This window comes from Balearica regulorum, chromosome 1 (assembly GCF_011004875.1).
Source record: "Balearica regulorum gibbericeps isolate bBalReg1 chromosome 1, bBalReg1.pri, whole genome shotgun sequence".
Taxonomy (NCBI): Eukaryota; Metazoa; Chordata; class Aves; order Gruiformes; family Gruidae; genus Balearica; species Balearica regulorum.
In genome coordinates this window covers 166,922,059-166,994,147 of record NC_046184.1, presented here as the reverse complement: position 1 = coordinate 166,994,147, position 72,089 = coordinate 166,922,059, and positions in this window count along the sequence as shown.

Genomic DNA, 72,089 nt, shown 5'->3' with positions numbered 1-72,089 from the left:
GTCAAGATAGTTTGGATGCTACCAGAGCTTAAAAGATGTTCCTGAGTCCCTTGTTAAAATATAACATGGGCATATGTTTTTGATATAAATAGTGAAGGAGGTTTGTCTTTAGAGTTTTACATGTTCAGGAAATGTGATGACTCAGTTGCTGAGCTGCTTTGGACCTGCACAGCTGAAGTAAGCAGTAAGTTCATCTTACTCCAAAGCCATTGGCTCCAAACCATACTGGAGATTGCCCCATTCAGAGTCTTTGTGCTAGTCAACAAACACAAACTGAATAAAGAAAAGCTGCAAATATCTTGTTAGATAGAAGACCTCCCCACAGACATAGAACAGGCAAAGCACAATCCTGTGTTACCATCCTCAGAAGAGGAAACCACAGGTTGGTGGAAAAAAAAGACCAGTGAAAAAGGAAGTTTATTCTTTTTTACCCAGTCCTATCAGCCCCAACTTGCTGATGTGTGTTTTGTATGTGACACTGCATTAAGGGAAAATTTATAGGAACTACTACATGTACTTTTACACACTCTTACCATACCATTGGTATTTCTTTTTTGCTTCAGGATTTTTATTTTTGCTGTAGTCTCCAAATGATTTTATTCAGATTTAATTGGATTTCAGTTTTACTTCTGTTCTATTTTAACTCAAATATTTAAATACACAAAACCTATCTCTGGTGAACAGTTACAGTTTAAAACAAAATAATTCAAACCAGTGTAATATAGTGTACTAATTTTATTCATTCCTGCTAAGCTTACCAGCATTTTTGCACTAGAGGGGGGGGGGGGGGGGGGGGGGGGGGGGGGGGTCTAATGGTTATTTAAATTGAAAGGTTAAAACTGAAAAGCACTTGCATTTATAAATTGTATATGTTAATATTTGCTGAGATACAAACATCTTTATTTTTTAATTTCATTTGTGTTGCTCAAAATTGGTTTTGGTCACAGTTGCAAATACCCAAAGATAAGCCCAGTCTGACTTTGTACTGGAATGACCCTGGTTACAAGGTAAACTATAAACTGATTTATTGATTTTTTAATAACTTGACTTTGTCAGGTAAATAACAGATTTACCAACATACATACATTAATCCACCTGCATAAATATAGTCATACATTTATATACATAGATGTTTGTGTGCACTTCTATATATCCTCTTGAAATATGATGGGCTTCCTTGTATAACTGAAAGCTCCTAAGTTCAAGTTGAATGCTCCTAATGGGAAAAGGAACATCGACATTTGTCTGAAAGTGAGAGAGGAAGATTTGATTCCCCTACATCACCACTGAAAATCCAGCATACAGTATTTAAACTGTAGTCCATCAGCCCTCCTTATGCAGGTAGTTCTGCTGAAATCAGTGTACTTATTCTGAGGAGGAATGAGTATGCATGACAGAAATGAGAGCTGCAGAATGAACTCAGTATCTAAGCAATGAAAACATGTTTGGGATTTTTTTACATCTCATGGATGTATCATCTCATTTACAGTCCATGGTAGATTAATTACACAATACCAAAGTGAAATAACTGTAGCAGAATAGTAGTATGAGAACCTCTGCTACCAAAAAGTCACTGGGTTCTTCTGACTATGCCAGATTGGACAAAAAAATATTTTTCCTACATGTTGCCAAGCTATTTCTTTATGCAATATCTTCTTCTGGGGATATTACCTCTTACTGTAACAAAGAAAAAGTACAGCAGAAATAAAAAGTAATTATTAATGCTAAAGGAATAATTTAATGAACCAACTTTTAAATCTCTCTGTTCTCAGAAAGGCAACTGAAAAGAGAGTCCTCGTGTTATTACACTTGTGGTAAAGTGGTTTGCAATGTATTGCATTTAGCTCAGAAAAATTCCTCCCTGAAAAACAATATAAAAAAAATTACATTTTTAGTAAATTTATTCAGACAGGGCTAGTACCATCCTCTTCTCTCCAGAGAACTCTGAAACAAAGAAATCTGTCAGACTGAGATAAGCATCAACCTTTATATGGAATGTAATCTCCTCTTAATAAATATAAAAGATACATCCAAAATAATATTTGTCCAGGATTTGCCCAGTATGACATGATCATGAAGTCCATTAAGAGACTCTCTAAGCCCTTTCAAAACACCATAGATATAAAAAGCCTGGATATAAAGTAATTTAAGTTGCACACTGAGCAAATATCTCTAGGAATACTAAGCATGAATGATTATTATGGTAATTCTAGGGAATTGTAAAGAAGCGGTGCCAGCAATGACAGCAATGACAGCATGAGGGCATCACAAGATCATAGATATATAGTCAGCTGTCATTACAGCCACTTGCAAGTTTATGTTCATATACTCCTATAAAAATAGCATCCCTTTATTGCATAATAGCTATCATAGAGACCGTAAGGAACACCGTTTTTGTAAAAAAATGTTACTGATCCGTTCTTTCACAGAGTAATTTACAGACAATCTGATCTATCAACACATAAGCAGTAGAGAGCATATAAATTTATTTATTGGTACCTTATAACTGTTTGTTACATCTGTACTGTAAATTTGCTCGAATTGTTTCAGAAAATGCATTTCCATTCATAAGACCTTTAAATCCTTAAGTAATGTAAAATTACTTTTTCCTGTAAAATCACAAAGTATAATCCTTATTAGAGATCAGTATCTAAGGCAGGAACATCTTGACTGTAGCACAGATTATTAAATATAAAAATAATAATAAAAGGGTATGAATATTTTTTTTCTTTTGATTTGAAATAAGGGGTTTTTTTCAGTTTCTTTCTGGAATAAGAAAGTAAAAATATTATCTGAGTATTGTAAGAATAAACCTATCTGTCACAGAATGCCATTCCTAATAGTAGCTAGTAATGAATACTTGGAAAAGAAAACAGGACTTTAAAGACAGGAACAGCGTATGCACATATTTCTCCAAACAATCCCCTTAACTTCCTACTATTGAATAACTTTCTAAACTAGAAGCAACATGTTTGTCTGTGACCACTTGGATAGATTATCTTTCCACTGCTTGCTGATTCCATGAGACTAGTTATTATCCAGGTGACAAGTCCCACAGCTTTAATAACATGTTGTATGAAGCTTTTATGAGCTCCACCAATTTCCCACCATGGCTAATTTATAAACTGGGAAAATTACAGGACAATTGCCAGATCTACCACTTCTATTACTAGTGTCACCAAAGCATATTCTGTGACCAAATGACTAAATCAAGTTTCTCTTTTTCTTAATTTATAGTAGGAGAATGAGCTCCAACTGCAAAGACAGTGCTAGTGTTATCTTTTTTCTTTTTTTTTTTCTTTTTAGTAATGATTTAAAGACAGCTACCAGCCTTATGTTTTTTATGTAAAAACTTTATGTTAAAAATATGGTATTTTATTTTAAAACAACATGAAAACCAACCAACCCAAAAATGACTCAGGACTTCTTATTTGTAGTTTTGAGATAAAGATGATGATGGTGGTTACTGAGACACATTATTCTGTGCTCCTGTATATCCTGTTGTTCTTGGATAGGGAAGGCAGCTTTTCCATCCATCTTCCTCATTTACCTCCTATTCCTATTCCCATATTTCTTTCCTTCTTTCCATGTTTTTCCAAATTCTTTCTTTCTGCAGTGGTATTTCTTAGATAATTTACAGATATTTCCTCTGCAGGATATACTACTTATATATAAATGTTTATTACATGCATTTCTGAGACCCACTTCCCTCCCATCAGTCTTGGTCTACTGCTGTAGACCTCATCCTCTCTAGTAGTGCCTGCACGCTTCAAAGGGTTTCTGACTTTTTCTTGCCATGAAAGACAAGAAAAAAGACAGAAACCTTGTTGTCCCTTTCATGTAATTCTTGACTTCTCCATATATTTCTATTCCTTGCCTAGCTGACAAAATGGCAAAGGAACTATGTCATCCATTAGGACATGCTTGCTTCTACTCTGTTAAAAAGGATATGAGATTAGTATCTGGACAGCCTCACTTTCACTTGCAAAATGTAAATCGACACCGCAGCCACCTTATAGAAAGAGTCTGCTGCTTTCAGTACTATGACTGTAATGAGTGATGACAACCATTTGGATAAATTAAAAAAAAAAAATCTAATTGAAGATTAAAGGGACAAAACAGAAATTTCCATGGTTTCTTTAAATCAAGTGAAGAATTTGAGAATAAAATCCCCACTGGTGGCTATGCTGCTATCATCCCTTGTCATTCTTTCCCTACTCCTCTCACGTATCATTAGTCTCTTGTTCCTCTTATTCACACCACATATCTTCAAACAGATTTCTTTCACTTTTTTCCACTACTTTGACAAAACCAACCACTGCCTACACTTTTCTCCATAATTCAACATCTCCATTCTATTCTGCAGCACATAATACTTAATAATATTCTCCCACTCACCCCTTTGCTGTATGCATCAGAAATAAAGCAGGCAAAATATATCTTTCCACTAATAAGGGGATTCTCTTAGGAGTATAGGAAAAAATGCTACGTTTATTCCTGTTGCTGTCACTGGGTGTGAGGATGAAGAGCATTGACTCCTAAGTTCTCAGGAATTTCCGGCTTGATGACTGTCTATGTAAAAGTTAGCTGGTCAATCATTGCAGATCCATGTATCTCTGAGGACAAATGAAACAAGGTGCTCTCTGCCCTGGTGCTCTCAAATTTTCCTTTTCATGCTTTCATGGTTTGAGGATGTTACATTCCTTTTTTTCAGACTTAATATTCAGACTTCCACTTTATAGCTAACATCCTTTGCATGAAACATCATATGTATTTAGGGGCCTGTACTATATTAGAAATTTGTGTAAAAGAAGCCTAGTAATATTTGGTGTATTTGTCTCTCTACAGCACTCCATGAAGTAGGAAAATGAAACCTCACAAACATGGAAGTGAGGCAACTAAATATCTCTGAAAGTTCAAGCTAAGTCCCAAAACCTTGCATGAAACCTTGGAGCAGGGAACTGAAATAATCATACAATACCAGTTTGGAAGGGACCTCAAGGATCATCTGGTCCAACCTTCCTTGGCAAAAACACAGTCTAGACAAGATAGCCCAGCACCCTGTCCATCTGAATCTTAAAAGTGTAATGTTATTTAAATCCCAGGAATGTTCTTTAATCACTCCTAAATTAAAGAATTAATGTTTGAAAAAATTCTATTAGTAGAATCTCCTGACAATAAGGAAGAAATCCTCCCAAAAATCAAAACTAGGCGTTTTTATTCTAGCAATCAGTTTAACCAAATAAATGTAATATTATGGTTCTAGCATCAGTCACTACAAGAGATACAGTAATTTAACATTGCAGTTCCACAGAAACAGAAGTAAGCCAACATGCCACTTAGAAGGAACCTTTGTTTCTATCACTCATGGGCATAATCTAGAAATGCAGATTTTATCATGCTCCAGGAGACCTCCTCCCTGGACCCTGCAAAGGAATTAACATACATAGATGCATTTAGTATTTTCTAAAAGACTCTTGCATACCTGTATATTTCAGAGAGTGGATCCAAGATGTTTTATTTCTTGCTGGTATTTCATAGTTTATAAATACACAGCTATCTAGGTTCAGATTTTTTAAAACTTAAAACTGAATGTCGTGGTTTAGGCCCAGCCGGCAGCTGAGCGCCACGCGGCCGCTCACTCACTCCTTCCCCAGCGTGATGGGGAGGAGAAGTTAACAAAAGGCTCGGGTCGAGATAAGGACAGGGAGAGCTAATTATCATCACGAGCAAAACAAAACTGAACTTAGAAAGAGGGATTCATCTAATTTATTACTAAACAGAATAGAGCAATGAAAAAAAAAACCAAGTAACATCAAGCCTTAAAACACCTCCCCCACCCCTCCCCCCCTTCCCGGGCTCAACTTCACTCCCGGCTTCAAACCTCCTCCCCCCCTCAGTGGCGGGGGGGGAGGGGGGGGGAATGGGGGGAGGGGGATGGGGGTTGCGGTCAGTGCAGCGCACGTTGTTTCTGCCGCTTCGTTGTCCTCGGGGGGAGGACTCCTCTCATCCTTCCCCTGCTCCAAAATGGAGTCTCTCCCACGGGCTACAGTCCTTCCCGAACTGCTCCAGCGTGGTCTCTTCCATGGGGTGCAGACCTTTAGGAGAAAACTGTTCCAGCATGGGTCTCCCACGGGGTCACAAGTCCTGCCACCAAAACCTGCCCTGGCATGGGCTCCCCTCTCCACGGGTCTACCGGTCCGGCCAGGGACTTGCTTCAGCCCGGGCTTCCCACAGGCCACAGCCTCCCTCGGGTACCTCCACCTGCTCCAGCGTAGGGTCCTCCACGGGCTGCAGGTGGAATCTCTACACCCCCTCATCGGTCCTCCATGGGCTGCAGGGGAACAGCCTGCTTCACCAGGGTCTTCACCACGGGCTGCAGGGGGATCTCTGCTCCGGTGTCTGGAGCACCTCCACCTCCCCCCTCCTCCTGCACTGACCTTGATGTTACATCTCCGCACTTCCCCCTCCGGATGTAAAAAAACTTCCCACCTTCTTAAATATGTTATCACAGAGGCGCTGATTGGCTTGGCCTTGGCCAGGGGCGGGCCCATCTTGGGGCTGGCTAGCATTGGCTCTACCAGACACTGTGGAAGCTTCTAGAAGCTCCTCACAGGAGCCACCCCTATAACCCATGCCCCCACCCGCTACCAAAACCTTGCCACACAAACCCAACACATTCCACCCCTCGCCTCTGTGAATCACATATTTAAGAATCATTAAAATATACATTCAACACAAGAATCATTAAAATATACATTCAACACAAAAACTTCACAAACAGTAATCACATCTATAAAGAAAAAAAAGAATTTTCCCACACCAAAGTGAAAATACCCCCATCACAACACCAATACAGAGTCCACCCCTCGTCCCTTCACCACTACTTCAATCTCAAACTATGTTCAGTTCATGTTTTGCCCGTTACCTCTTCCAATTAGTATCCTTATCTCGATTTTCTCGAGCCCCACGTTGGGCGCCAAAAAGGACTGTCGTGGTTTAGGCCCAGCCGGCAGCTGAGCGCCACGCGGCCGCTCACTCACTCCTTCCCCAGCGTGATGGGGAGGAGAAGTTAACAAAAGGCTCGGGTCGAGATAAGGACAGGGAGAGCTAATTATCATCACGAGCAAAACAAAACTGAACTTAGAAAGAGGGATTCATCTAATTTATTACTAAACAGAATAGAGCAATGAAAAAAAAACCAAGTAACATCAAGCCTTAAAACACCTCCCCCACCCCTCCCCCCCTTCCCGGGCTCAACTTCACTCCCGGCTTCAAACCTCCTCCCCCCCTCAGTGGCGGGGGGGGAGGGGGGGGAATGGGGGGAGGGGGATGGGGGTTGCGGTCAGTGCAGCGCACGTTGTTTCTGCCGCTTCGTTGTCCTCGGGGGGAGGACTCCTCTCATCCTTCCCCTGCTCCAAAATGGAGTCTCTCCCACGGGCTACAGTCCTTCCCGAACTGCTCCGGCGTGGTCTCTTCCATGGGGTGCAGACCTTTAGGAGAAAACTGTTCCAGCATGGGTCTCCCACGGGGTCACAAGTCCTGCCACCAAAACCTGCCCTGGCATGGGCTCCCCTCTCCACGGGTCTACCGGTCCGGCCAGGGACTTGCTTCAGCCCGGGCTTCCCACAGGCCACAGCCTCCCTCGGGTACCTCCACCTGCTCCAGCGTAGGGTCCTCCACGGGCTGCAGGTGGAATCTCTACACCCCCTCATCGGTCCTCCATGGGCTGCAGGGGAACAGCCTGCTTCACCAGGGTCTTCACCACGGGCTGCAGGGGGATCTCTGCTCCGGTGTCTGGAGCACCTCCACCTCCCCCCTCCTCCTGCACTGACCTTGATGTTACATCTCCGCACTTCCCCCTCCGGATGTAAAAAAACTTCCCACCTTCTTAAATATGTTATCACAGAGGCGCTGATTGGCTTGGCCTTGGCCAGGGGCGGGCCCATCTTGGGGCTGGCTAGCATTGGCTCTACCAGACACTGTGGAAGCTTCTAGAAGCTCCTCACAGGAGCCACCCCTATAACCCATGCCCCCACCCGCTACCAAAACCTTGCCACACAAACCCAACACACTGAACAAAGACATTAATCATTAATTCAAAACCTACTAAGTGTACCTTCCTTAAAAGAAACAGATAAGTCCTGAGGAATGTCTAGTAGCTACTGTAGGAACATAGTAAAGGGACAACGGGAATGAAGTATCTTTCCTACATGAAGGCACTTTTTTACACAGTGTCTTTCACTGTTTTATTGATTTTTCCAATTCAAATCTGCTTTGAAAACATGTTTTCTTTATCATCTTTAGCTGTTGATTAGAGTGTACTTCTGGTATTATGGTTTTATATTTTAACTTTTAACTGTGAGTCAAAGCACAGGCTTGGCTCTTACTATGGTACAGGTAAATGCACAGCCATAAAATTTGTGAAATAAACAGACATGAAACTGGGAATGCAAAAATGGACATTTGAAGATAAAATTTAAAATAAGGTAAAGTAGAATGTTAATGAATTAATTGTTAGCATAATATCTGTGGTGAGCTTTAAGCATTGCCCTTCTTTAACAAACATAAGCACACATTCATGCATAGACATACACACATGCAGACACGCTTATATAAAGTTGATTTATTAAGACTTGTATGGTTCATTCTGCTGCACAAAATTTTTTACAAAATGAAGAAAAAAGAAAATTTATAGACATGTTTATTTGAAAATAAACCCCTTCTATATGACTTAGGTTTAACATGTTAAGGTGACAGGAACTGTGCAAACAGACAATAAAAGTTTATGGAGAGCCTTAACTGAAAGCTACTCCAGTCCAAGGAATCTCTCAGACTGATTAGACTAGGACTGAAAAATCATGGTCCTGAGTTCTGCCAACAACATACATAGAAGAGGTATGTCAGCATAAATCTCCCTTCATTTGTACATAGGATAAAATATAATTAATATCTATATTAATTCTGTACAGCCTGAGGTGAAGAACATTTTCTTAGTATGTTCTTAGAAAAGGAGTTTTGAGTAAGCTTAAAAATACCAAAGAAAAAGTACAGTAGTAGTAAAAAAATAGGTTTTTTTTAAAAATCAATATAGTATAAGTAAATAGGTTTCAAACCTGAGGAAGTACAAGACCATATATGGCATTTCCTGAAATACAGAAAAATTGTGAAAATTATTAATATATGAAATTATGAAGATTATACTATGACATGAAGGTTGTGAATACAGAAGGATAATACTGATATTTGACACAGTCTTATATCCAAACTCTGCAGTTACTTGCTCCAAAAAAATTTCAGAGGAAGGTGTGGGGAATTCTGTAATGGACAACTACTGTGGGAATAAAGATTTCAGTATTATTAGTTTTTCCTTGCCCTCAGCAGTACACCATTATTTCATAAGGTAAACTGTGAAACTCTATTTTGACTCTTATTTAACATCAGGTAAGGGCTCCATAACAATTTTGGAATGCATCTATCAAATCTGAGGGCTGATTTTGATCATAACTTCACTGGTTATGTGCCTGTTATTCTTCAGAAACCAGTTGAGTCATTGATTTATACATGTGTGAGTAAAGCCAGATTTGTTCCTTTTATTGTGATATGGGGAAGGGATAGTTCCCCTCTAACTGCCATGGTGAGACAAAACTTCTTATAGGCAGTTCAGTACTCACTGTCTTATCAGAGTGAAGAAAATGGTATGAATGAAGAAAAGGAAACCTTAAAAAAAGTAGAAAAACTTTTACAGCATTTGGTGGAATTACAATGAGAAAAATGTCAAAAAAAAATATATGTGGCTTGAATAAATGATAATAAAGAACATGTGCAGCTGTTCTGCTGATGAAATACAGATGAAATTATTAGGGACACTAGTAAATAGTGATGTGAACCCAGAAACTTGTTAAATTTAGTTTAAGCTGTTGTGGTGCTTAGTTAATGTTTTCCATTTGCAAAAGATGATCCAAAAAGCAGTGTCCTTAAACATCCTTAAAGCGCTACCAGCTCTGTTCAGCTCCTTTGCCCCTGACAGCAGTTTCCCAGGGGGTTCCATCCACCAATTCCTTAAACAACTCCAAGTTTGCTTTCCTAAAATTTAGCATCCTGACTCTATTCTTGATCTGGCCCATATCCCTCAAGACTGTGAATTTCACTAGGGAATGATCACTACAGCCCAGGCTGCCACCAATCTTGACATCCTTAATTAGTTCTTCCATGCTGGTGAGCAATAGATCCAGTAATGTTTCTCCTCTGGTGGGGCTGTCTGTCACCTGGATTAAAAAATTCAAATTATCCTCGATGGTTTCCAGGAGTCTCCTGGACTGCTCACAGTTTTCTGTGCTGTTTTTTCCACAGATGTCAGGGTGATTGCTGTCCCTCAGAAGGATCAGAGCCTGCAAGTGTGATGTTTCCTGTAGCTGAAGTAAGAATGCTTCATCTACAGGTTCCCCTTGGTCAGGCAGCCTGTAGTAAACACCATCCACGAGGTTCCCTTTGTTGGCTTGGCCTCTAATTTTTACCCATAAACTCTCATCCTCTTCATCGCTGTTTTTCAAAGACAGTTCTGTGTAGTCAATCCATTTTTTTTACATAGAGGGAACACCCCCTGTCCCCCCCCTTCCTTGCCTGTCCCTTCTGAACAGTTTATAGCCATCGATTGCAGTGCTCCAGTCATGCAATTTGTCCGACCACACTTCCACCACAGCAATTAGGTCGTAGCTTTCTGTGTTGGTTTTGCGTGGCAAGGTTTTGGTAGCCGGGGGGGCTACAGGGGTGGCTTCTGTGAGAAGCTGCTAGAAGCTTCCCCTGTGTCTGACAGAGCCAATGCCAGCCGGCTCCAAGACGGACCCGCCGATGGCCAAGGCCAAGCCAATCAGTGCCTCTGTGATAACATATTTAAGAAAGAGAAAAACAGCTAGAGAGAGCTTTTGCAGCCAGAGAGAGGAGTGAGAAGATGTAAGAACATCTGCAGACACCCAGGTCAGTGCAGAAGGAGGGGCAGGAGGTGCTCCAGGCGCCGGAGCAAGATTCCCCTGCAGCCCGTGGTGAAGACCATGGTGAAGCAGGCTGTCCCCCTGCAGCCCATGGAGGGAGGATGAGGGGGTGTAGAGATTCCACCTGCAGCCCGTGGAGGACCCCACGCCGGAGCAGGTGGAGGCACCTGAAGGAGGCTGTGGCCCCGTGGGAAGCCCGCGCTGGAGCAAGCTCCTGGCAGGACCTGTGGACCTGTGGAGAGAGGAGCCCACGCCAGAGCAGGTTTGCTGGCAGGACTTGTGACCCCGTGGGGGACCCACGCTGGAGCAGTTTGCTCCTGAAGGTCTGCACCCCGTGGAGGAGACTCACGTTGGAGAAGGCCGTGAAGGACTGTCTCCCGTGAGAGGGACCCCACGCTGGAGCGGGGGAACAATGAGTCCTCCCCCTGAGGATGAAGAAGCGGCAGAAACACCGCGTGAGGAACTGACCGTAACCCCCACTCCCCGTCCCCCTGTGCCGCTGAGGGGGGCGGAGGTTGAAGCCGGGAGTGAAGTTGAGCCCGGGAAGATGGGAGGGGTGGGGGGAGGTGTTTTTTTTTTAAGATTTGGCTTTATTTCTCATTCCTCTACTCTGTTTTGCTTAGTAATAAATAAGATGAATTCCTTCTCTAAGTTCGGTCTGTTTTGCTCGTGATGATAATTAGAGAATGATCTCTCCCTGTCCTTATCTCGACCCATAAGTTTTTTTTTTTAATTGTACCTTTTCTCCCCTGTCTAGAGAAGGAGGGGAGTGATAGAGTGGCTCTGGTGGGCACCTGGCCCTCAGCCAGGGTCAACCCACCACACTTTCTAGCTGCACAGTGGCTTCCAATTCCTCCTGTTTGTTACCCGTAGTGGGTAACATGCATTGGTGTAGAGGTAACATGCATTGGTGTAGAGGCACTTCAGCTGGACTATGGACCATGTCACCTTCTTAGAGGAACATGCCCTAATTCATTTGAGTCATTTCACAAGTATTTCCCTCTTGGTTCCTAATACATCAGCAGCCCCTAGATTTTTTTCTATTCCATCATCTTCCTCTGCTAAATCTAGTTTAAGCTTCCAAAGTTTAATCTAGTTTAAGCTCTCTGTATAATTCTGGCCAGCTTTTTGGCAAAAACCCTCTTGCTAGACTTGGTCAGGTGAATCGCATCAGCTCCCCACAGACCTGGCTTCTCAAAGGTAGATCCATGGTCATAGAAGACAAAACCTTAAGTATGGCACCAGCCGTGTGGCCAGGCATTGACCTGTTCAATTCCTCTCCTTCTTCCTGAACCCCTTCCACTGATTGGGAGGATAGAGGAGAACACCACCTGTGATCCAGATCCTTTTAACATTCCTTCAAGGGACATACCGTCTCTTTTGATGGTTCTAAGTTGCCTCAGTGCAGTATCATTGGACCCTGTGTGGAATAGAAGGAGTGGATGATAATCCGCAGAGTTCAGCAGACTCAGCAGCCTCTCAGTGCTGTCACCAATGCGAGCTCCTGGTAGGTTATAGCCTTTACCAGTCTATGACTTTCCAGTCTATAACTTTAGTCTGTGACTAACTCCTTCCCTGTCTATGACTTTTGCTTCTCTAGACTCAAAACTATTGCTTTAAACATAATTTGCTTGAACAGACTTCCATTATGAATCATAAAGTGTATAATCACTGCAGTGCTGTGAGATGCTTTTTCCTAGGATTTACTAAACGTGCCAGGTGATAGAAAGGAGGAGGAAATAGAATATATAAGATGGATCCAGACCACTGCTGAATCTTAATTTCAATGGAACTGTTATGAATATTTTCACTTTTTCCAAGATCAAAATTTATTAAAAAGTTAGGTTTTGTCTTCTGAAAATTTTGAAGTAGACTTTTTCAGTGAAATCTTCTGAAGGACCATAAGACTTAGTAGATGTTGTTCCCAAAATAGAATTACAGTAAATGCTATTTCATTTTTAATATATGTATCTCAATTCACATCCATGTACCATTTCTTAGTTTGGTAAATTGAAAAGGAATATGTCATAAATAGAAATATTATGAATTCTGAAAATACTGAAATGTCATTTGATATGAGAAAGTTAAATAATAAAAAGTATAATCTGTACTGTAACTACCTTACTTAAAAAGAGAAATGTGCAAAATCCCAAGTTGCTTTTTATATAGATATGCTATAATATTTTTCTTTGTTTTCTAAATTGTTTCAATTTTTAAAATTTCATTTTACCATTACATTGCTACAATACATCTGTCAAATATATTTTTAGTGTTAGAGCAAAATGTTGTCTCAAAGTCTTGAAATATGCAAATATCTCTTCAAGTCTTTATTGTTACACTTGTAGAACTTGCTTCGGGTATCCAGTGGTCTGGACACAAATAAAATGACAATAACATCAGTTCCAAGTTACTAAGTAGTTTCTTCTTAGTAACTGACATAAAAGATATACTCTCTGCAGGTCTATTTTCAGATATACTGTTCATAATAGACAGTGATTTCAACATTTGGAGAAAATGACTGACAGATGGCATTGTTTCTTTCTTTTATAAACACAGTTGGAATGGAGTTGAAGTCTAAAAGACTTTTTGTCAGTAATAGAATAAGGAGTGTGAAAGGGAGCCTGCACTGCTTCTAACAACTCTGAAGACAGTTAACTCATGTTCCACAAGTTTTGTTCATCACTTAACAATGCGACTTTCCAGAGAAAAAGGTTACCAACAAAAATGAACTACACTATAAAGAAGAAATCAATGTATTGTGAATGATAAGAAAGGTCAGTTTGGGTTGCCAGCAAAGCAGCCTGTTATTAACAGATCAAGAAGTTTAGACCACTAAATTAAGACAAGATTTTTTAGGAAGGAGTAACAATAAAGTCTAGTAATTTTTTCAGTTAGAAATAAGAAAGAAGTTTTCACACTGAGCAAAGCCAGTGAAGCCGTGAACTGTCTCTCAGTGCTTGAGCAGTAAACATTGAGCCCCCTGTACTACCTTTGAAATGCGTATAGAAGACAGTGTCCTTGGAGTTTAATGTTAATTTCCAGATTACTCTAAGACGACTGCTCTTCAGCAGACTGTTCTGATGGTGCTGTTGAACTTTAAAATCTTTAGTATGTGGCCATTAAGTATTCTGCAAATGCTTTCTACACATGATGTGCTCTTATAAGCTGCCAGGATTTAACAATTGACCTGTGATAGATGAAGTGAGAAGAGCAAAAGCAGTCTGTAGAGTACTAGTGTCCAAACTCTTACTTAAGTCTGAGTGACTTCAACGAGCAATACTGAAGTTTTATGTCTGACTAAAGAGAAAGAGAAAGGGTATTCCTCTGCCTCTATCACAGATTCAGCAAAGTCCTTCACATTTAAAGTGTGAAACCTGACTTTTAAAGCCAAGTTACTTCAAGCAACTTCTACTCCAAAGTAGTTTTTTCGCTTACCCCCTCGCACTTTCTCACTCTCTTCTTCCCCTTCACTCTCCACGCCCCCTCCTCCCTCCCCCCTGCCCCTTGGTAAAAACATTTTCAGGAAATTTTAGTGTTATAATTTAGGTTGTGATGTCTGCTTTTTGAAGTAATATCAAGGGTATAGAATCATCTCCACTTTTCTTTTGCTTCTTCACAGATAATAAAATAATCCTGCTTTTTCGGGTACTGCAGAAAGTCCAGTCTGGTTTTACCTGTTCACTTGAATTGGTCTAATCTTACTGGACAAGATCACAAAAAAATTAATTTTCAATTCAGATCCTTCTTATTTGCCACTTATGTTGGGTATGTATATATTTGGTCATATTTTTAAAAGCTGCAGTCTTAATATTTGTTTTATTCCTTCAATGTGGAAAGGAAATTATTGATCATAAATGTTAATACTAAGCATCCTGAATCATTATTTCTCATAAATATGAGTTTGATTTCTGGCTTAGATACCAAGAGAAGTTTGTTAGTTATCCTATTCATTTCAGTAAATACAGACAAAAGCTCAGTTCATGGAAGATGTTTAGATATAAATCTCTCACTGATTTCCAGGAAATCATAGGATCATAGAATGGTTAGGGTTGGAAGGGACCTCAAAGAGCATCTAGTTCCAACTCCCCTGCCATGGGCAGGGACACCCTCCACCAGACCACATTGCCCAAAGTCCCATCCACCCTGGTCTTGAACACTTCCAGGGACGGGGCATCCACAACCTCTCTGGGCAACCTGTTCCAGTGCCTCACCACCCTCACAGCAAAGAATTTCTTTCTAACATCTCATCTAAATCGACCCTCCTTCAGCTTAAACCCATTACCCCTTGTCCTGTCACTACACTCCCTGATAAACAGTCCCTCACCATCTTTCCTGTAGGCCCCTTCAGGTAATGGAAGGCCACAGTTAGATCTCCCCGGAGCCGCCTTTTCTCCAGGCTGAACAACCCCAACTCTCTCAGCCTGTCCTCATAGGAGAGGTGCTCCAGCCCTCTGATCAGCTTTGTGGCCCTCTTCTGGACTCTCTCCAACAGCTCCATGTCTCTCCTGTACTGGGGCCCCCAGAGCTGGATGCAGTACTCCAGGTAGGGTCTCACAAGAGCGGAGTAGAGGGGCAGGATCACCTCCCTCAACCTGCTGGTCACACCTCTTTTGATGCAGCCCAGGACACGGTTGGCTTTCTGGGCCTCAAGCACACACTGACGGCTCATGCTGAGCTTCTCAGCCACTGACACCCCCAAGTCCTTCTCCTTGGGGCTGTTCTCATTCCATTCCCCGCCCAGTCTGTAGTTGTGCTTGGGATTCCGCCGACCCACGTGCAGGACCTTGCACTTGGCCTTGTTGAACTTCATGCGGTTCACACGGGCCCACCTCTCCAGCCTGTCAAGGTCTGGATGGCATCCCTTCCCTCCAGCGTGTTGACTGCACCACACAGCTTGGTGTCATCAGTAAACTTGCTGAGGGTGCACTTGATCCCGCTGTCCATGTAACTGACAAAGATCTTAAAATGTGCTTGTATTTCTAAAAAGAACTGTACCAAAACATCATTTTCAGACATCTAAAATGCATCTACTACATGTTTTGATACATTACCTGTTGAGCACATTTATTTTCATACTTTTATAGATATAATGAATTCCTGGGGGAAATCTGCCCCATGAATTTGGATGTAGTTTTATTATTTAAAATAATTCATCTGTCCTGAGAGTTAACTGAGGACAGTCTTCAGGTATGACAGATAACTTCATACATATTCTCCATGGCCTAGTTTACTTGTCAAAAGAGGATAAGGAATTAAGTTTTTCTTAGAGGAACTCAGGAATAATTACACAGTTTCAAAGTAGTGCTGTTTCCTACTCTTAATTTATGGCATGGTGCCAGTTAGTCTTTAGGAAAACTATGCTGTGTTTCTGCTGACTGAAGAATATCAAGTCAGGAGAAATTCTCTGTGAGAGCTATTCATGCCCATACTGTTGGCTGCAAGTTGTCATAGCTTTGATTCAAATTTCCACGCTATTTGATACACAGTACAAACCTATAGTGCACACAGACTCTGTACAAATCCCATTTGCTTCCATGACTTCAGTCTCTCCGAGAGATCCACCAGCACATAACACATTGTGGTAAAGATAGACTGTGTGTGCAACGGAGTCAGATCCTGTTCATCACGCCTGTATTCTTCAAATAGCACTTTTAGTCCACAGTGGTGGGTTTGAGGCTTATTCTGTTGGTTCTGAATTTTGTGAACACTATCTCATTTTGCTATTACAGATGTCAGGCAATTTTTTACTAGAGCGTAGGGCTGAGCTTCAGCTTGGGCTAAGGGCAGCTGTAGCTTACCATAGCTTTCTGTCATATTGCACGTTTCAACACCACTTGTGAAATGTCTACAGAATTTTACGTGTTCAATAAATCACATACATAAAAGAAGGATGGAGGTCTTATCAGCTGACCTAGTCTGTTCCTGTGCTCCAGCATAGGATCAGCTATAATTAATAGCTATGGGTTTTACTAATACAATACTGGCCTGGTGCTAGAGGGACGATCCTGCTGGGGATATCAAAGAAAGTGTTTTCTTCATATTTATCAAAGAGGCCAAGTCAATACAGAAAATCTAACCTGAACGCAGCATTATTAATAAAATCATGGCTGCTACATTCACATAATATATAAACATTTCTCCTTTTATTTCTATGTTATTTTTTCTTTCCATTCTCTCTAATATATTGAAAACCACATTTTGTTCCATTTTTAATGTAATAAACAAACAAACTGATTTCTTCCTTTTTTTCCTTCTCTTTTTTTCCACCCAATATTAGCAGTTTTATATAAATGGGCATCTTGAAAAATGAATATACAAAGAAGAATTGATTGTTTATTCATTTATATTTACATTCACTATCTTATTTCCATTGATTTCAGTACACTTGGTCCTGCCTGAAACTGAAGTTATCCCAATTTAGATTCAGAGCATGCTTATTTTCCACATAAGACCATATCTTTTGCGATAGGAAATCAAAGAGATTATGATTGAATATGTTAAATCCTCTTATTTCATGAGAAAGATGGCTCTTTAAAATTAAATTAAAGCAACAGCAACAGGAAAGTTTTATGAATTTTGATCTTTGAGTTTAACCTTTTTTCACACTATGAATTCCCCTACACACTTATAAGGGATCAGGCTTGTATATTCAGGAGGAAAAAAAATAAAAAAGAAAAAAGATTTGTTAAGAAGAGTAGACAGTCTTTAAACCAAAAACAATTAGTTTCTAACTGCCTCAAGTGTCACTTTATCAGCAGGATCTGCTATTGCCTCTGTACTAAAAGAATGAAATAAAATAATCTTGTAATGGCAAACATGTAAAATCTCCTTTAATCACATATTTAAATAATTAATCTGACTACATCTCCAGCAATAAAAATAAACCTTTTGCTTGTTGTAAGCATACCATTAATGTTATACTCTGATTTGTTCCCCAAATATGCCTCTCAATGGTAATATCAGAATTAAAATAAAATTGCAAAAAAAAGTTTACAGCTGAGATGTTCACAACCCATGTCTAATAGTCTGTCATGGGAATAATTACCCGTAATGGGTATCCAAGGGATATAATTGTCTGCTGCTGTGAATTAGGAGTGCCACAGGTGGTGTTAATCACTTGGAATGTATTGGAGTAGAACAGCAGCCAGAGACAGAGCCTGCTTAAGCTTGATTTGTGGAACCATTGTTTCTGGACGCTTCAGACATAAATTGAGCACATGGTAGTGATAGTGCACACTCAAGTAGTTATACTGAAACAGAGGGATATAAATATAAATGAAAAGCAGAGGAAAGTTTAGTTCCTTAGCACAGGTTACAGAAATGGTCGTTGAGCAAAGTTGTTCCACACTGTAGCACTTGCATTTTTTAATAGGGAACAGAAACCAAACAGAAGGTCAATAGCTGCTTTTATTGCTTGAACCTGCCTGGTACATATTAACAAAAGAGCTTTCATCAATTAAGTACTCCAGAACCTTCAGTCTTCGAATATTCCATGGTATGTGACTTACATAGATATATCCAAGGGTAGCGGTCTCTTTGATAAGGAACTGAAGACTTTCTTCAAATATTATATAGATATATTAGAACATTATCATCTGAATTTAGGAGCATATAATCAATAGTTTCTCAGAAATGTGATGGACACCAAAGAAATCAAACTGACTACAATTTCTGTGAAATATGTAAACATATAGTAACTAATTAAATGTGGTGATACCTGGATCTCATCAGAGCAAAGTCAAAGTCAGGGTCTTGACTACATATAAATTAGAGACAGAGGAAATGAGACTATCGATGATACCATATGTTTTTGAAGATGGTGATTAATTCAAAATGGAATTCCTCAAGTCTTTTAAAAAAAATTGTCTGTAAATTCTGTACAAACTCAAATGCCAAAATCAGTCAACCTTCTAAAGCATGAGGGAGGGGAAGGCTGGTCAAATATCACTGTGGAACATTGTTTCTAAAAGCCAAAGCAACCTAAAATAATGTTTATTTCTGAGGTCTTTAGACACCCTTCTGCATTTTAGAGCATCTGTTGCTATAGATGTGACTTTTGCAAGTGTCCTGGTTTTGGCAGCAATAGAATTTTTTTTTTTTTTTTCCTAGAAGCTGGTATAGTGCTGTGTTGTGGATTTAGGATGAGAATAATGTTGATAACACACTGATGTTTTTAGTTGCTGCCAAGTAGTCAAGGACTTTTCAGCTTCTCATACTGGCCTGCCAACAAGATGGTGGGGTGCGTCCAAGAACTGGGAGGTGACACAGCCAAGACAGCTGACTCAAACTGGCCAAAGAGATATTCCATATATGACGTCATACTCCGTATACAGCTGGGAAGTAGGCCGGGAGGTGGGACAGCTCAGACTCATGCAGAGCATCAACTTTGAGTGGTTAGAAGTTGTGCTGTTCATCACTTGTTGTTGTTGTTGTTGTTGTTATTATTATGTAAATGGTTATTATAAAACTGTATTTATCTCAACCCACAAGGTTTGGGGCTTTTTTTCCATTTTCGATTCTCCCCCCATACCACTGGGAAGGAAGGGGATGAGCGAATGTTTGTGTGGTATCAGCTGCTGGATGGGTTAAACCATGACAGCAAGTGAAAAGATTGTACCTAAAAAGAAACAAGTTCCAGTCACTCGAGTATTTTAAACAGTGAGATAAAGAATGAAGTGAGATCTCAAGTTCGATGTTTCAAGTTAATCAAGGGATTTTGGTGTGGTGGGGTTTGTTTGTTTTGTTGTGGGTTTTTTTTAAGTCATCTAGTTTACTGAATTGTATCATGGCTGATCTATAGCTCATAAGAATTAACACACATCATTAAACCAAGTTTTGTTTTCCAGCAGCTTCTTCTTTCTCAGAATTCTTAACTATATGGGCTAATTACAGCCTGATAGCAATCCATGAAAATGATAAATATTCTTATCCTCATTTTGTAGATAGGTTTATCAACACATAGATTGTGTCTTGCCTAGACTATGAGAAAGCATTTGAACATCATGAAGAAAAAAGAAACAGATACTTCAGCTTTTGCAGTTCCATGTCATAACTGTTAGATTATACTTGTCCTTTACTATATTTCTTACAAATTTTAAATTTGTCAGACACAAAAAGGAGAGAAGAAAATGTGAAAAACTGACAGGGAAAGAACACAGAAAAAGTAGGGAAAAATACAAAGAAATACTAAGTAAAGCAGAGGAAATCTGGTTGGGTAGATGAGTGGGTAGAATACAAGCATGAAAGAATAAAATTACATTTATCTTAATCTATGAGTGAACTTAATAATATTTTTAAAAGGCCTTGAAATGGAACATGTTAGAAAGAACTATACTGAATATACTTCTTACCTTCAGTGGACTAAATTTCAAAGGAAAATTATTAAAATAATAATAATAAAAAAGTTGTATTCTGAAGATGTGGAAACAAAAACTGAAAAGAAACTGATATTATTTACCACAGTTATGTAAATAGAATAACCAAAGTGCTACAGACTTTTTTCGTGATTGATTCCTAAAACTCCTCCTACTATAATGTATAAAACAAGTGCATAAATATCTAACTACACTTAAATAAAAGAGAAAAATAGTTTTGATTTTAATACACCTCCAACTTTAGTCATAAGAGACTTCTAAATAAGCAGAAAACAAAACCACAGTACAAAGACTTGCACTGCTGTATATGCCAGAATTTTTCTTCATATATTTATAAAAGAAGTGAAAAAGAATCATCATGGCAAATAACCAACTAGGAGTGTCACCATAAGCATTTTTGTCAAGAGCAAAACCGCTGCTGAGAACTACAGCTCTGCAAGACAATAACATACTGAGTCATATAAATATGTGTTATGGAAAGATGTTTTTCCCTTTCTGTGTGATTTTCTGTTATTATTCAGATCTTTAAAGTATTTTCAGGATCGATACTTTATTCTGTATTTTATTTCAAACACCTCTGTAAAATTACAGGAATTGATGCTCTAAGGCTCTCAAATCTTTACCTGCAGCACCAAATGTCTCTCCTAAGCTAATAAGAATTAACACACCATTACACGTATGTATAACCATTTTAATGTGTAAATCTGATAAAAGTCAGTAAAATACTGTCTGCCAAAATCCTGTGCGCGCTGTGAATAATGCAGGAGATTAACACACCACTCTCTGCTGGAGAGCTGCTCTGTTTACCTCTCAGTACTGCCAAAACTGTGTTTTGCAGGAGATGCCTAAATTATCATGATCAGAGAGAGAAAAAATAGGTTAGTTCTTTGTCTCCAAATCCCTAGAGGTGTCCACCTCTCTTTGTTCAGATAAATGATATCAGAGGACCAGGATTACTCCAGAGGGCCCAGAATCTGAAACATAAATGAAAACTATGAAATATGGGAATTGTGTTCCATGCACTGTTGGTGTTGGCAAATTGTTCAGGAATCCTACAGAATACAGTCAGCCCATGCTTTAATATTATTGTGTGTTTTCCAGGGATGTTGTTTTTTAGCCTATTTGAGCTCTTTGAGCAAAACCGCATACCATCTCATTTTCTCTGTAGAATATGAAAAAAACCCAAACTTATCATGTCTTAGTACATCTCACCTTATATATCTGTGGATCAGCCTTTATGACAGTACAACATTATATTTATAAAGTGATAACAGTTTACTTTGGTAAACTGTTGGTTTACTTTAAAGGCAAGTAATACGCCCTGGAACTTTACACCAGTTAAAATTTCTACTTTTACCTTAGATAAATAATTATGATAACATGCCAAGAATGGATTGCTTCCATTTTTAAAATTTATTTTGTGTCTAAAATTTCTTTTATATTTTGATTTAAGGGTGTGTTTTATTAGTCTATAAATAATATAATCTATAAAATAAAACCTACTAGAGTAAAAAAGCACAGTCTTTTAAATGTGGCCATGTCAGTTGATTAATTACATTTGCAACATTCAAAGTCGGCATATTATAATCTGTTTTGTGACAGCAAACACTGGCAGTGTTTAATGACAACCACATTGTTAGAGTGTACAATACTGTTAAATGTATTCGTACAGTTTGATATTAATCCTTAGTTCTGCATTTGGTACATTAGAACTGTATTGTTTGTGCCAAGTTTAAAATACAAAAAAATACAGAACCCTCAAGGTAATGGATATGTATTAATGTGGGCTGACATAGCACTAAGCACATGAAATGAGTATATAATAAAGAAATAAAACTTTAGAATACAATGCCTTTTATATCTAATAAACATACATTCAATACTGTTAAAGGTAAAATGACCAATATAACATTTAATTTATATGACAGAATGATTGATGCATCTTAAATTGGACTAATATACTGAATAGGCTAAAAACCCCAGAATTATTATGATACCACTTTATCATTATTTCTGTTTTCTTTTACATTTAATCTTCATAAATAAATTGATTCCTTATAGACAGCATAGGAAAAAAGAAGAGGAAAAGAACGTAAGGGTAGAAAAAATTCACAATCACTGCTTGCTGAATAGATAACACTAAGCAAAATGTGGAAACAAAAATGTCCTGTAGTTTTAGGTGAACAATAATTAAGATTTAACAATAAACAACATCATAGAACATTGTAAAAGTATTGCATCCCCAGGATAAATCTGAGTTTCTGAGTAAATATGGTATCATTTAAACACAAAGTCAGTTCTTAAATCTGGATTTTCTTTCCAAAAATCTCATATTAAAAATTCAAAAAGATATCGGGTCAATCTTAATGTCTGTTTAACAGCATAAAGAAAATAGCTTTTATAAATGGATCAATAGATACAGATAATTCTATTATAAATTTTGAACCACCAAGGCTCAATCGTGTGAAAGTACATATGAAGCTGTGTATGCATTTCTATTGGTATAATGGTTGTGCCTAGTTATAAAAATACTTAAATGTCTGATTATTTAAATTTCTCAGTTGAATATATAAATGCACAAAGGACAAAATATTGTCCAAGTTGGGAAGATATCAAGATGACAGTTATGAGAACTACTAACAGGTCAAGGGAGATATGGGTGAAATAAAGGCTTTGAGATCTGGTTGGGGAAAAGGTGGTGTGATTATGAGAATTACAGCTAAAGGGAAGGAAATTTCATTGAGGAAGACCTGGATAGAACTGAATGAAAATAATTCAAGTTAGTGATTATACACATAAAATATGAAACAAAAATGAGGGGAGGGGGGAAAAGCATAGGAAACGTTATACCTAAATAGAATCAAGAAATCAATTCTGAGACACAGGGAAGTCTAAAGAGTGAATGTAACTAGAAAGAAAAAAACCCAATTTTAAAAGACTATAAGAAATAATGGAGTCGCCAGGATAAGTAGTGGAATTACAGGGGAGAAAATTTAGTACTGCTGCTGTATTTGGTCTGCATGGCAACATTTTGGTAGCAGGGGGGCTACAGAGGTGGTTTCTGTGAGAAGCTGCCAGAAGCTTCCCCCATGTTCAATAGAGCCAATGCCAGCCAGCTCCAAGATGGATCTGCCACTGGCCAAGGCCAAGCCCATCAGCTATGATGGTAGCGCCTCTGGGGTAACAGAGTTAAGAAGGGGGAAAAACTGCTGCACAACAGCAGCCAGGAGAGAGAAGTGAGAAGATGTGAGAGGAACAACTCTGCAGACACCAAGGTCAGTGCAGAAGGAGGGGAAGTAGGTGCTCCAGTCACCGGAGCAGAGATTCCCATGCAGCTCATGAAGACCATGGTGAGGCAGGCTGTCCCCCTGCAGCCCATGGAGGTTAATGGTGGAGCAATATCCACCTGCAGCCCATAGAGGACCCCATGCCAGAGCAGGTGGATGCACCCAAAGGAGGCTGTGACCCCATGGAAAGCCTGCACTGGAACAAGCTCCTGGCAGGACCTGTGGCCCCGTGGAGAGAGGAGCCCGCGCTGGAGCAGGTTTGCTGACAGGACTTGTGACCCCGTGGGGGACCCACGCTGGAGCAGTCTGCTCCTGAAGATCTGCACCCTGTGAAACGGATCCTCACCGGAGCAGTTGGTGAAGAACTGAAGTCCATGGGAAGGACTCACGCTGGAGAAGTTGGTGGAGGACTGTCTCCCATGGGAGGGACCCCACGCTGGAGCAGGGGGAGAGTGTGAGGAGTCCTCCCCTGAGGAGGAACCAGTGGCAGAGACGTGTGATGAACTGACTGCAACCCCCGTTCATTGTCCCTCTGCACCTCTCAGGGGAGAAGGAGGTAGAGAAAACAGGGAGTAAAGTTAAGCCCGGGAAGAAGGGAGGGGTGGGGCAAAGGTATTTTTAAGATTTGGTTTTATTTCTCATTACCTGACTCTGATTTGATTGGAAGTAAATTAAATTAATTTTCCCGAGTCTGTTTTTTCTGTGATGGTAATTGGTGAGTGATCTCTCCCTGTCCTTATTTTGACCCGTGAGCCTTTTGTTATATTTTCTGTCCCCTGTCCAGCTGAGGAGGGCAATGATCAAGTGAGCGGCTTTGGTGGGCACCTGGCATCCAGCCAGGGTCAACCCACCACAACCACACAGCTGATTCAGAGCAGATATGAAGTAAAAAATGTTAAGGTAAAACCCTACGAAATACTACAAATTCCAGAATGAATAAATAAATAAATAGATGTGAAGTATGAAGAAAACATTGTGGGGATCCCTGTACAGCTGCCTCTTTGTAACATGCCCTGGATGACAACAGCTGATAAGAGGATGGAAGTGTAAACAGTGTGTGAGGAGGGGACACCCAAAACTATCTGAGAGGGCATTTGCCTGAAAATGATAATGCTGAAGAAGATGACCTTCAGTGGGATTAAACAATAACAAGGGAAATTCAAAAAAGTTTATAACACAAAGAGGCAGTCAGCTTGAAAAGAAGTATAAAGAGAGCATAGAAAATGGGAACAGGTGATTTATCACTACTGGCATCAGACCTTCAGGAGATTAAAATAGTGTCGCTCCAGTTGCCTTCAGTGAAATTTTACCCATTTCCATAGGCTGAAGGTTTGGCCCAGCTTCTTTAGGATTAATTTTCCATTTAGTAATTTTGAAATCAGAAAGCACTGATGCTTTATGAGTGTACGTCACTTAAGGCATAGAATAGCACCATGTCTGTTTTTAAGTGGTTAATAATTTTGTGATTTAAGAGGAATGAATATTGGTCTTGTGACTATGAATAGGCATTTATATTAAGGAAAAATGAAGCCAAGCATAATAATCTTCTTCTGGTTGTAAATTTAAGTAGAGAAACAGTTTGAGGAAAATTTCCATTTTGTACACAATGCCCTTCACCTCTAGAGAAATTTGCATTGCATTTGACATGATAACATATCAACACTTGAAAAAAAGAACTATCCTTTAAACTACACCAGCATATATTTCTGCTGTCATTAGAGCTTAGAAGGGCCAACAGAAACATAACACATTTACATAGATTAGAAAAATGAGAATGGATATAAGGCTAAGCAAGTTTTAAAGACTGGACTTGAACAAATAGAAAATCAAGATCTGAGGGTTTTTCTTTGTGCATCCTGTGCTCCTAGGAGCCACTCACACATCCATATCCAAGGTCCTTCGGTACTTACATTTAAGTGGATGCAAAAGAAGAGTTGGCCGTTCACAGTAAGACACATTTGACCATATTTAGGTAAAAGTCCATTGCTTAATCAATGTCGATTCTCTAGGTTTCCTCTTCAGTTAGTGGAAGAAAAAGGCTGAAACTTCAGAGAACAATATTTCTTATTATCTGACCAGTTAAAAGGCATTAATGGTTCCTTTTCTCACTGATTCCAGGAAAAGCTGTGAGCACAGTCTGGCTCCAGAATGTTGATAGTTATACAAATTCCACCTTTAAGTGTGGAAGTCAAGAGTGAAAACTGCTGACTAGGGCAGATTTTTTTTCTTACAGCTTTATTCTTGAAGTGAAAAAATGTCAGTTGGAGAGGAGGGAGGGGGGAGGAACCACACAAAAAAGAAGATGGAAAACTAAGGATCAGATGTGTGTTCCAAGATTAAATATTACTTTGGTTGTTCTGTGCAGTATCTTCTCAATAATAAGAGGTTATACATTTTTCTTTGCCTCTTTGATATCCACTGAGCAGCCATAAAATGCTATCCCATCTGAACAGGAGCATCTTTCGTTGTCAGTAACATTTTTCTAATTTTTGAGGTAGTAGATAATCAGGCCTAGTGTCCCTAAAGGATCTATGGTTACTTCAAATATTTTCCTTCTCTGGCCGATGGCATGACATGTGTGTGCTTATATTGTTCATTTTTCTAACAGATGCCTACTGCCCTTAGCACTTTTACCACATTTTTATTACATAGATAGAGGCAAGACATAATGTGGATTGTGTTTAAACTGCAATAGCTGATTGAACTCTCTGTCTTCTGAAAAAAAAAAAAAAAAAAAATCTGATTTTAATGGGGGTTACAGTGGGATGGTTCTCATTTGTTTCCTAAAATAATATTTCACTGTCTTATTCTTGAAGATATTGCAGCACACAGAATGTGAATCTACCCTGCTATTGCTCTTTTTGTGCTGAGGAGAGCTTTTTTTTATTTGCACTGCTCTCACTAGAATGGCATACTCCTTGCAGAAGCTAAACATTAAAAATAGTTCTAAATTAATTCTTAACATGGAACCTCAGTTTCTGCTGTTATTTTTAGTAGCTTTCTAATCATTCCTTTATTTTATTCCCTACCCCCCTCCCCAGTGATGGCTTGCAGGTAATCTGTAGCAAATGAAGACTTTTTGTATGACTCCCAGAATAATGGTTTAATTATGGCTATCCTAATGAACATAAAACTATTGCAATATAGGTGAATTTCAAAAAGTATAGGTAGATTTTGCAAAGTGAATTTCTGGAAAGTGTCAAGTGTGACTACCTAGGTATGGGAGTGAGAGTTGACAGCATGGGGGTTTGAGTGGTTGTCCCCTTGATCCTGCTAGTGAGGGAAGGGGCTTGAGGAGTTGTGGTTAGGTCCTAGGAGTCAACAATTGGTTCCAAGCTGATATCAGCAACAGGGATTTGATTTTTATGACATTCAGCCCGCTTTGAGAATGCAGTACTGCTAGGAAGAGGCAGAATCCACGTTATGAACCGGCACAAAAGCATTTTTACCAATAGACGGGCCTACCTGGTGAGGAGAACTTTACACTAGGAAAAATGGGAGTGGAAGATGTAAGGAAGATGATTTCTAAATAACAGTGGTAAATTTATTTCATGTTTTTGTGACTTTTGCTGGATCTACATATTTCATAGAATCATAGAATCATAGAATATCCTGAGTTGGAAGGGACCCATAAGGATCATCGAGTCCAACTCCTGGCTCCGCACAGGATCAGCCAAATCAGAGCACATGACTGACAGCGTTTTCCAGACGATTCTTGAACTCAGTCAAGCTCGGTGCTGTGACCACTTCCCTGGGGAGCCTGTTCCAGTGCCCGATCACCCTCTCCGTGAAGAACCTTTTCCTGATATCCAACCTAAACCTCCCCCGTCACAGCTTCATGCCGTCCCCTCGGATTGTATCACTGGTCACCAGAGGGAGGAGATCAGCACCTGCCCCTTCGCTCTGCCTTGTGAGGAAGCTGTAGGCCACGATGAGGTCTCCCCTCAGTCTCCTCTTCTCTAGGCTGAACAAATCAAGGGACTTCAACCTCTCATATGTCTTCCCCTCTAGACCCTTCACCATCTTTGTTGCCCTCCTTTGGACACTCTCCAATAGTTTTATGTCCTTTTTGTACTGTGGTGCCCAAAACTCCATGCAGTACTCGAGGTGAGGCTGCACCGGCGCAGTGTAGAGTGGGACAATCACTTCCCTAGACCGGCTAGCAATGCCGCGCTTGATGCACCCCAGGATGCGGTTGGCCTTCCTGGCAGCCTGGGCACACTGTTGACTCGTGTTCAACTTGCTGTCGACCAAGACCCCCAAGTCCCTTCCAGCGTGGCTGGTCTCCAGCGTCTCATCGCCCAGTCTGTATGGATAGCCAGGGTTGCCCCTTCCCAGGTGCAGAATCCAGCACCTGCCCTTGTTAAACCTCATGCGGTTGGTGATTGCCCAGTTCTCCAATCTGTCCAGATCTCTCTGCAAGGCCTCTCCACCCTCAACGGAATCAACAGCTCCTCCCAATTTGGTGTTATCTGCAACCTTGCTCACAACACCTTCTAGTCCTACATCCAAGTCGTTTATGAAAACATTAAAAAGCACTGATCCTACAATGGAGCCCTGGGGAACCCTACTAGTGACTGGCCACCAGCCTGATGTAACCCCGTTTACCATAACTCTTTGGGCCTGACCCATCAGCCAGTTGCTCGCCCATTGCACTATGTTTTTTTCAAACTGTATGCTGGACATTTTGTCCAGAAGGATACTGTGAGAGACAGTGTCGAAAGCTTTACTGAAATCTAAGAAAATGACATCAACTGGCTTCCCTTGGTCAACTAGATGGGTGACCTTGTCATAAAAGGAAACTAAGTTTGTTAAACAGGCCCTTCCTCTCACGAACTCATGCTGGCTGTGACCAATGACTGTGTTGTCCTTCAGGTGTTTTTCGATAACTCCTAGCATAATTTCCTCCATAATTTTACCAGGCACTGAAGTGAGACTGACAGGCCTGTAATTACCAGGGTCTTCTTTCTTGCCCTTCTTGAAGACTGGAATGTTTGCCAGCTTCCAGTCAACTGGGACCTCTCCAGATTCCCAAGACCGTTGAAAAATAATTGAGAGGTCTTGCAATGATATCAGCCAGCTCTCTGAGCACCCTGGGATGAATCCCATTGTGCCCCATGGACTTGTATGTATCCAGGTGGAGCAGCAATTCCCACACAATTTCGGGGTCAGCTGGGAGTTTATCATTACTGCAGTCACAGTCCTCCAACGCAGGGCATCTGGCGTCCCAGAGCCTGTCATCAGTGTTGAAGACAGAGGCAAAGAAGGCATTAAACATCTCTGCTTTGTCTATGTCCCTGTTTGTAAGGTGACCATTCTCGTTGAGTAACGAGTCTCTGGTCCTCCTTTTGTTATTAACGTATTTAAAAAAGCCCTTTTTATTGTCCCCCACAGTACTGGCCAGCTTCAACTCTAACTGAACTTTGGTCACATGAATTTTCCCCCTACAAAGGTGAGCAGCATCCCTGTAGTCCTCCCACGTTGCCTGACCCCACTTCCAGTGGGCATTCACTTTCTTTTTCCACCTAAGCTCTAGAAGAAGATCCCTGTTCAGCCAAGCCGGCCTTCTGCCCCACCTGCTTGACTTGCAGCATTTTGGAATTGCCTGTTCCTGAGCTCTTAGGAGGTGGCCCTTAAAAAGTGACCAGCACTGATGGACCCTGATGCCTTCAAGAGCAGTTTCCCAGGGGACCTGACTGACTAGTTCCCTGAGCAGCCTGAAGTCTGCTCTCCCCATATCCAGGGCTGAAGTTTTGGTGGCAGTTTTCCTTTTATCACCAAAGATTTTAAATTCTACCACTTCATGGTCACTATGGCCAAGATGGCCATCAATCGCCACTTCCCCCACAAGACTTTCTCTGTTCATGAGTAACAGATGTAGGAGGGCACTTTTCCTCATCGGCTCCTTTAATACTTGTACCAGTACCTGTACCATATTTAGATGACTTTCAAAACCATTGCAGTTATTTCTGATAACTCAAAGGAGGACAGTTGAGAAATTAAAAATTCAGGGGGAAAAAGGTAATATTTGTTTGAAATGGAAGAGGAAAGGAGAAAGGAGGGGAAAAAGATCAATTGTCATAGTTTCAATTTCCAGATGAATAATTTATTTTTTAAAATTATTCTTCTTCAAGGCAAAAGTAGCAGCCAGTATAGATTTTAGAAGAGCAAACTGTGTCAAACATTCAAATTAAGTTTTTACGATAGAGTAAGAATTATTCTTTTTTACAAATGTAAAATAAAGAATAACTGCTATGATAAAAATTCTTCAGAAATTGCTAAATAAGAATTTAATGTTATTTAAAAAAAATAATAAAGAAGGAAATACCACACTGCAATGTAAAGATCAAAGACAATAAATCATTCACTTACTCAACACTGGTAAGTCTGTGGGTGGTATATGATATTCTGTTTTCAGCTTTACATTTCATTATCATTGTGGATCAATTGCAGGGGCCCAGAGAACATTCAGACTTAGAAAAGACTAAAAAAAAAAAAAAATATTTTTTACCCTCAAGAAGAGAAGATTGATCCCAGTCTTCAAAATATAGAAGACTGTTGGAAAGATGAAGAGAACAACCTTTCTGTTTATCTAGAAAAAAATACTAATTTTCACCAAAATATTACATATTAGGGAAAAAATACTGGTAAAGGATTGCCTTACCAATTTTCCAAGGAGATTGTTTGCAAGGGGAGCAGGAGGATGTATATGACAATTTCTTCAGAAAGGCTCAGTTAGCACTACAGTTCCTGATATAAGGCTATAACAGGCTGTTCCAGCTCTATTTTTCCACAGTTTTATAAACTCTAGGCAACTCCAAACTGCATTAACCATCATTCAAAATCAAGTTGTATATGTTACTAAATTAATGCTACATGACATGATTCAAGAAAAACATTTCCTGTTCTGTAAGCAAATACTGTTATGCTCTATCTGCTCCCCGGTGCAGAGGGACAATAAAACAGCAACTGTTTTGCTGTCATATCTTCAGAATAATTTGTAATTAGTGCTTTAAAATTAAAAAGTGAGAAGAAACAGCAGTATTAATTCCTTTATTTAAAATCCATTCCATTTTCTGCTTGCCTGAAGCATGGTTAATTTGATAGGCATCTTTTAATTTGTAATTAGTCTTCAGGAAGGACTGTTTTCTGATGCTTTAAGCAGTGCACTATTTATTAATTTGTGTTCTCTCCTTTTACTCAGTGTTTATGCACTATGGACGAGATTCAGTACCCACTGAGACACAATTGTAAATGAGTTCAGCGTTTAGCTCATTTGGCCTTCTTATATTTTTGAACACATAAACCAAGATAAATTATAACTGGATATGTTTAGTTTACATCCTATCTTCTCAGCTTGGCTATCTGCTATGCTTGCAGATAGTTCTTACAGAAAGCAAAACATCTACGGGAAATATTTTTGCTCTGCTGCGGTACAGAGTAGTGCCAGCCATGTGAAGCTGTCAGCAGCAGAGGAAACATGGCTACAACCATGTTCACTGAAGCTCTTCTTTTGAGACTTACCTGTCTTTGCTCAAGAATATGTAAAACCAAATCAGGTGAAGTTTGTTTTCAGCTAACTCATAGTTGATACTGCCTCAGGCTAAAAACTTGCCATGAAAGTAGTAACCTTCTTGTAGTGTTTATGTACTACTTAGTCTACGTTAGCATTTTGATATTAATTCTATTGGTTTAAATATCATCTAAAGCCAAAGTGAGATTGGGAACCCCTTGTTCAGGCACTGTACATATAGTTAATAAATGATTCTTGTCCCAATGGATTGAGAACAAAAATTGCAGAACAAGCACAGAGGAAAAATTGCTGTAAAACATAGACAGAACATAATATTTTGCAGCCAGAAATGCTGGTTTAAGTAGTCATTCTCTTTTTGAATAATTCAAGAGAATGGCAAGTAGAGTGGCGACAAAGAGCACAGAGGTTCTCTCTTCACAAGGAGCAACATGGAGAAGACAAAGGGCAATGGGTGCAAGTTGCACTGGGAAATATTTAATCTCGATATAAGACAGAAATATTTTGCAGTGAGAACAGTCACTGGAACAACCTCCCCAGGGATGTGGTAATGTCCCCATCACTGGAGGTTTTCAAGACAGAGTGCTAGATAATCTTGTCTAGGCTCCCTTTCCCACAAAAAGTTGGACCAGATGGTCCTTCAAAGTCCCTTCCAACTTGGACTATGCTATGATTCTATTAATAATTTTTTTTTTTTTTGAAAGGTGGAGGGAGAGAAAGTAGAAAGTGCTCTCGCAGAGACATAGTTCATTTCACTAGCATTTCCCAATACTTTATTTCAAGGTTTCTTGTAATTTTATCCTGTTTCTCCTAATAAAAGTGATTTGAGAAGCTCTTATTTATGTTTTTACCTACATGTAAAATTAAATTCTAAAAACTTTTCTTATAGTACATGCTTTCTGTCTGTATCTTTAAGTCATTGTTTGGTATCCTTACTGTGAATTGTCTCTGAACATTTTTGATTCCTTACCCACTATTTTCAGCTACTTTTATGAGTGTTCAATCTGTGTGATCTTGTAGAATAATCTTGTACTTAGGATTCTAAGCTATATGTTTTGCCATCTATGGCTTTTTAAGGGACTGTGGTTGAGTTTTCAGCCAAACTATATTCATTATGTCAGATACTGGAAACTAAATGAGGTCAAGACTACTTGGATGACACTTGTAGGAATACAGCAGAAGGGGTGTAATGTTTTGTGTGGTTTATTTTTTTTTTATTTTTTTTTTAATTCATGGGTCAAAGGCAGAGGTACTTCTGAATGTATGCAGTTCCAGTGTTAGGCAGTATAAGGAGAACTCTCACATAAATATTGCCTATTTTCCCAAAAGACTTCTTTATTGTAGTGATTACATATATTACTGCTATTAATCATAATAACTTGAACTTTGCTTGTGTAACAATGACTTATAAAATGAGAACTTCAATGTATTGTTTCCCAGTAAAATGCACTGTTGGAAATACTGCTTGTTTACAATGAGGAGTTTAAAAAATTCAAGAGAATATATAGAATCTCAATTTTCCTATACAGCCTATGAAAAACTGAAATGCCCTGATTGTATTACAGATTATTTATTTTGTACTGAATGAATAGACCACACATTTACACAGATTATTGGCCTTTTAAATGATCCAGTACTGCAAATTAGTGTCAAAAGCATTTAGGAAAAAAAAAAAAAAGGCATCATATGCATATACATTAATAAAAATACAATTATATAGTGTAATAGAAGAGGTATGTTACTGTTTTAGTTAAGCATTTTGTTGTCCAGATATTAAATAACAGCCTGCAGATCTTTAAGAACTTCAAGAGAGAATTTAATAATCTCAAAGGTATTGTAACTGTAAGATATGGCATAAACTGTTAGATATATATCTTTGAGTAAATACAACAAAGCTGAACTATCTCGTGATAGATAAGGAAATTTAGATTTAAGGGTTTAAGCAATCAGGTTTTAGTTATTATCTTCCTGCAAGCTGCTCTAACAGACAGCCATTTACCACAGTAAAATATTTTTTGAAACTTCATAGATTTCATAGAGATTTCCTTGGGTTTAAAGCCTGAGGGGCTTTTAAATCATCTGATCTGACCTCCAGTATAACACAGGTCATAGCACTTCATCCACATATTTTTATACTGACTAAAACAACTGCATTTCAGTCTTCAGAAAAGTTATATGCCACAAGAAGAAAATAAGAGAGACTAGAATTGGAATTCAGAATGATTTTGAAAAATTAGAAAAATGGTTTAAAAAGATAAGTAATTCAGTTAAGTATGCATTTTCTGTTTTGGTAAGAATAGATAACTACAGTACATGTAGATCCACTGATTAGATGACAAATACCTATAAATTAACTGGAAGTTAAAGATGATCACAAAACTGATCAAAAATCTACAGTAGTACTGTTATTCATGGAAAAACCACATGGGATATGTAAACAAGAGTGTCCTTATTCAAGTCATCTAAAGTTGCCCTTGGAGAACTAATTCAATTTTGAGGACTTTGGAAGAATTCTGCATGAGTTACAGCTCTGTAGTTAAGAAATTTGGTATTGCCATTGCTGGTAACAGGCCACACACAGGCTTTCTATGGACTCTGCAAAGTCCCATGACTGGGATTGTTGGTCTTGCTTTGTATGGATTTGTCTAGGCCAGCCTGGAGCTTTCTGTTCACTTCCTTTACAACATGAGCCCTTCTCTAACAATAAGAAGACTCTTGCCTGAGTGGTTTTAGCTTCAGCATGGCTGTATACCATTGTGTGGTGGAATGCCCAGTAGTTTATGCGTTTTTTTGATCAGTACATAGTGATAACAAATAGTTGTCCTGTGTAGAATCAGCTGTCTACGGCCATATAAAAAAATGGAAGTATAGAAGAGTGCAGCCTTAGGATGATGTTTTGAGTTTCTGTGGCAAGGTTTTGGTCGTGGGAGGGCTGCAGAGGTGGCTTCAGTGAAAAGGTGTTAGAAGCTTCCCCTAGGTTCAACAAAGCCAATGCCAGCCAGCTGCAAGATGGACCCACTGCTGGCCAGGCCAAGCCCAAGCCCATCAGCAACAATGGTAGTGCCTCTGGGATAACATATTTAAGAAGGAAAAAAAAAAAAAAAAGGAGCAGCAGCTTTTGCAGCCAGAGGGAGGAGTGAGAAGATGCAAGAAAACTCTGCAGACACCAATGTCAGTGAAGAAGGAGGGGAAGTAGGTGCTCCAGTCACCAGAGCAGATTCCCATGCAGCTCGTGAAGACCATGGTGAGGCAGGCTGTCCCCCTGCAGCCCATGGAGGTTAATGGTGGAGCAATATCCACCTGCAGCCCATGGAGGACCCCATGCCAGAGCAGGTGGATGCACCCAAAGGAGGCTGTGACCCCATGGGAAGCCTGCACTGGAACAAGCTCCTGGCAGGACCTGTGGCCCCGTGGAGAGAAGAGCCCACGCCAGAGCAGGTTTGCTGGCAGGACTTGTGACCCCATGGGGGACCCACACTGGAGCAGTCTGCTCCTGAAGGTCTGGACCCTGTGGAAGGGACTCATACTGGAGCAGTTCATGAAAAACTAGCCCATGGGAAGGACTCACACTGGAGAAGCTGGTGAAGGACTGTCTCCTGTGGGAGGGACCCCACGCTGGAGCAGGGGAAGAGTGTGAGAAGTCCTTCCCCTGAGGAGGAAGGAGCGGCAGAGACAATGTGTGATGAACTGACCATAACCCCCATTCCCCGTCCTCCTGTGCCGCTGAGGGGGGGGAAGTAGAGAAATTGGGAGTGAAGTTGAGCCTGGGAAGAAGCGAGGGGGTAGGTGTTTTAAGATTTGGGGTTTTTTCTCATTACTCTGTTTTGCTAGTTAATAAATTAGATTAATTTTTCTAAGTTCAGTCTGTTTTGCCCGCGACAGTAATTAGTGAGTGATCTCTCCCTGTCCTTATCTCGACCCGCAAACTTTTTGTTATATTTTCTGTCCCCTGTCCAGTTGAGGAGGGGGAGTGATAGAGCAGCTTTGGTGGGCGCCTGACCTTCAGCCAGGGTCAACCCACCACAGATGACAGCAGAGCTTTTTATTTGCACTCAAATTCTTATGTTAGCAAAAAAATCCATAGCATGTGTATGGAGCTAAGACATTATTTTTAGTCCTGATATTTAAATACTCTAACACAGAAATGTCATGTTAATAGCAAAGTTATAACTGTTGCACAACAAATTCCTTCCTTCCAGTGTTCTTTTGGATCCTAAGGATGCCAGGTTTGGTGTTTCTCAAGAAGGTTTGCACATTCAGAAACCTTTTGCAGCTCATCATACTGTGCAAGCAGCGTGCATACCGTGTATTCACTTTCATATAAAAAAGCTCCAGCAACCAGCAGAGTTGTCTCTTTATATTAGATTCTGATCTGAAAAAAAACCTCAAAGAAATAATTGTTTTAGGTGTAAAAGAATACAACCTATGGCTCAGCAGAAGGCTGAAGTCAGCTTCTTCAAAGTCAGGTAATCCAAATACTGTGCGTGGCACTCAATGGAGCTGAGCTGCATGGCCAGAGAACAGTACCTGGCCTCACTTTACTTAGTGGTACTAGTATATGATTTTTTTAAATAGATGACTCTAGAGTTTTCTTTCATCTCTTTTCTATATGTTAGTGGTTTTCCAAGATAATGAATTCTCAAGGAATTCATTAAATAGATTCAGTAAGTTTTTTATATCAGATAATGTATGTTCCATGGTGCAAAAAAAGTCATCATAATAATCCAGCCTTGCTGGGTCTAAGAGAATGTCCCTGGAGGTTATGATCACTTTCGTCCCCAATCCTGTGATTGTGACAAATTGTGAAAAAGTTAAGGGTAATAAAAGCAGCCCTTCTAGGCAGGGATAAAAAGAGGATTTATAAAATTACTTGTTCCAAGGGTAGAAGAAGCCTGCCAGTATCAAGTCTACACAGGTCCTCCCCAGCTGGAAACAGGGGTTTCCAAATATATAGACTGATTTTTTTGCATGAATTTTTATTTCTGATTCTTTGTTGATAGCCAGAAATCAGTTATTTTATGAAAGATACATATCAGCCTAAGCAGTCTATGGCTCTCTGGGGCTTTTCTTCATTGCAGCAAAATACTACTACTGTTTTCAGTCCTCTAAATGTTTGAAATGTCCCCAATTTCCTTATGAGTTATTAAAAAATTAAAATCAGTGGTTTGGAGATAATTCTGCTATTCAGTCCTTCCTAACAAATTTACAGTTCAGAGGGTAAAAACAATTGTTACTATGACAGCAATTTGCTACATCCCTTAAGATGCTTGGGGATGAGTTGCCTGGGCCTGTCAATTTGTTTATCTATGCTTAGTTAATTTTAGCAGGTGCTGTTTCAGATGTTCTGTTGCTAAAGATGGTGAAGTTTTGATTTCATCCAAGGGGGAAAAACTTTATTTTAAATTTTTTTCCTTCCCATCAGAGAGTTAACACAGATGAAAGCAAGTTTTCATGTAAGTTTATATCCTCGTAGAGATTCTACACCAAACAAACAAACAAACAAACAAACAAAAAATTATACTGATTGTCACAATGTGATTTCTACAGAAGAAATTTTATTTCTAGGACAACTGGAGGAAGTGGGTTTTTTAATTTTTTTTTTACTTGGTCCTTGCAGAGGAAGAACATGAATATATTTTTTATTGCCATAACTAATCAATATACAACAAAAGCAGAGTTAAGATTCCATTAACTGCTTTAAAGCTTTACAGGCAGCTGATAGGTATGTTCAATGAAATCAGAAACAAACCCAAGGAAGAATTCAGCCACAGTCTGTGATTATTGGATATAAACTTCCTACTATCTCAAAAAATACAAAAATCTGACTAATGAAAAACTTGATTGTTTTCTTTACTTTTTTTCTTTTTACTGTTAACTAGAAGTAAAATAAAACCTCGCTGATGTGAATTTAGTTATGGCTCTTCTATATTTGTAACTGAAGAGAGGTAGACATGTTAAAAATCAACATGTGAAGACTTCGGCTCACCTCCTCCTGCAGTGGCTTAACTTAATGGCTCACCAGCCAATGCAAACCTCCTGCAGGCAAGGCCACCATCTCTTCATGCCCCAGGCTGAGGGAGAGGCACCATGTGCTCCACGCTCCACGGCTGTATGGCCGTGTCCTCCCTGCAGAGTCTGATCTGAGTTCGAGAGGTATCTGATGTGCTGGGGTAGCTGCTTCCGTTGCTGCTGGGAACCGTGCCCTGTGGCGCGTGACTGCCAGCGTTGAGCAGTTCCACACTCGGGAGAGTTTTTGGACACTTTCCACCACAACTGCTGCACAAATTGCCACCTCTGTTCACTCTGTTCCCAGCTGGTGATGCTTTCCCTAGTGCCAGCTGAAGAGATGCTTGACAATTCCTAACTCCAAATTAAGAGTCAGCTGAAGATACCAAGTGTAAACACCTTTTGGGTAGATTAGCTCTCAGAAGCTGTTAGAAACTGCTTGAGCTGCTAGGAGCAAACATCTCTCTTACCTACCTGTGTGACCAGCAGCAGCAGCCTTCTGTAAGGAGAGCCCAGAATCTGCTTCACGAAGTACAGCATCTCTTAGCTGCTTCTGTTTCCACTGTTCTTCCTTGGAGTGATCTACTCTACTTATTGAGTCCATTTCCATTTCAGATTCTCCCATCTTTATTTCTGGCTGATGGTGTTAAAGAATGGGATATAGCTATTATAGTATATAGCTATTATAGTAAATCAGTATCAGAATCATAGAATCATAGAATGGTTTGGGTTGGAAGGGACCTTAAAGATCATCTAGTTCCAACCCCCCTGCTGTGGGCAGGGACACCCTCCACTAGATCAGGTTTACCAAAGCCCCATCCAACCTGGCCTTGAACACTTCCAGGGATGGGGCCTCCACAACCTCTCTGGGCAACCTGTTCCAGTGCCTCACCACTCTCACAGTAAAGAATTTCTTTCTAACATCTCATCTAAATCTAACCTCCTTCAGCTCAAGGCCATTACCCCCTGTCCTGTCACTACACTCCCTGATAAACAGTCCCTCACCATCTTTCCTGTAGGCCCCTTCAGGTACTGGTAAGCCGTAATTAGATCTCCCTGGAGCCTTCTTTTCTCCAGGCTGAACAACCCCAACTCTCTCAGCCTGTCCTCAGAGGACAGGTGCTCCAGCCCTCTGATCAGCTTCGTGGCCCTCCTCTGGACTCGCTCCAACAGCTCTGGGGGCCCCAGAGATGCAGTACTGGGATGCAGTACTCCAGGTGGGGTCTCACAAGAGCGGAGTAGAGGGGCAGGATCACCTCCCTCGACCTGCTGGTCACACCTCTTTTGATGCAGCCGATGATACAGTTGGCTTTCTGGGCTGCAAGTGCACACTGCCAGCTCATGTTGAGCTGCTCATCAATCAATACCCCCAAGTCCTTCTCCTCAGGACTGCTCTCAATCCATTCTCTGCCCAGCCTGTAGTTGTGCTTGGAATTGCGCTGACCCACGCACAGGACCTTGCACTTGGCCTTGTTGAGCTTCATGTGGTTCACACGGGCCCAACTCTCCAGCCTGTCAAGGTCCCTCTGGATGGCATCCCTTCCCTCCAGCGTGTCGACCACTCCACACAGCTTGGTGTCGTCGGCAAACTTGCTGAGGGTGCACTCGATCCCACTGTCCGTGCTGTCAAAAAAGATGTTGAACAGTGCCGGTCCCAGTACCAACCCCTGAGGAACGCCACTTGTTACTGGTCTCCACTTAGACATTGAGCCACTGACCGCAACTCTTTGAGTGCGACCATCCAGCCAATTCCTTATCCACTGAGTGGTCCATCCATCGAATCCATGTCTCTCCAATTTAGAGACAAGGATGTCGTGCGGGACAGTGTCAAATGCCTTGCACAAATCCAAGTAGATGGCATCAGTCACTCTTCCCTCATCCACCAATGCTCTAACCCCATCATAGAAGGCCACCAAATTTTTCAGGCACGATTTGCCCTTTGTGAAGCCATGTTGACTGTCACCTATCACCTCCCTATTTTCCATTAGCATAGTTTCCAGGAGGATCTGCTACATGATCTTGCCAAACACAGAGGTGAGACTGACCTACCTGTAGTTCCCTGGGTCTTCCTTTTTTCCCTTTTTAAAAATGAGGGTTATGCTTCTCTTTTTCCAGTCAGTGGAAACTTCATTGGACTGCCACGCCTCTCAGATATGATGGAGAGTGGCTTGGCTACTTCATCCACCAGTTCCTATGTGCCTACTATGTGTCTGCTGTTTGTTTCCACTTGCCACTTACTTCAGCTCATGTACCTAATACTGAATTGCTGGAAATGCAAAGTCTGAGATTCCCCTATCCTATTTGTTCTCCGAAGAAGAATCACAGAATCACAAAAAACACAAAATCAAAAAATGTTTGAGGTTGGAAGTAAAGATCTGTACATCATCTGATCCAATCCCCCTGATCAAGCAGGGCCACCTATAGCAGGCTGCCTTGGCTGAGGAGATGTTCTTCCTTGTGTGTGAACCAGATTGCATGTTTTGGATCTTGGAGGCAGGGGACATTCTTAGGCTGTGACTGTTCAGCTGCTTCTAACATAGTAGGCACACAGCTTAAAACAAAACTGGTAAGGTTTGGATTAAATCTTTATTTGGTTGGGTTTTTTTTCTGTTTAGACTAATAATCTTGCTTAAAATATTGTGAACCTTGAGATTTGTTTATTTTCCCCTTTTTTCTAGTCTGCATTTTTAATCAAGAATAGTTCCTTATTTGTGAGTTATAGTTGCATTTTACTACATTTTCAAGAAAGTTTTATCATGGTGAGAACAAGTCAGAACTTTTCATGTATTAAGAGGTTTGTAGCAGAAAACATGAAGCAGTTCACAATGGTTTTGTGGTGACTTTTCACATATTTTTGAGCATTCATTCTTTCCTACAAATAGTGATTGTAAAGAAAGTTCTCACTTAAATCTCCTCATATATTGTATATATAATTGTATACATTTTTTTAAAAAAAGTATTCAATTATCAGTTCCATCACAAAATTTACAATTCCCACTGAGAAATACTGTAGTGTCAGTCATATAGAATCCTGTGTGGCATTTTGAGTTTATTATTCAACTTCCTAGAGGCATACAAGTTGGCACAATTTAAAACCAAGAACACCTATAGAATATTTAACAAAATTGCCAGAGACAGCATGGCTAAGACTGATGTTTTGGATTTTTTTTTTTCTTAGATGGTTATTTAGTATGTTGATTTGTTGTTGATTTGATTCTTTGCTATCTAGTGAAGACTGAGGATTGTTGATCTACCGTTCAATTATTATAATGCACTTTTACAAAACTGATTACAGTGAATCATTGAAGCAGGTTGTGTAAAATCAATAAAGCTATCCAAGTAAGATTTTCCACTTTCTCTGTCATATTCGAGGAACTGCATCCTGCAGCAGTTTGTGCAAATACTTGCCTTTCTACTACAAATAAAATTTAATCACTGTAGTCGAAAAAGCTCATTAATGCTAATGGAATCAAAGCATCCAAAATATTTCTGATAATTCTGATATATATGTAAAACATGCATGCAGGCTTTGAGACTACTAAGGAGCTGCTTAAACAAACTGTTTGTAGTATGGTGTCACCTTTGTTTTTGTTGTTAGAAATGCTTTATTCTCTCCTAAGACTGCAGTAGAAACCTCTAAAGCGAGGTATTTAAATAAATTCTGCAATCATAAAAATAAAGATTCATGTATTAAAGTTTAAGGTTTAGGTATTACCTGTGTGCTGTATAACTCTTTTTTTGTTGTTGTTTTGTTCTTTTTTTTTTCAAAACAGGACAAAGGAAATATTATTTCAAAAAATCTTTTTTTTTTTTCCAATGTTGTTATTTTGCATTACAAACTATTTTTCATTTTCTGCTATATAAACATAATGATAAAAAAAACCTCATACTTTTCTTAACACAGCAAAGTTGCTGAAGAAGCAAAAAATTAATAAAAAACTTACAGTTTGTTTAAAACTCTCTACATTTCAAATAAGCATCAATTCTTATAACTCCATGGCAGCACTGGACTGTATTTGAATTATATTTGTACCATCACCAAATTGGACATTCGCTATTATTTCAACTCAAGGTAGCATGATTTAGCTGGAACATTTCATGCCAGGTTAGAAGTATATTCCCAGGCATATATGTAGAAATATAAATTGATGTTGATAATACTTTTTCTTTTTGATTTTATTTTATTTTATTTTCAGGGGGAAAAAAAAACCAAACCCAAACCCAAACCAAAACCATATTGTGCTTCAGGAATTTCCTGTCAAATGAAAAGGAATCCATTCTAATACAGATACATTTTGTATTTCCTGGGAAGTATGAACTTGGCTTCTTGAAGGGTTGAGAAGTTATTAGTGGAGTATGGTAAACTGGAGAATTACGGGACATTGTTAGTGCAGAGGCACAAGCACCATGCTTTCAAGAAAATTTATTTATTCCATTTTAAAGGAAGAGAGCGGTTCATGAGAAGTACCTTGCTCAAAGGGCACAGATCATGTGGCTATATTCCAAGCTACTGATGATGAACATCATTGACAATTTCATTGAAATCAGCAGCTCAAAATTTACCTAAGAGCATTTTTTTTTAAATTTTTTTTTTTTTTCGGCTCAGTCCCCTACAGTCTGTTATTTCATATTGTTGAAATGACAGACTTCTGTTCAGAGGTACAGGGAAGGAGGCAATGACATAGCTCTGCCAAGACCAGCACAAATCCTGTGCTACTACTGCATTAGAAGAAGTCATAGTTACATCTTACCTTCCAACTAGCAAAATCAGAATTTGTATTACCAGAGCTAAGGGAAAAGGACATTGAAATTATTGAAGCTAAGTAAACAAAAGATCAATGAATAAACATATGTATCTAATAACAGCTATGTGGGTAATGTGTCTCTGTACAAATTCTTACCCCATAGTAACAATTAGGGACTGCTATTCAGCTTCTCAGAAAACCTTGCATCCTCAATCAGTTATGAATAGTCTGATGCCTTACTAATAACTCTTTCTGAGTTTTACTCTGCAGATTTTCAAGATAGTGTTTTGTTCTCCATAACTTCCTTAACCATCATACTTTTCTCTCATATTTGCATTGAAAAATATTCTCTTTACATGTCTTATACATTAAACTAGATAGGTCAGGGAAGAGTTTTCATAACTTGAAGAGGAGTGAAGATGCAGTGGGTGGTGAGGAAGCATTTGGGTGACAGTGTGATGGGGGAGGCTTTCATTATTACCCTGTGAAAGGAGCACAAGTAGTGGTCCTCTTCAAGCGCCTGCACACAAATGCCCACAGCATGCAAAACAATCAGGAGGCATATTTAGTATGTAAGTGTTGCCAGTGTCAGAAGCTTTGCCTGAAGATGGAGTACAGACTACTTAACTCTTTTGATTCCCTCATTTTATTGTTGATGCTATCATTGCATCTTGTTGTGTATGGGAAGGAAGACACCCTGACAGTGACACAGGCTGGGCACTGATGCTCTGGGTAGCAGCTCTGAGGAAAATGTGCTGGGCCCCTGGAGGATAGCAAGCTGAATGTGAGCCAGCATTGCACCCTGGCAGCAGAGATGGTGAGCAGCATCCATGGCTGTGTAAACGGGAGCATAAGAAGCAGATAAGAAAACTGATGATTTCCCTCTGCTTGGTCCTCTTTAGACCACATCTAGATACTGCATCCAGTTTTGGTGACCCCAGTAGAGTCTCTGTCCTTTGAATTTTTCAGGACCCAACTGGATAAAGCCTGGAGTGACATGGTCTGACCTCAGAGCTGACCTTGTTTTCAGCAGGAAGTTGTTCTAGAAGGACTTAAGTCCCTGTCCTGGTTTTGGGCTGAGATAGAGTTAATTTTCACAAGAAGCTAGATGGGATACAGACAGCATAGGAGATCCAAACTAGCCAAAGGGGTATTCTATAACATATGTCCTCATGCTCAGTATATAAAGGGGGCTGGCCAGGGAGGAGCCCCAGCTTTGTATATTCTAAGTACCGTTGTTATTTTTCCTTTTTCTTTGCTGTCCTAGTAAACTGTTCTTATCCCAACCCAATGAGTTTTACCTTTTTCTTCCCATTCTCTGCCCCATCCCAATGCGGGGGGGGGGAGGGCAGGGAAGGGTGAGCGAGCAGCCGTGTGGTGCTCCGCTGCTCGCTGGGGCTAAACCACAGCAGTTCTTCTTGGTGCCCAATGTGGAGGTCAAAGGGTTGAGACAACAGATCTAACCAGAGTGTGTTAAAACAAATTTGTTATACGCATTTATTATATTAGGTAAACAGTCGCTGGTCACAATGGTGTTTTTTTCATTCACATGTCTGTAGTATGTAAACCCTTGCTTGCTCTATGTATTCCCTGTGGCACTGTTTATCACCTCCAGGAGAGTGGTCAGGATTCTCATTTTGCTGTACTGTGCGATAACAACTTATGATATTATAACATCAATGGTCATGAAGTTAAGCTGGGATTTGTAAGTGGCATTGCTGTCATGCCCATACCTCAAACAACATCTCCTGCAATTGATTAATAATCACACCTAATCTATGGGGACGAAGGGGGGGAATACTTTCTCCTGCTCTTTCACCTCCACTTTTTCCTTCAGGGTGGTTACAACAGCTTCTGAGAATCTTGACTATCCTTAGGATGTTCAAGCCAGCATGCTCTTATTGCTGTGTCTCCTGAATGTGTTTCAAGTCCTCTAGGGTTACAAAAAATTCTTTTAAGAATACCACCCAGAGATCTGCCCCAAGGTTGGATAGTCGTGGGTGGCATGGCATGTGGAAGAATATGGGCAGGTATCTAGAGAACTTCTCACCTCCAATGGCTTGGAACTTCACCCCTGAACAACTACATGACACTGATAAAGTGACAGAATATTTGAAAGGAAAATGCTGTGGCTACTCCAAGGAGGCACAACTTACTGCACTGTGCTGGCCCTGGCTAGTATCTACCAAACACTGCTTGATAGTAGGCAGCGTCCTCAAGTGGAAGAGAGGGAAAACAGAGTGACAGGCACTGTGGCTACCCCAACCCTAGCAACAGGCACTGTGGCTACTGAAACGCTGGTGACAAGCACTGTGGCTACTCCAGCCCCAGTGACAGGCACTGCAGCTGAACCAAAAAACCAACCTGTACCGACATCAGTCCTCCCTAGCCACAAGAAGAAAAACACAAAAAATCAGTTCACTTAGAAAGGGATGATGATGAACCAGGACCATCATGAGAACAGGAGGAAGAGGTAGAACCAGAGGTAATCACCTAATCCCTGTCCCTGAGTGAGCTGCAAGATATGAAAAAAATATTTCAGCCACCATCCAGGGGAGCACATCATTACCTGGCTGCTCCAATGCTGGGATAGCAAGGCCAGTAGCCTGGATTTAGAGGGTAGGGAAGCCAAGCAGCTGTGATCTCTGTCTAGGGAATGGGTCATTGACAAGGCGATTGGAAAAGGGACACAAGCCTTCAGCCTCTGGAGGCGACTTCTGTCAGGCGTGAGGGAATGGTATCACTTCAGTGAAGATGTATGTCATCCAGGCAAGTGGACCACCATGGATGGAGGTATCCAGTACCTGAGGAAATTAGCCATATGGGAGATGGTTTATTATGGCCTGGACAACATGCAGTTACCCACAAATCCTGATGAAGTTCAATGTACCTGACCCATGTGGCGGAAGTTTGTATGGATCGCACCATTGCTATACGCCAACTCACTGGCAGTACAAGCCTGGAAAGACAAAGAAGCACCAACGGTGGATGAAGTGGCTGGCTGACTGGGGCAATATCAAGAAAGTCGCTCTTCCTCCTTGTATCAGCTATGGAGAATCTGTCCCAGAAGGTTCAGCAACTCAAGGAGAGTATGTCTTATTCCCCGCCTGTACGGACCAGTATCTCAACTATTAGGAGTAAGCGTTCCTCTGCTCAGAAGAGAAGATATAGAGGGTACATACCACAAGGTGCCCCGTGGTTTCACCTGCGTGACCACAGAGAGGACATGAGGAAGTGGGATGGAAAACCTAGAGGCATGACTACGTGAGCTGCAGGGAAAAACAGTCAAAAAAAGGGGACTCTGGCAGGAAAAATACCACTCCAGTCTCCAGTGAACAAAGTAGGAGGACTGATCTTACTTCTCATTTTCTTGAAGGGACTTCTAAGTCCTTTTTGCAAGAAGTAATGAATACGATGACCAGGATTAGAGAGGCTCTGGCTCCAGACAGTTGGAGGAAAGGGACAACTGGGTTTGTTGGACTGTATGGATTCGATGGCCTGGCATGTCAGACCCCCCAGGAGTACAAGGATGTAGTGGACACCAGTGCACAGTGTACCCTAATGTCATCAAACCATGAAGGGTCAGAACACATTTGTATTTTTGGAGTGACAGGGAGATCCCAGCAGTTAACTGTACTGGAGGCTGAAGTGAGTCCAACGGGGAAGGAGCGGCAAAAGCACCCCATTGTGACTGGCCCAGAGGCTTCATTCATTCTTGGCATAGACTACCTCAGGTATTTCAAGGATCCAAAAAGGTACAGTGGGCTTTTGGAGGTGGAAGAAATTAAACAGCTGTCTAACTTGCCTGATCTCTCAAGGGACCCTTCTGTGCTGGGGCTGCTTAGAGTCAAAGAACAGCAGGTGCCAATCACTACCACAACGGCGCACTGGCAGCAAGATTGCACCAAATGAGACTCCCTGGTTCCCATCCACAAGCTAATTAATCAACTGGAGGGTCAGGGAGTGATCAGCAGAACTCGCTCACCCTTTAACAGGCCCATATGGCCAGTGTGACAGTCTAATGGAGAGTGAAGAGTAATAGTAGACTATCATGGCCTGAATGAAGTCACGCTGCTGATGAGTGCTGACGTGCCAGACATGCTGAAACTGGAGTCAAAGGCAGCCAAATGGTATGCCACAATTGATATAGCTAATACATTTTTCTCGATCCCTTTGGCAGCAGAGTGCAGGCCACAGTTTGCTTTCACTTGGAGGGGCGTCCAGTACACCTGGAATTGACTGCCCCAGGGGTGGAAACACAGCCCCACCATTTGCCATGGACTGATCCAGACTGCACTGGAACAGGGTGAAGCTCTGGAGCACCTGCAATACATTGATGACATCATCGTATGGGGCAACACAGCAGAAGAAGTTTCTGAGAAAGGGAAGAAAATAATCCAAATCCTGCTGCAGGCTGGCTTTGCCATAAAATGATGTAAGGTCAAGGGACTTGCACAGGAGATCCAGTTTTTAGCAATAAAATGGCAAGATGGATGCTGCCAGATCCAAATGGTTGTGATCAGCAAAATAGCAGCTAAGTCTTCACCAACTAACAAAAAGGAAACACAAGCTTTGTTAGCTGCTGTGGGTTTTCTGGAGAATGCATATGCCAAATTACAGTCTGATTGTAAGCCTTCTCTATCAGGTGACCCAGAAGAAGAACAATTTCAAATTAGGCCCTGAGCAATGCCAAGCCTTTGAACAAATTAAACAGGAAACTGTTCATGCCATAGCCCTTGGGCCAGTCTGGACAGGACTAGATGTAAAAAATACGCTCTACATCACACCCGGGGAGAATGGCCCTACCTGGAGTCTCTGCTCAGAAAGCACCAGGGGAGACTTGAGGCCGACCCCTGGGGTTTTGTAGTCTGGGATACAGAGGATCTGAGGCCATTACACTCTGTCCCGTCCCACTCAGGGGGTGAGGGTGAGGTTAACTTTTTAATTCTCTGCACGGTAAGGAGAAGTAATGACAATTACTTCAGAGGTTCAAACCAACTATAAATTTACTTAAAATTCAGTGGAACTTCAAAAGATAGAGGCTTGGCAAAGGTCATAACAATGCTCAAAATTTAGCAGAACTATGAAAGGTAAGCGTTTAGCAAACCATGTGACAATATTACCCTAATGTGCCGAAAATTAAATTACAAAGAGAGTGATAGAGAGGAAAAGAAAGAGAGAAAGAAAAGAGAGAGAGAAAGAGAGAGAGAAAGAAAAGATATCACCACCCTTGGATCCAGCGATGTTCTCTGCTCGTAGTTGTAGTCTTCAGGTAGTGGGCGCGCGCCGAAAACTTACGTTTCTACTTTTTATAACCCGATGTGCCCGCCCCATAGGTCATCACTGAGCAGGCACAGTATGTGCTCAGGAATGTTCAGAAATGTTCTAGAAATCAGTCGGTGGGTTGTGGGGGTCCTGGGGGTCTCACTGCCCCCCACCCCTTCAGGGCTGACCAAGCGAGTGGTGATCTGTCACAGGCACATGGTGCACAGGGCACAGATGGTCGTTGTTTACGTGTTTCAGGAATAGAGGAGTGGTCCCACAAGACGTTATCCTGCCTCCGCAGGCTCCGTCCTTGTTCAACACTCCCTGGCCATCATCAGCCCATCCCTGTCCATGTCAAGACGGGTGTTTGCGACATTCACTTGTTATCAGGGCCTCACACACTCCAACTGAAAAAGAGATATTGGCAGCCTGTGAAGGGGTTCAAGCTGCTTTGGACGTGATTGGTTAACAAAGCACAGCTCCTCCTGGCAACGTGACTGCCGGTGCTGGGCTGGATGTTCAAAGGGAGGGCCCCTTCTACACACCATGCAACTGATGCTATGTGGAGTAAATGGATCATACTAATCACACAGCAGGCTCGAATAGGAAACACCAAGCACTCAGGAATTTTGGAAGTGATCATGGACTGGCCAGAAGGCAAAGATTTCAGTATATCACCAGAGGAGGAGGTGACACGTGCTGAAGAAGCCCCACCATATAATAAATTAACAGAAGATGAGAAGCTACATGCCCTGTTCACTGATGGGTCTTGTTGCATTGTGGGAATGCATTGGAGGTGGAAGGCCGCTGTATGGAGTCGTACATGATAAGTAGTAGAAGCTGCTGAAGGACCAGATGAATCGAGCCAGTTTGCAGAGGTGAAAGCCATCCAGCTGGCTTTAGATTTTACTGAATGAGAAAAGTGGTCAATGCTCTGCCTCTGTACTGACTCATGGATGGTGGCCCATGCCCTGTGGGGATGGTTACAACAATGGAAGCAGAGCAACTGTCAACACAGAGGCAAACCCGTCTGGGCTGCCCCATTGTGGCAAGAAACTGCTGCCTGGCTAGAGAAGCTGGTTGTAAAAGTCCGTCATGTAGATGCCCATGTACCCAAGAGCTGGGCCACTGAGGAACATCAAAACAGCCAGCAGGTAGATCAGGCTGCCAAGATTGAAGTGGCTCAGGTGGATTTGGACTGGCAACATAAGAGTGAATGGTTTATAGCTCAATGGGCCACATGACACCTCTGGCCGTTAAGGAAGGGATGCAACATACAGATGGGGGTGATCGAGGGGTGGACTTCACCATGGATGCTATTGCACGGGTCATCCATGAATGTGAAACATGCGCTGCAGTCGTGCAAGCCAAGCAGTTAAAGCTTCTCTCATATGGAGTAAAATGGCTGAAATATAAATATGGAGAGGCCTGGCAGATTACCTCACACTCCCACAAACCCACCAAAGTAAGCACTATGTTCTTACAATGGTGGAAGCAACCACCAGATGGCTGGAAACATACCTGTGCCCTATGTAATGAGACAATTTAGAGCATATGGATAAGAACAGATCCACATAGAGACATTGTGACAAGCATCTGCTGCAGACTACCTAGTGAAGAAGACAATGTAAATGAAGCCTTTTCTAGGAAAGCAGTTGCTCAGGCATGTTTCATAAATCTGTGCTGACTAATCTCAGTCACCTCCTTGTTTTTCACTTGTTTGGAAATGGTTTCAAGGAGGATTTGCTCCATCACCTTTCCACTGAAAAACTGTGGTTTCCAAGATCCTCTTTCATGTCTTTCTTGAAGATAGGAATGCAATTTACTTTTGGCTACTCCTCACAAATCTCCCCTGAGATATTGCCATGATCTTTCAAATATAACAGAGTGAGACTGAGTTAAAAAAAGAGTTACAATTCTGGACTTAACTGATTTGGGCATAGTCCAGGATCTATTTTGCAGGATCCCATGGGAGACTGTTCTGGAGACCAAGGGGCACAAAAAAATTGAGATGGTCTTCAAAGATAGCCTCCTCTGTACACAAGGACAGTCTACTGCAGTGTTCAGAAAGTCAAGGAAATTTGGTAAAAGATGAAGGGACGGGGAACAACTGACTGAGCTCAAACAGAACAAGGAAGCACACAGAAGGTGGAAGATGTGACAAGTTACTCAGGATGACATTGCTTAAGCATGTAGGGAAAAAGGAAAGCCAAAGTTTAGTCTGGATTTGAAACTAGCAAGGTATATGCAAAGCAATGAGAAAGGTTTCTGTAATGACAGTAGCAGCAAAAGGAGAGCTAAAAAATTGTGGGTCCACTACTCATTAGGGAGGCAGACCTAGTTACCCGGGACATGAAAAAGAGCCAGGTACTCATTGTACTCTTTCCCTCAATCATTTCTGTTGAGGTTTGCCCTCAGACCTCTCAGGACCTCAAACCTACTTGTAGAGTGGGGTGTCTGTGTGTATGTGTGTGTGTATGTGAAGAATTGCTCACTGCAGAGAAGGATAGAGATAGGGAAAACTTGAGTAAATTGGTCAGACCAGTGGGTACATTCAGAGATGCTAAGGGAGCTGGCTGAAGTCATTGCGAGGAAGTGGGTCAAAGGAGGTTATTCTCTTCTCTTCTCTTCTTCTCCTCTTCTCCTCTTCTCCTCTTCTCCTCTTCTTCTCTTCTCTTCTCTTCTCTTCTCTTCTCTTCTCTTCTCTTCTCTTCTCTTCTCTTCTCTTCTCTTCTCTTCTCTTCTCTTCTCTTCTCTTCTCTTCTCTTCTCTTCTCTTCTCTTCTCTTCTCTTCTCTTCTCTTCTCTTCTCTTCCCTTCCCTTCCCTTCCCTTCCCTTCCCTCCCCTCCCCTCCCCTCCCCTCCCCTCCCCTCCCCTCCCCTCCTCTCCTCTCCTCTCCTCTCCTCTCCTCTCCTCTCCTCTCCTCTCCTCTCCTCTCCTCTCCTCTCCTCTCCTCTCCTCTCCTCTCCTCTCCTCTCCTCTCCTCTCCTCTCCTCTCCTCTCCTCTCCTCTTTGCCCTGCCCTGTCCTGCCCTGCCCTGCCCTGCCCTGCCCTGCCCTCTCTCATGTAGGACCCCATTTCTGGGCTTTCTAGTACATGGCAGACATAAACATACTGGAGGAAGTCCAGGATGGTCAGGTATCTAAAAAACATGATGTACAAGGGAACTTGTCCAAGCTGAGACAACTGGTGTTGTTCACCCTCAAAAAATGATGGTGAAGGGCAGACCTGATTGCTACAACTACCCAGTGGGAGCAGAGGAGGTGACAAACAAGAGGTGGCACATGGGAAATTCTGGTTTCACTATGAGGGTGTCAAACACTAGAACAGGTTGCCCAGAGAGGTTGTGAATCTCCGTTCTTGGAGATATTCAAAACTCAGAAGGATGAAGCCATGAGCAGCCTTATCTAATTAGACTGTCTTTGAGCAGGAGACTGGATTTCTTTGTTCCCAGACATTTTCTTTCTGGTAGAAAGAGCTTTCAGTTAGCATGTTGCTATTTTTTAATCTCACTTAGAAAGAGCTAGTTTGTTCTTCCTATCCTGAAAGCTGTGGAATTTAGAAACAGCAGACTCCAGATATCTCTATATTTATTCCTATAAAATTCATCTTTACAAGTAAATCACAATATTTTTTTACAAATTAATTTCTCAAATTTCCCTATACAGTTAATTATTTTGTGAACTTTTTTTTGCAATTTTTTTTGCAAAGTTTTACTAGAATTCTGAGTTAGGCAGCTAAAAATAGATACACCAGAGTGAAGATTCAAAACAATAGAGGGTTTTAAGCATGTTTTGAAATAAAACTTTTGCCAAGTTTTTACTTTGAAAAAAAGTTTCTTAACATACAATTTTTATTTTTTGTAAAATCAGAAATGCTTTCTTGAATACCCCATGTTCTGAATACATATCCTGCTTAAAAACAAACAAACAAACCAAAACAAAACAAAAAAACACCCCCCAAACCATTTAGACACATACTCCTGTGCATTCCTAGCCAAGAAAAATGCTTGAAGGTGAGATTGATTTGAAATAGTTTAAACCCTTTAGATCTAAAAGCATCTGTGTTTGTTTTTTCTTTCTCAGTGGGGGTACTTCTCTGATTGGGGCTGTGAATTTGAATGAGAGTACAGTCAATAATTCAATCTGAATAAGTGTTTCTAACCCATTCTAGAAATGTGTGTGATGTAGAAAATCAATGGTGCTTCATTAATTTATACCAGATGAGTATCTAGTCCTTATGTATTGACCTCCACAGTCTTAAAAGTTTAGCTTTGTTTTAAGTATATCTACATGCATTATTATGGAGTTAACTTGTTTTACAGCTGTCTCTGAAAAACTCAGCTACAACTTTGCATCATGAACATATCCAAATTTAAAACATTATTGATGACACAGTCTCATGTAGATAAACACACATGCATGAACATTCTATATTAAAAGAAATTTTTTTATCTGTCATATTCTAGCAGACGACTCATTTAGTTTTCTTTCCTGAATAATACTCTGAAGTGTTTCTATTTTCCCATTAGCTTTATAGGAGACTTGTTAAGACTGGAATTCTGAGTTAGGCACCTAAACATAATACACCAAAGTGAAGATGCAGATGAATAGGGGGGCTTTAAGCACGTTTTGAAATAAGTTTCTGTTGGAGGAGTTATGGGGAATTTTGTTTTATTGCATTTTTTTCCTATTAAAGATGTTTACTACTTCACAGAACTAGTACAATTGATTCATTGTAAAAAGAAAAGCACTACATGGAGAACTTTGAATCCCTATTGTCTTGACTTTCTAAACAGTTCCTTTGAATTTTTCATGTACTGTGATTTCTTCTGCAATTATAACAACATTAAAAAAGCTACTTTGTATGAATTAGAACCAGATTCCTTTCCAAACATTAGAAGATTCAAAATATTTTAATCTAATTTTAATCTAAAACATACTGAATGACTTTCCAGCTGTATCTGACAAAGTTTTCATAGCGATAATCTTCTTGGTAACCTTTTTTTTTCCCCTAAAAAAAGATCAATATTCTTCAGGCAGCACTGACAATATAATAAGCACTTCAAAGCTCAAAAAAAGCTCTTATAAGTATGGTTAGCTATACTGATATCACCTTTATATTAAATGAACAAGATTAAGTTATTTTAAGCATTCAGCTCAAGAAATACTTCAAACTATATATGCATTCTTAACATACTTGTTTTGATATGGACCATTCTACCTACATCCCAGTCCTCCTGCTTTCTAGCACAGCATAATTCTGTAAACACTGATGTTCATGAAGCTGTCCTACCTAGAACTGCATTCTAGTCCTGCTGCTTGCAAAAGACTGCATTTGCTTTTCTCTCATTTGAAGAGGGTGACTTAATCACCAAGTAGTGATGTATTCTGATTGTCATTGCCCTTCACCTTTTCTTTTGAAGCTGAGCCATGTGAACATACAAGTAGGAGTCTTTGCATTAAATCACTGAATAAGGGACCTTGATTGTAGTCTAGTGATTAGGGCACTTGAAATTGAAGCTCATTCATTTAAAGCAGGTGTCCAAATGACACTCATCTCCCATTGTAGATGGCTATTTTTAACAGTGATTTATTTGGTCAAGGACATTTCGTTCCCCCATTCACATAATGGAAAAGACGACAAATGTCTAGGCACCCAGTCAGAACGTTTCAGCTTCATGATAGTCTCATGGCATCAGTAGGTCAAAAAATTAAAAATACTTATATGCATGTCTTCCTTGTTTCTCCACAGAGTTTATCCTTTCATTTTAAATGTAGCTATCCTATCTTCAAAAAGACCCTGGAAGCAACTAGTTTTTGCTAAAAAACAAGACTGACACATAAGACACATAAGGGCGCTCTGCATGAAAAAAGACAGCAGTCCTTACTGGTCACTGCTGAAATACAAGCTTGTATTTCTATCTCAAAAAATATCCTCTAAGACAGCAAGCCCAGCTCACTGCTTTTGTCTCCAGTACAATAAGCATCAGATAAAGCAGTCAGTCCTGAGCAGAAAACACAATCATGAAATATCCCATACTTCCACAATCCCTGAACTGCAACCAGTCTTCCCCACTTGGTAACATAAAGGTTTCCTGTATTGGTTGGCTGGACATTTCTTTCTCAAAGGTCCTCTCCCCATCACAAGCAGTGTTATAGATATTGGACATGATGTGGCTACATGGCACAGATATATATCATGGGTTCATTAGTCTGGTAAGAGACTAGCATCTAATAACTTAATAATAAGATATCTTTGTGGAATGAAAGCAGCAGCCATGGATAGACTGACTAGGAGATAAGTCACTGCACTCAGAGTATCAGAGAGAGAAAATGTATTTAAGCAAGCAGCATGTTTATGTATCCTTTTTCACAGCTCCAGGTCAAAATTACAGGGTATAATGCTGGGGAAGGAAGCAAGTAGCAGGAGTGAGTCCTAATGCAGAGACAGCACTTCTTCTGTTGGGAAATGTGAGAGATGCAAACCATCCTGACTGAACTGAGCTTCTGGGAGGGGAAAATATTATAAAAAGGGTAACTATGGGAAGATGACATAGGGGTATCAACTAACATCACTCACTGGGGGGCGGGGGGGGGGGGGGAAATAATAGGCTTGACCAGGATGCTGAGGGTACCAGTAGTAGCAAAAGGTGTATACAGGGCAGCCTGAATATATCTGTGCATCGTCTCCAACCCTAAACCAGCATGCTTTATCTACAGTCTATGTTTGCCACTGTATCTTCAGTGCTGCTGGGGTGCTCTTAAGATTCCAGTATTTTAAAACTTTTTTTTTAGGTTCAGGATACTGTAAAATACTGTAAAAGCTGTGTTGCAGTCCCAACAGGCTGGTGGGTTTGTGTTTTGATGTTTTTACACACGTTCCTTAATAATGTGCTTCTAATGTCCCTCAGACTACACCACCTTCCACCCAATAGCTAACTCCACTTATTAGCCTAGAATTAGGTGCTCTCAGACCCCCCACTTATGTGCCCTTAAGTTGCCCATGCTTTCCTTAGCTATGTCGCTATGCTGTATCTAGTTCCTCTAAGTCTTAATACAATCTGCCTTCAGTCCGTATGTTTATTCTTGGTCCATAGTTATCTAGTCTATGATGGTATCACAGACCCTGCTTCCTCTTTCCTCCTGTTTTTGATCATACTGCTACTGAATCCAGACCCAGGCAGAAAATTCATGGATTTTGCTTTTTACACTGGGAAAGAACAAAAATGGGAATTTTTGACTCTACAGTTCACTCAAGGAGCACTACTCGCATCAGAGGAAAGGAACCTGCACGTCCGTGCTGAAAAATGTTCTAAAATTTTGTTTAATGATTTTTAATTATGAAAGAGGAAAAGAAAAAAAAAAGAAGACAAAAAAAGGAAAATGCTTCATTTTCTTGATTAGTAGCCTCACTAGAGCACTAGTGGAAAGGAAGCCTGTTCTTTGGCTGTTACACACCAGCACATTTTAAACAGGCCATGGATTGTTGCCTGGAAATCAGCTGAAATCCTTTAAACTGTGGACAACATTTAGCAGGTTTTCCCAATTGTCAGAAAAGGAGATTAACCACCAGACTGTGCAGCCAAGAAAATATGATGTTTCTACTGATCACAAGAAGCCACCACCTTTTGAATAACTTAGTAATTCAGACCTCAGGGCTTTTTGGGGATTCTCTTGACCTATTGTGGATCTTTTTAAGCTGTGACTGCAAAAAATGCTAAAGAGGGCTATGTCCTTCAGATGAGGAGGAAGAAACCACTGCCTTCACCATCAAACTCCTCCCAGTGGTAAGTCCTGGATGCTAATGACTGAATGCAGATCTTCCTTACTAGGTGAAGACTGATGCCATTTGCCTTTGGAGAGGGATGTGGAAAGGATAAACATAACATAGAGGAAAAGTTTAGGTACTATACAGTCTGTGTATAACAACTTTAACTGCATCATTCATGGAAATTAGCAGTAAGTAGATAACGGTGTTACAAATATTAGGATCATTGTAACTGAATTAATATCATTATTGTATTGTGAATAGATTGTCAAGACATGAGTAAGACTAATAATAAAGTCGTATTTTCAGATATGAATTCCCTTGCTCCCTTTTTGCCCATAGTTTTTTTGAGAATAACAGAACTTTTATAATAGATATATTAAAGTAAATGACTGTAGCAGCTGTGTTCTAGGCTGAAGCAAATGCTGTCAGCATGTGGTAACGATACACTGCACATTTGTGCTGGTCTGCACAGGACTAAGATATAAGTATGATAAATTCAAAACAGCTGAATGAATGAGGTAGACATAAGTTGTACAGATTTTGGAGAGGTAAGTACCAAGAAGAAGGATTGCAGAAAATGGCTGAGCTCACATACTCACCCAAACTCATCTCATTGGTTGCAGTGTCAGGAACAGAATACTGGGATAGATGGATAGAGGTCCACCCCACTGGTCAGTCCCCAAAACATTCCTGATGTCCTTCTGCAGAAGTCTCAGGCTTTCAAGGTTATTTTTTTTTGTTGTTGTTGTTATTGTTGTTTTGTTTTTCATGTGAATAGCATTCCTAGAATTAGACAGTAATGACACTCAAAGTCCTAATTTATGAACTTGATCCCTACTCCCTGGATCATATTTGATTCATTGTTGGTAACAGTCCAACATACACTTAGTCCAAGGAGATTGGTTTGAAATGTCATCTTTTTCTTACTCTAACTGAAGATGTGGTTCATTTGATCAGAAGTACATATCCAGGGATGTTTTGAAAGGCAATACCAATCTAATTATGTCAAGACACACCATGTGTTGAATCAAAAGTATTTCTACCTGACATAATGTCTCTTTAGGGTTCAGATGGACCTTACACAACTTACTTTACAGTTACTTCTAGATTTATGAGGATGATAAATATACATAATGGGCCTTTCAGGGTTATTTCTATGATCTCAACAGGAAGTATATAAAATCTCTCTCCCCAAGAAAAAGACATACTGCCCAGAATAATATACATGATGATATTTAAGGCTAAATTCACTCTTAAGAAGGATGATTCCACTCAAAGCCTTAAAATACGTAAAAAGGTAACAAGAGTAGTTCACTGTAGAAAGTGTGAACTGTAAGGCATTCCTAGCTTATTAGGTCAAGTTCTGCTATTGGTATAGTCAGAGAAATAACAAATGTATGAATCCTGATGAAATCTGCATGCCAAATGCTCAGCAGTGTGAAGACTACATTACTACTTTAGACAACACTAAAAGAATCTGAGAGCAGAAGGTCTGGTGCAGAAATACAGAGCTGAAGTGGGGTCTACATGTACGCTTACAATCTCAGTTTGGGGTTTAGATATTCACCTTCCTTGATAGCACACCACTCAATTTTCAGATTTATTAAAAAAACACACAAATTGCAAAGTTTTGGAAGAAGAACAATTGGTCTTTTTACTATAAAATTTTAACTAAAAAACTACAGTAATTCACCAAACACATATTAAGAATTCAGATTGTGCCTCATAGCCATCACTAAAAATGATCAGCAGAGTTTTAGAACCGTATACTTATGCCTAGCATAGGTAATAGTAATTACTTATTCTGAATAAATAAATGTATGTTAATGATGTAACCATAATAAATGTGGTTATAACAGCATTTTCTTTAACTGAATTCACCAGCAACATTGGTATTTATTGATTTAATGAAATTTAGATTAATGAAGTTTAGATTAACAGTGTCATCTGATGGCTAAACTATTAGGAAGCATGAATATTTAGTAATCTAAAGACATTAATAATTTTTATCACAGTAAAATATATTTTGCTACTGAAATCTGATAAAAATTGAATTTGTTCATGACCTCTGTAGCTGTGACAAAAGCAAATCATTTCTTGAGATAAGTTCTACAATTTCATAATAGTTTGCTGTTAGATATTTATATGCGATGATCACCAACAACTCAGATGTTCCTTTTCACTTACTTTTGAAGTTCCAGTCTGTCACTGTGGTTTTACTTTAAGAAGATTGCTGGAGAGGGCTTTATATATTTTTTCATTAATCATTTAATTTTCCTGATGTGCAGCTGACAATTAATCCAATTTGTCATGTCAGATACTTGATTGTTGATTAGAATACTGATTAGGTATTTGATTGGTGATTCAGATACTTTAAATGTTTTCATGCATTAGAAGAATTTACACGTAAAAAGAACAGTCTGGCAAAGCTGTTAGAATACATACATATTCCAATGGAATTTTAATAATTGCAGCGCTTCAGTGACAAACTAATTGCACAACTTTATAAAGAATGAGGGCATTGTTTAGTTTCTCCTAAATCTATTCAGCACCTGCCTGAAAATATACAACTTTTTTTTTTCCTAGTTTCGTTTTTTTTTAGAGTAAACATCTGGTAGTATAAATTCAGGAATGAATACATTTGCTAGGGAAAAAAAATAATATATTCTCCATGTTATTTTTTTCCCCTCTAAGGCTTCCAGTAGATGTCTTACATAGAGTGTACATTATTTTCTGTGGTCATTTTGCACAGAAAACCACTAGTAATGGAGGCTTTTTGAAACTACATCCTGCAAGGTCATCAAATCATAGAATAGTTTGGGTTGGATGGGACCTTGTATTGGGTTTCCATAGCAAGGTTTTGGTAGTGGGGTGCAGGCTACAGGGGTGGCTTCTGCAAGAAGCTGCTAGAAGCTTCACCTGTGTCTGATAGAGCCAATGCCAGCCGGCTCCAAGATGGACCCACCGCTGGCCAAGGCCAAGCCAATCAGTGCCTCTGTGATAACATATTTAAGAAGGAAAAAAAAAAAAAAAACAAAACGGAGAGAGCTTTTGGAGCTGGAGAGAGGAGTGAGAAGATGTAAGAAACTGCAGACACCAAGGTCAGTGCAGAAGGAGGGGCAGGAGGTGCTCCAGGCACCGGAGCAGAGATCCCCCTGCAGCCCGTGGTGAAGACCGTGGTGAAGACCATGGTGAAGCAGGCTGTCCCCCTGCAGCCCATGGAGGGAGGATGAGGGGGTGTAGAGATTCCACCTGCAGCCCGTGGAGGACCCCACGCCGGAGCAGGTGGAGGCACCTGAAGGAGGCTGTGGCCCGGTGGGAAGCCCACGCTGGAGCAAGCTCCTGGCAGGACCTGTGGCCCCGTGGAGAGAGGAGCCCATGCCAGAGCAGGTTTGCTGGCAGGACTTGTGACCCCGTGGGGGACCCACGCTGGAGCAGTTTTCTCCTGAAGGTCTGCACCCCGTGGAGGAGACCCATGCTGGAGAAGTTCATGAAGGACTGTAGCCTGTGGGAAGGACTCATGTTGGAGCAGTTGGTGGAGGACTGTCTCCCATGTGAGGAACTCCATGTTGGAGCAGGGGAACAATGAGAGGAGTCCTCCCCCTGAGGATGAAGAAGCAGCAGAAACAACATGTGATGAACTGACCGTAACCCCCGTTCCCTGTCCCCCTGTGCCACTGAGGGGGGGCGGAGGTTGAAGCCGGGAGTGAAGTTAAGCCTGGGAAGATGGGGGGGGTGGGGGGAGGTGTTTTAAGATTTGGGTTTATTCCTCATTACTCAACTCTGATTTAATTGGAAATAAATTAGATGATTTTTCTCTCTAAGTTCAGTCTGTTTTGCCTGTGATGGTAATTGGTGAGTGATCTGCCTCTGTCCTTATCTCAACCCACAAGTGTTTTGTTGTACCTTTTCTCCCCTGTCTAGTGAAGTAGGGGAGTGATAGAGCGGCTCTGGTGGGCACCTGGCCTTCAGCCAGGGTCAACCCACCACAGACCTTTAAAGGTCAACTGCAATAAGCAGGAACATCTTCAACTAGATCAGGTTGGTCAGAGCTCCGTCCAGCCTGATCTTGAATGTTTCCAGGGATGGGGCATCTGCCACCTCTCTGGGCAACCTGTTCCAGTGTTTCAGCACCCTCATCATAAAAAAATTCTTCCTTATATCCAGTCTAAATCTGCCCTCTTTTAAGTTAAAACCATTACCCCTTGTCCTATCACAACAGACCCTGCTAAAAAGTTTGTCCCCATCTTTCTTATAAACACTCTTTATGTATTGAAAGGTTGCAATCAGGTCTCCCCAAAGCCTTCTCTTCTCCAGGCTGAACAATCCCAACTCTCTCAGCCTTTCCTCATAAAAGAGGTATTCCATTCCTTTGATCATCTTCGTGGCCCTCCTCTGGACTTGCTCCAACAGTTCCATGTCCCTCTTATGTTGGGGCCCATAGAGCTGGATGCAGTACTCCAGGTAGAGTGTCACCAGAGCAGAGTAGAGGGGCAGAATCCCCTCCCTCAACCTGCTAGTCACACTTCTTTTGATGCAGCCCAGGATACGGTTGGCTTTCTGGGCTGAAAGCACATATTGCTGACTCCTGTGCAGGTTTTCATCCCCCACATCCTCCTTTTCAGGGCTGCTCTCAGTCCCTTCATCCTGCAGCCTGTATTGATACTGGGGGTTGCCCTGATCCAGTGCAGGACTTTGCAGTTGGCCTTGTTGAACTTCATGAGATTCACACCAGCCCACTTCTCGAGCTTGTCCAGGTTCCTCCGAATTGCATCCTATCCCTCAGGCATGTCAATCACACCACTGAGTTTTGTGTCATCTGCAAACTTGCTGAGGTTGCACTCAATCCCGTTGTCCATGTCATTGCTGAAGATATTAAACAGTACTGTTTGAAATACGGACTGCTGAGGGACACCACTCATCACTGACCTCCATCTGGATATTGAGCCATTGAATACGACCCTCTGGATGTGACCATCCAACCAACTCCTCATCCACCGAACAGCCCATCCATCAAATCCATATCTCTCCAATTTAGAAAGAAGGTTATTGTGGAGGACCATGTCAAAGGCCTCACAGAAGTCCAGATAGACAACATCTGTAGCAATTGTTCACTGATGTAGTCACTCCATCACAGAAGGCCACTAGGTCGGTCAGGCAAGACTTGCCCATGGTGAATCCATGCTGGCTGTCTCAAATCACCTCCCTGTCCTCCATGTGCCTGAGCATAGCTTCTAGGAGGAACTGTTCCATGATCTTACCAGACACAGAGGTGAGGCTGACAGATTTGTAGTTCCCAGGACCTCCATTCTTCCCTTTTTAAAAATGGATGCAATGTTTCCCTTTTTCCAATCACCAGGGGCTTCACTTGACTGCCATGACTTTCCAAATATGATGGAGAGTGGCTTGGCAACTACATCAGCCAATTTCCTCAGGACTCTGGGATGCATCTCGTCAGGTTCCATAGACTTACATATGTTCAGGTTCCTCAGGGGATCACGACCCTGATGTTCTCTTACAGTGGGAAGGACTTTGCCCCCCTAGTCCCCATCTTGCGGTCCATCCACTTGAGAGGTGTGGAAAGAGAGGTGGCCAGTGAAGACTGAGGCAAAAAAGTTGTTGAGTACCTCAGCTTTCTCCTCATCCGTTGTTACCAGTTTGCCAGTTGAGTTCGTCAGGTGAGTACACTTTCTTTGACCTTCCTTTTCTGGCTGACATACCTATAGAAGCCCTTATTATGTGTCCCTTGCCAAGTTCAGCTCCAGCCATGCCTTGGCCTTCCTGACCTCATCCCTACACAACTGGGTAGCATCCCTATACTTTTCCTAAGATACCTGTCCCCACTTCCACTACCTGTACATTCCCTTCTTGCCCTTTAGTTTGACCAGCAGGTCTCAACTCATCCATGCTGGCCTCTTGCCTTCCTTTCCTGATTTCCTACACCTAGGCATAAAGACCTCTTGCACTCTATGGAAAGTGTCCTTAAAGATCTGCCAGCTCTGTTCTGCTCCCTTGTTCCTGAGGGCAGTTTCCCAGGGGGTCCTATTGACTAACTCCTTGAACTGCTGGAAGTTTGCTTTCTTAAAATTCAGGATCCTAGCTTACTCTTCATCTGACCCATATTCCTCAGGACTGCAAACTCCACCAGTACGTGATCTCTGCAGCCCAGGCTACCTCCAATGTTAACGTTACTGATTAGCTCACTTGGTGACCGTCAGGTCCAGTATCATATTCCCTCTGGTAGGGCTGTCTATTACCTGCCTTAAGAAGTTATCCTCAATTCACTCCAGGAGTCTCCCGGATTGCCTACAGCTTGCTGTGCTACTTTTCCAGCAGATGACAAGCTTCAGCTACGAAGTGCTGCTGAAGGCTCTCTCAACATCTACTAAAGTCAAGTGAGTAGTTTATAATCTGATCTTCCCAGGCTAATTACAGGTGCCCTCTTGTATATGGTAGGAACTGCAGAAGAAATAAAAGCATTCATAGCCTTGTTTGTTATTAAGGTAATTGGGAAGAACGAGGTTAACAACATGACCAGAAACAGCAGGATAATAGTAATGACATGCAAGAAAGACTTAGTGATGCAGTGCTTGGTTTATCAGCAAAATAATCTGTATCTTTTAAATATGTATGAAGATTTAAACACACAATTTTCTGTAATTTAACTACCTACTGCATATTATCATTATATCTTCCTGGATAAAGAGAAGAACATGAATTATGGAGATTCTTGATTGTGTTATCAAGCACTCTTGTACCTTGATAATAGCTGCTTGATGGTTTGCTCTTTGGAAGTAAGATCAGACAAATTTCCCCACCAAACTTAACATTTGTTAAAAGAATAAATAGAAAGTGTATTTTACACATATAAAAGTGCTTATTTTTTTTTAAAAAAAGTATTAAAGTATAGTTTTTATATGTTAAGACTTTTTTTTTTGAAATTACACTTAGTAAAATTTATTTTCACAAAGCTGCAGTTAGTAGTTTGAAATTCTTTTGACAATAATCAAGATTTGTACCATGGTCTTGGAATTCAAAAGCCATCAATCACTTTTACTGTGAGTAATAAACACCATTTTACAGCTTTCTCAGTGTCTGAGGAATGCTGAGCCTCTTATCTTATCGAGTGTCCAGAATCAAACTACATTTCTGATGCTATAGGACTTTCAAATGAATTGGCCTCAAGCACTCTTTTTGCCCCGTAAGTGAAAATAGAGAGTACAGAAGTAGCTTGACTGATAGCTGTCAAGAACACAAATTGGATTCTTAACTGGATTTTGTCTCGAGGGGAAAAGAAATTACATACAGTGTTTAAAAAGACACTAGTTACTTTCACCAAACTGTCTCTTACAAGGATTCTAAAAGTGCAAAGCCCTTTGCTGCGGAAATCCATGTTCCCTTTATGTGTTGTTGGTAAAAGGCATTTCTTTTAATTAGTATTATTGCGGTCTTTATCCTTGTCATGGATAACTACAAGCATTTTGCTAATTTACAGTCACTCAAAATGGAGAGAGGCAGAGGAAGTGAGAGAGGAGTAATAGAAAATATATATTGTACAAAGAAGGAAAAAAATAATGAATTGACTGAACTTGTCTCTGCTTGGCTAAAGCAATTCTATAGCCTAGGGATAAAGAACTTCTGTTCAAGGAAGGAAGTCCCAGATTTTAATCCTAGATCCCAGTGCCATTTATGCATTTTAGTCATTAATTCTTAAAGTGAAAAAGCTAACAAACAAACAAACAAAAATAAACTGTTGCTGGTATAGCCTGGTTTATTCTTTAATATCAGTCCAACTTTTCTTTTGATGGATGCTACTTATTCCTCAAGAGACAAGGAATGCCAGTTTCAGAGTAACAAAGAATTTCAACACTTATACAACCTTAGTAATCTTACTTGGACCTTATCCAACTTGTTTAGAAATCAGTAATAGGTATGCATTTTTCTGTTCATTTTAAATGGAGATAGTCAAGGTCCTGCATGTGTAAATTTGTAATACATACTTACCTCTAACTTTTGCTAATAGATTTGTAAGAGAGTTATATACACTTTGTGTTAACTTTTTCTGTTAACTTTTTCGGTTGTTTCAAAATACAATCATATAAAAAATGTAGTTATTCATTCTTCGAAAATAAGGATTTAACTGATAAGAAACACACTAAAAAAAAAAAAACAAAACCAAACCCAAAAAACCCCATATCTTCTACATAGCTTTGTCACTAAATATTAATTCAGAAGTGTAACTTTAGCATGCATATAGGGTTGCAACAGAGTAGCATAAAATAGTCTACATCTGAGTCACTTAATTTTTCTGCGAAGGAGGAAATAGCAGGTTTCTGGAACACCGGCTTTTAGATGATAATAATGATGATGAAGATGATGATGTGAATTGTGGCAATCCAATATTCTGAAGGCTACTGGGAGTAAGTCCTAGATTTTTTATTCTTTGACGTAAAGCTTCCGAATGACCCTGAAATTGTGATAGGACTTCCACAGAAAACATAGTTCAAGTGATCAATTGATCAATTGATTGATTGATTGATCCATCTGTCTCTCTCTCTCTCTCTCTCAATTCTATTAATAAAATAGTACCAATAATATCAGTATTTGGACAGCTTTTTAAAAAATAAATAGTTATGAGCCATCTAAGCATCTTTGGCAAATCTGATGGCATTTTAATACACTGGGAGCTTTTATTTCACTCTATTATTTATCTAAATGCTTTTGCTGATAGCTACATGAGACACAGTATGCATAAGTAGTCCTGATGCTTTGGGTATTGCACAGGACTTAAAAACACCCTACAGGCATTAATTGCAAAAAAAGCTATTTGGAATAAATTGCCCGAATGAAGCTTGTGTTTGATTATAGAGGTGCGCGTGTGTGTCTCTGTGTGTGCACGCACGCGTGTGCGTTTATATGTGTATGTGTGTGTATATGAATTCTAATTAATTGTAAGTAGTACCTAACAGATGTATAATGAAAAGTCATCATGCCAAAAAGTTTAAGATGAAACAAGGTCAATAAAATGAATGCTTCTTCATAAAGAAAGTTGTTCAAGAACTTCAAGAACTTTGAGGATATGAACAGCCTGTTAATACAAACAGAATTAATCCAGTGAAAAGCTAAACAAGTCCTTTGAAACTGATGCCAAAATGTTTCATTTGCATAAACTTTAGATACTTCTAAAACCTTCTTGGAAAAAAAGCTGATGCTGCTTCAGAAAATGAAAATATCTACAAAGCTGAGATCTGTTGAAAGGTTCCTAAAATGGAGATAAAGGCACAGAATATTAGCTGTTCTAAGTGTAACACCATTTGTGGCTGATGAAAACTATACATATTGTGTACTGCTGACAGTTTTTCTTCGGAGTTAAAATAAAGTTTTGACCTGAACAAGTCTTTCATAAGAAATGTAAATGCTACCAGAATTTAAAGAAAGTGTAGTTATTGAATCTGAGCTAAGCACAGTGTGGTGGGTTGACCCTGGCTCGAGGCCAGGTGCCCCCCACAGCCGCTCTATCACTCTCCTCTTTAACTAGACGGGGAGAAAAAGTATAACGAAGGGTTTGTGGGTTGAGATAAGGACAGGGAGAGATCACTCACTAATCATGGTCACAAGCAAAACAGACTAAACTTAGGGTGCAGATCTTCAGGAACAGACTGCTCTGACATGGGGTCCCCCACGGGGTCACAAGTCCTGCCAGGAGCTTGCTCCAGCGTGGGCTTCCCACAGGTCACAGCCTCCTTCAGGTGCCTCCACCTGCTCCGGCGTGGGGCTGCAGGTGGAATCTCTACACCCCCTCATCCTTCCTCCATGGGCTGCAGGGGGACAGCCTGCTTCACCATGGTCTTCACCACAAGCTGCAGGGGAATCTCTGCTCTGGTGCCTGGAGCACCTCCTGCCCCTCCTTCTGCACTGACCTTGGTGTCTGCAGAGTTTCTTACATCTTCTCACTCCTCTCTCCGGCTGCAAAAGCTCTCAATAACTGTTTTTTTTCCCCTTCTTAAATATGTTATCACAGAGGCGCTGGTGGGCTTGGCCTTGGCCAGCGGCGGGTCCATCTTGGAGCCGGCTGGCATTGGCTCTGTCAGACACAGGGGAAGCTTCTAGCAGCTTCTCAAAGAAGCCACCCCTGTAGACCCCCTGCTACCAAAACCTTGCCGTGCAAGCCCAATACAAGTAGTTAAACTTGTTGACCACTGCTAGTTGTGTGAGAGTGAACTGAGTGAGTATAAAAGCCTGGTTTTCTCCAATGTCTTAAAAGAAGATACTTTCATTAAAAGGTGGTAGGAAACTTTGTATAGCAGTTAATGTCAATCATTTCCAGATTGATGCTACCTTTTTAAGACAAGAAGGTACCAATCTGATTATTTATATCAATCTACTGAAAACTGCAAACCACCTATTTAAAGACAACATTTTTGTCTTTTACTAAGCCAATGTAGAGAATATACTAAATAAAGGAAAAAATCTGATTTCAAATTTGAACGTTGCTAACTTCAATTTACCCTTCTTTCAATTTACTGTGCTAAAGTATTTTTTAGCATCAGAGTTGACACTGTTTGTGTAAAAATAACCATAACCTGTGAAAAATAGGCCTCTTAGTGTTTTGTTTATGTAATTTTAGTCACTCATTCTGCCTGCACTCCTACATGACAGCAAATGACATTCCATTCTAAAAAGAGGAAGTCAACAAGGTGGTAGCATATCAGTTATGCCCATTGCTTTCATGTTAGCACATCAGGAAAACAGTTGTATTCCCATCATGGAAAAACAGGTAATGCAATCTTGCTCAAGGTTTATGGAGATGGGAATAAGCAAGACACTGAATGAAAGGACCAGCCAATAACAACTGATAACTCCTGAGACATATAACTGTCCAAAACCTAGTTTATCATTGCAGTTCAAGAAGAGCCCCAGAGGTGTGATGAAGTCCTTATAATTAGCATCCCTTGTCCTTGGTGGCGCACATACATGGCCCTCTCTGGATCACTTGGGCGTATACATCTCATATCCTGTGAGTATGAGTTTATGAAAGTATGACTGAATGAAGTCTATGAGACAATGAATGCAAATGGGTAAAATCAACTCACGGATTTCATAAATAAATATAATTTTCCTTCCCAATAAGATCTCATGCTGAATTTTATTATGCAAAATTCTTGCAGTACTGCTTTCCTTAAGTAGTGTAGGGAACCACTAAGTAGCTGTATGATGTTATGGTGACAATGTGTGTAACAAACCAATAAAATAATCAAACTACTTATGAAATTTATATACATTCATTTTAATTTAAATGAAATTTACAATCTAAGGTAAGCATCCGAATGTCACACTGGCAGGAGACAGCTTTTATGCTAATGTGCTGTTGGAAGGCATCTGGAACACAAGCCTGGAGATAACAGCCAGGAAGTGACTTTTGAGTCTCAGGAGGAAATTAAGCCTCTGAGTCAGTCTGTGTACTCAATGAAGAAGAAGAACACTTGCTAGTCTTTCTTCATGGATTGCTGGACTAGGATTTGCTGTATTTATGTCCTGTCCTCTTGTCACTTCCTTGCAGTTTTCCTGGGGTAAGGTAGAATTCAACAATTTCAGCAGCTGTTTCCTTCTTCTGGGGGGATTGAGGGATAAAGAAAAACTTGATTTGGTGAAAACTAGAAAAATTTGGTTCATTGACAAAGCATGTTAAGGTAAATTGCAGAATATATAATCATATCTAGTTTAGCTGGATATTTAGTAGTGGTTCTTACAACAATTGCTTTCAAAATTCTAAGTAATCAAGAAAAGAAAGATTACAATACAAAATGAGAAAAATATTACGGTGCAAAGTTATGCAACTTTTCATTTAAATTTACTCAACTGGACAACTCACATGAAAAATGGTTTAATGGAACACAAAGTCATTATAAAAATTGTTTTTTTCCTCGATGAACTTGCTGCTAAAGTTGTATATTAAGATTTTTATTCCATCTGGATATCTATGCACCTTTTAACCCTATGTTTGGCAGTTCTTCTCAAAATCCAACAGTTTTGGGAAAAGATGGTAAGAGTATATCCACTGGTATTTTCCAGCATCATAATTGGATTCAAGTTCTGGTTCTTTGAGGAGATTCTCCCAAGACCTTATTTGTCTGAAGTAAAATAAAATTAAAATAATTTACACCAGTTGAGGATCTCTCTCAGCAGTGAATTCGTAATTACACATTAATCTGACAGCTTGCACACTGCTTTGTCTGGGTAAGAGAGAAGAATATTCATTGGAGAATTCGGTTCAATCAAAAATTGAAATACTTCGGAATATTTTTGTCCAGCAATATTTCATATTGATGAAAAGAGGAAGTTTTGGCCAGCTTAAGGCATCAGACTCACATTTTTGGGATTAAACATGTTTATATTTTCATTTAAATTATTTGAATATTTTTTCTGTGTTATTATAAACTATGCTCCGTTTAAACATGTCAGTCATAATAAAAGATAGCTTTCATCAGTCATATAGAACAAATATTTTACACTGATTGATTTTAAAGCTTCTGATTTCTTTTTTTTTTTAAGAACAATATCAGCCTTGAGATCTTTAAAAAATTAATTTCCATCTTCTGTATTGTACATATATAAGACATTTATACGTGTAGTACAGTTTTATTAGAGGTAAGCTAATTACACACTGAAGGTAGTGGAAATGGAAAACAAATTTTCTCACAGATCTGCAAAATTCTAGAAACAGAAGAGGGACAAGGCAGGGGCGGGGGCAATTTGGGGGCAATTCAGGGGCAATTCATGTGAACACTGTTTTCAGAAAGAAGACAGGTAAAATAAACTCTAAAAGATTATGACAAAATAATAGAAAAAGAACACAATGACCCACTTTCTTGTAAATATTTTCATATGTAATTAAAACTGAACATCAAATAAATTACAGTCATGTCTACTGGACCATGACATAGAGGAGAAAAAAATTTCCACCTAATTCCACTATTAGAAATCTTTCATGACCCTGAGAAGAATGTGTTTTATTTGTTTTATATACAGAAACAGAAGAATTGAAAGAAATATATCACAAAATAAGAAGTTTTTTTAAATAATTTATTTTCATAATTAATTGATTTTCCTCAGTATGTGTGAAAATGATGTACAATTTTGTGTGTATCAAATTTTGGGACAATTTCAATGTCTGCTAACCCAGGTTTCAGAAATTCTGTAGCTAACTGCCCAAAATTGGATGTTATAGTGTACAAAAATTTATGCATCTAAAATCACAGGTGACCCTAGGAAAACTTTTTCCTGGGCTTTTCACATCTAACAGTTTCTTACATAAAACAAGGCCTCAACAACCATTTATCTAGTTAAGAAAAAGAAATAAAAATGGATGAAGTAGCACTAAAAGTTAAGTAATTAAGGACTTGGATTCAGAAAAGGACATAGGTGCTTTTGTGGCTTATTTCTCCACAAATAAGATTAAAACTTAACTCCTTGGCACCTGTCTGATGATGGAAATTACTAGCTTTACAAAGACATCCTTTTTTGCTTTTACATTCCCTAGTTTCTTGTAAGTGTGTTATACATACTTTCCAGACTCTTCTGGTATGGAGCATCTCAGGATGTGATCCAGTAGGATGGTGGCTCTTCAAGCCTGGTACTCAGGATACTCAGCAACACAGAAGCAAAGGGGGTTCTGGCTGCTACTCCAAGATTAGTCCTGTTAATTCATTCCATTACTGCCTTTATGCATTGCAACGTGCAGCTTCTAGTGGTTAAATCCACTACTAATGATAAATATTAGACTGGATATTTTCCACGCTAGTTTAGATGTCTGTAAGTAATCTAGCCTAGTCATCTTGATTCTTTGTATAGTCAGTAACAAAAAAAAAAATCTGTCCTGTTGGTTTTTACATTAAATGATAGGAGCTATAATCTGATGAATCTTTCCTGTTTCACTCCCTTTTATATCTTGCAAAACCATATAAGCATAACAAAAATTTCAGAAAGGGCAGAAAACAGTGCAACTACTTAGTGATTAAAGATATACAAGGCTTGAAAAACCTATGCTTTCACTCCAGTCTTGCTAAGTGATGATAGGCCAGCTTTCATTATCATTCAGAACAAATAAAGCATTGTTAAATATGTTTACAAGGTTCACATATTCAAATCAGCTTTCTTAGCTCTCATCCATGTTCCATCGACTTTCAAAAAGATAACTTGAGGAAAGACAACAGGAACAATTCATTGTAAGTTAAACTTGGAAACTTCTTTGATAATTCACCCAAACCAATAAGCAGTTCAAATAAGTAGATTTGATCCAGATCTACAAATAAATGAGATATTAAAAAACAAAACAAAACAAAACAAAACAAAACAAAACAATAACCCACAAAACCCCCCAAACCCCGTAAGACAAATACTTAAATATTTGGGGACTGTATATTGAAATATAACTTCCAGCAGATTTTTGTTTCTATCATTGATTTTAGCAACCTTTTCCACAACCTTGTTTCACCTACAGTTTCTTTTACATAACTAATTTTGTATTTCTCCTTTCTGTGTACCTGAAGTTGTCATCTGAACTGGACTCAAGTTTACATTTGTCATAGGGATAAAACAGTCAGATGGAAATAGCCCATATTGATTTGTCTTCATGCACACTGTTCTTTCTGAGATTTAGTGCAAAAGCCTGCAATTTCTGCTAAAAGTTGGTTTTCTGAGGTGCAGCAGCTTAGCAAATATACTAATAAATCTAACTTACCTGATACTATGCTCCTGCTGAATAGCCTATGCCATGTTATTACACCTCTTACCCTTTATAACAAGGGTGCACATCAAGCTGTTTATCAGGAGTGATGCTTGGTCTTTGGTATTACGACCAGGCTTGGTTCAGCAGAGTGCTAGTTGGTATGGACCACATTGGTGCCAGACAGAGTTTTAAGAGCTCAGCAGCATAGGCAAGGGAGTTTAAGAGCTCTAGGGTGTTCTGTAGTACAACTTTATTTATGAGTTCAACCGCAGACAATGAAGTTGTGCAAATTTAGGTAGCAACAACACATCACTAATTTTTGGAGACTCAAAAACTGTCATATGAGCCAAAATTGATTCATTTTATACGTAAAGCAGCAAAATTGGTACAGAAAAAATAAATCCTCAAATAGAAAAGTTCTATCATCTCACTTGCTATGACAGATTATCCAAGGAACTTTCTACTTTGGCAACAGACAGTTCATAAGTAAAAACTTGTACTTAAAAAACAAGCTCTCAGGCAGGAAGAAGCACACTGAACTATTTTTATATCTCCAGAGATAAAAATTCAGTGACCTTAACTGCAAGTTTTGAAGCTAATATTATTCTTAGAATATTATTCAGATAAATGAAGAGTAAAGTTATTGCACAGGAATTCTAGAGAGGTTTTTTTTTAGAGTTAGAAAGAAGTTTGTCAATAATTATGCTAAGGACTAAAAAAACCCCTTTTTAAATAGAAAAAACAACAACAACAAAAAAGATTTTTCTTTTAGTTTGGAAGCAGACTCCTCTGCACTAAAAAAAATCCTCTGTATCTCAAGAGCTGTAGTGCCTAAGCTTACTTAAGTGAGAAAAGTTAAGCTTGCATATCATTTTATTTATAAACAAGTTCTCTAAATTGGTAGATCTGTTTCTAAGTTTTTCAAATATACATTATAGTAATTATGCATTACAATTTTAATTGTTTTCTTTATTTCATTTTTTCAAGATTACATTGCACAGCCATTGGGATTAAGCAGGGGATTGAAGATTCTCAGGGACAGCAGAGCTGCAGTAACAAAATACATGAATTGACAGATGACTGAGCTACATTTATATAAAATTATGTGCTTTTAGTGGGTGCTATATTCTCAAGTGAATTATTTTCATATTAAGGCTTTGTAACATCATGTGCTTATCATGTTTTGTTCTGTTTTCTGACTATATATTGTTGTTTTGTCAGGTAATTTAAGTCTGAATCACTCATAAGGAATCTCATGAGGAAATGAGATTTTTTTCAGATGATAACTCACTGCCAGTGATATTCTACTTACATAAAATAAGCAATTTACACTGCAACAGCAGTTTTAATGAAATGAGGAGATGTATATAATATACACAGTAAAACAGTATTTCCAGGCAATACAGACGGAGGTAAAGTTACATTATAAAGTCCTGCTCTAAATAGGATCTTCATACACGTATAATTTGGACCGATAATAACAAAAGGTAATAAATAGTCTTTGGAGGTTTTAACGAATAAAGTATAGCAGTTTCATTAGAAGGAGGACAAACCATATCACCAATGAGGAAAATACCTTTCCTTACTTTGTTAGAAACTGGAGTATGCTGTTGCTGGGTTTATAATTTAGTTATTGACATATCCATCCGTCTAGCTAGCTAGCTATCTATCTATCCAATTATCAACCACAATATACATCTTTTAACATCCAAACAGCTCTTGTAACAATGTTATAGATATACCAACAAAATATTCCAACTTAGACTTTTTCTCTTGATTATCATCTAATGATATTTTTGTATATTTTTGTATTTACTTTTTTGTATTCTAATAATGCTCATTAATCTGTACTAGAAACAGAGCCTATTATGCTATACGCTGCACAAACATGTAATTTTGCAGTGCAGCTGTGTCAGGATACCCACAATCTAATTTAAGGTTTAAGAATACACCTTAAATATACATTACAAAGAACAGATGATTAGAGGAATGTTTTGCATGGGGCTTCTCAGATTATTTTTGTAATCTATCATGCAACCTAACGTGATAATCTTCTGTAATCACCGCTGGAACAAATCCCCTTGCTAGAAGGAGAAAAGGTTAGTATGTTCTGTCAGCATAGAAGCTGTAATCCTTCAAGGTACTGCATGTGGATATACCCTTTACTCACCAGCATCAGTCTCATTTAAACTATTCTTGGAACCATTCTTTTAGCTTTTAGAATTTTTTTTTTCCTTTTATACCCCCACAATTCAAAGAAACAGGTAGTCTAAGAGGAAAATTTTTTACTAATTAAGCTATCTCCATTCAGAAGCTCTCAAAATGCCTCTCATTAAATTTGATGCTTTACAAATATAGGGAAAAAATATTGTCTGGCCACCAACTGCCT